At 43.7% G+C, this 67,021-nt stretch overlaps 1 protein-coding gene across 1 annotated transcript; it reads left to right on the top strand.

The window, feature by feature from the left end:
• Positions 1-6,360: 6,360 nt before the first annotated feature.
• LOC118966705 (E3 ubiquitin-protein ligase PDZRN3-B-like) lies at positions 6,361-10,944 on the top strand. The gene is made up of 3 exons (XM_036989650.1): positions 6,361-7,050; positions 7,259-7,366; positions 10,822-10,944. The coding sequence occupies exons 1-3, from the start codon at positions 6,697-6,699 to the stop codon at positions 10,942-10,944; spliced, it is 585 nt and encodes a 194-aa protein (XP_036845545.1). The 5' UTR covers positions 6,361-6,696.
• Positions 10,945-67,021: the final 56,077 nt, after the last annotated feature.

The following is a 67,021-nucleotide window of genomic DNA, read 5'->3' as shown; positions in this document are numbered from 1 at the left end:
CTGCATACATTGTGACTATGTCAACAAGACACCTACCAAAGTGCTTTCCCTGGTTTCCCCTCATGCGACAAGTCATTGAAAGAGTTGCCAAATGCATGAATGCCTTGAACTTTGATATTTGGAAGGAAAGTTGCTATTACTACATCCTAACATGCATGACATTGGAAAGTGATTATAGGCCTATATGGTAAAGAAGCTCCATCCATACATTGCAATGAGTCAACGCATCATACATACAGGCAACTTCCTATCAGCTTCATATGAACTCAACATGCCTTTGTGGCAAATAATAATAAACATTAATTCCATTATGAGTGACATCCCTTTATGTCAGAGACTGTGTGTTATGTGTGCATACAGCACAGTCTATAGATAAGCCTAACATGTGCATTAGCAAGCCAGTCATCTCAAGGGGAAGTCTATGGAGGACAGGGTTGCAAATGTTTCTAAACTTTCCCAAAATTCCCAGCGTTTCCAGAAATCCCAAATGGAGGATTCCCAATATTCCCAAATTTTCCAAGAAATCCAGTTGGAGGATTCACCTGAGAATTTGGGAAAAATGTCTGGATTTTTTTTTCATCCTAATGGGGGTTAAGGTCTTACAGAAAAAAACCTAAACTGACTAAAGGAATCTCACTCATTCAAGTTCAGTAGGCCCTACTGGTCAGTCCTGTGCTCGGTCTCATGCATTACTGTAAGATGGGTTGGGCTTTGATGACATCACCGTTGTTGACACAGCAGCATTGTTTGGCTGTATGTTCAGTGCTGTATTCATACTGTACTGAGTCTGAATCGCACATGTTGAGAGGGCTGAAACTGGACTCTCCAATTGGCTGGACATAAAAGGAACAATAAAAGTTTAGTTAACTATCCATTTAAGGAGACTTGTCTCTTTTTATATATTGTCTTGAATGTCCATAGGCCGACTGAAGTACAGAATGTACAGTGAATAAATGAAGGAAAGACTAAACTCTATGTGCACAAAACCAAAGTCTCAGCTGAATAAACATAAGATCATTGAAGAGCTAAATGAAATTCCAGAAAGCGGTGTTGTGCATTAAGGTCTAAAGTAGCTGTTCCACAGCCTAAAACCACCTATACTCTGGGGTAGTAATTAGTTGGAAAGTTGCTAATTCGCTAAAGTTGCCCGTGATCAGATTTGAACACGCAACCTTTGGGTTGCTAGATGTTCACGTTATACACCCATCCATACACCCTGAACAAACACCCTCCTTTCGTTTTTGACTTAAGTAATCTTCTGTCTTGTGTAACCATATCAAACGTAACATATTATACTAACTTGATTGTCCCGGATTTACATGTATTATGTTATGTCTAGTCTATGAGACCAGGCTGCTAAAACAGACTCCATTAGATTGAACTTGCCTATTTTTTCTCTGGACAATATTATTTGGTCCAATAACAGGGGTAAATTATACTCAAACCTCGCAACAGTGAAGTATCTCAAATATAAACATTGCATTGTGAACAGTAATAATTTGTATGTACTTCCAGTAAATATGTAGGCCATGAGTATTAATATTTACCAATACAAAGACAATAATAAACATAATTGAATATTAGGCAAAGTGGACTTTCCCAATGGTGTCACAACAGTCAATAACAGTGTGCACCTCTGGACGAGGATGCCCTTTGGCAGGGTGCAGGAAAACAGGTGATCAGAACCTAAGATATGTTTCCTAATTCCTACTGAATTGTAGAATGTGTTAGAAAAAAAAGCTTTTTTGAAAAACTATTTAATTCCTACATCTCCTAGTGGGGACTTTACCACTGAGGGCTAGAGGTGGTTGACTCGAGAACTGCTGGTGTACAGACTTTGCACCGGAAGTCGGAATGCATTTGATTTTTCTCATTCATAAAGCGCTCCCTGCTCAATGCAGTACTTCCTCAGTAACATAGCTGTGGTAGACCTTTTTTTACCGGGCTTTCAGGTTTCTAAGATTTGTATTTAGGATATTGTCATGGAAAAGTAGGCCTATACGGTCTAACTGTGAAAACATGTAATTCCCGTGTTTCCCCTACATCAGTGGTCACCAACCTTTTCTGAGTCAAGATCACTTTCTGAGTCTAAAAGCAAGCAGAGATTTACCGCTCAGGTTTGTTTTAAACGTGACATACCGTAAGCCTATGCAACATTAACTAATTAAAAACAGTACTGTAGCAATGAGGTGTGTGCAGTAGGCTATAGGCCCAATACCTTATCACTATGCTTGAATTGCCCTGCCAATGTTGTTCTTCTCAGACCATTTAGAAATGATATTTACAACATTTTGGTATATGATTACCACAGTTAATATGTCATGCGTTGTATTACTTTTGAGGCACAGCTGACTGAGCGTAATATACAGCGCTGGAAGAAAATTAAGAGACCACTGCAAAATGATCCGTTTCTCTGATTTTATTTGCAGAAAATGACTGGTCAAACTGGTCAAAATATCAAAAAAAGATGCAGTGTTTTCAGACCTCGAATAATGCAAAGAAAATAAGTTCATAAACAACACAATACTAATGTTTTAACTTAGGAAGAGTTCAGAAATCAATATTGGGTGGAATAACCCTGATTTTCAATCACAGCTTTCATACGTCTTGGCATGCTCTCCACCAGTCTTTCACATTGATGTCGGGTGATTTTATGACACTCCTGGCGCAAAAATTCAAGCAGCTCAGCTTTGTTTGATGGCTTGTGACCATCCATCTTCCTCTTGATCACATTCCAGAGGTTTTCAATGGGGTTCAGGTCTGGAGATTTGACTGGCCTTGACAGAGTCTTGATCTGGTGGTCCTCCATCCACACCTTGATTGAACTGGCTGTGTGGTATGGAACATTGTCCTGCTGTAAAAAAACAATCCTCAGAGTTGGGGAACATTGTCAGAGCAGAAGGAAGCAAGTTTTATTCCAGGACAACCTTGTACGTGGCTTGATTCATGCGTCCTTCACAAAAACAGATCTGCCCAATTCCAACCTTGCTGAAGCGCCTGCAGATCATCACCGATCCTCTACCAAATTTCACAGTGGGTGCGAGACACTGTGGCTTGTATGCCTCTCCTTTAAGTTCTTTAGTGTCCATATCACCAACAAACTATCATGGTCCAAACACACCAAGACAGTTGTGAAGAGGGCACGATAACGCCTATTCCCCCTCAGGAGACTGGAAAGATTTGGCATGGGCCCTAAGATCCTTAAAATGTTATACAGCTGCACCATCGAGATCATCCTGACTGGTTGCATCACTGCCTGGTACGGCAACTGCTCCAAGCCATAAGACTCCTGAACAGCTAATGAAATGGCTACCCAGACTATTTGCATTGTCCCCACCCCATCCACCATGTTTACTCTGCTGCTACTCTCTGTTTATGAATCAAATGTATTTATAAAACCCTTCTTACATCACCCAGCCCAGGATACCATACCTTTGTCCTCTTCTGGCTGTGCCGGGAGGAGATTATAACAGAACATGGCCGAGATGTTCAAATGTTCATAGATGACCAGCAGGGTCAAATAATAATAATCACAGTAGTTGTCGAGGGTGCAACAAGTCAGCACCTCAGGAGTAAATGTCAGTTGGCTTTTCATAGCCGATCATTGAGAGTATCTCTACCGCTCCTGCTGTCTCTAGAGAGTTGGAAACAGCAGGTTTTAGAGAGTTGAAAACAGCAGGTTTTAGAGAGTTGAAAACAGCAGGTAGCACGTCCGTGCATAGTCACTTTACCTCTACCTACATAAATGAGTACCTCAATTACCTCGACTAACCGGTGCCCCCGCACATTGACTCTGTACCGGTACCTCCTGAATATCGCCTCGCTACTGTTATTTTATTGTTGCTCTTGAATTATTATTATTATTATTTTTTTTTTTAACTTCAGTTTATTTTAGTAAATACTTTCTGAATACTTTTTTTCTTAAAACGGCATTATTGGTTAAGGGCTTGTAAGTAAGCATTTCACTGTAAGGTCTGCACCTGTATTCGTCTCATGAGACAAATCTAATTTGATTTGTAGATGTATGCCACAGGAAGACCCCATCTGCCACCCCGCCCCCTATGTGAAAACATGAAATTCTAAAATGTTCATTTCAACTGCTTGAACTCACTGCTATCAAGTGAATGGTTTCAATGTAGATCACTTATAATTTAAAACGCCGGAAGTGTGAAAAAAAGGACTTTACATCAAAACCTCATCATAATGAGGATATTAACATTGATAATGAGATGTGTAATGCACTTTTGTTTCAATATTTGGTTTATTTAATTGAAATAAGATACCTAGACTTGAACTTTTAAGAGTCAATTATAAAAAAAAATGTCAAAATAAAACATATACAATTGATTTTAACACACTAATCTTCAGGCGGCATTTATTATATATTTTTTTACTAAATAACAAACAAAAAAGTGAGTTTGTTTGCCTACACATACGGTATGTCATTCTTACCTAACGTTGCTTTTGAGCCAACAATTAGACATTGTTCTTAAGGGGGGGGGTACCCCAAATTACCCCAAGTTACCTTATCATCTTCACTGTTAGGCATTCGTCCTCTCTAATGATTGACTATTTCTGTGATAACATCTCAGGTGAATAATATCCCTTTTCATTGGCAGAGAGTAGAGCTGATTAGAGATCAGAGATAGTGTTACAACTCTGTTCTCCATTATAGATAACACCAGCTCTCTCAGGATACTATTTATTTTATGCCAGAACCAGAAACAGTCTGAGTTTTCTTTTCCAGTTTGTATCCAACAATGATTTCAGATAAGTCAAAACTATCTATTTCCCCTTTGTTTGTGGGGATTAAGGTCACAGCCTATGTATCAGTTAGATTTAGATTAAAATTGAGATAAGGGAATCCATCCACACTTCCTGCTAATCAAAAGGGCTTCAATGGTTACTTCTACACACATGAACATACAGAGGAATATTCTGGGAAAAAGAGGGAGATAACTTTTCCCTGAATGTGTCTCACATCAATTGGCTTATCAGCCAGAACATATGGCTTCTCTGTGATAGGTGATAGGCCTCGTCCCAGGTGGTTTTGTTGTTTTGCTGTTCTTGTTGACATCATTTGTTGCTACATCTCCTAAGGTCCTAAGGGAAATCAGATTGTCAGATTTATAGATACCGCCTACTGAGTTTAATCTGTAAATTCCATCTGAAAGAACCAGAGTCCAAAAAGTGTACCCACTGGGCAGACACTAGTTGAACCAATGTGGGATAGACATTTAATTGACATCTGTGCCCAGTGGGTAGTTACTTCAACTGTGATGTAAAAACAAACCTTGATTGTCTCACTAGAAAATGTATCTGTCTTGGTTTAATTTATTGACAAGGAGGATTTGTTAATTACTTTTTAAAATTATTATTAATGAGGAGGACTATTCACTTTTCCCTTACAGAACAGCTTGGTCTGGAATCAACATACTGTTTATGAAGTGTGATGTGACACTAGACAGAGTACTACTGGAGGCTGTGTTTCACCAAGACTGTTGTCAGCAGTAAACACTATTAGTATGTCAGAGACATATGGCCTAGACTAGTATACTGTATGTGTTTCTTCCAGATAGGTGCAAACATCCTGGGGGTGAGAACTATTGGCTTTGTAAATCTACACCTGCCAGCCTCCCGCTCTCTCTCTGACATGTCATACAACACACAGCCTGAGTGATGTCACTTTGTTTTTGTGTACTCCATACCAGACACAGAGCCCTGAAACATGATGCTTTCTCTCTGAGAGGTGCCTGTACTCTGTCATGCTCGGTTAGACAGTTAGATGGTGGATGGACACTGGGCTGTAGGCACGGGATCAGGCTCACGTAGTGATCTCTACAAAGATATTATATTACAGAGTTTAGCTGTATAGAAGGAGTTCCCAAAAGACCACTTTTTGTGATGGTTAGCCATCATAGAGCCACATGCTACATTGCAGCCTATTTCGTGGAGCATGGAAAATGAATTAGAATACATAATTTATTCTTATTTTGAAGAAGAAAAAAAATTGTATGGTGTGAAAATGGAGGCAACGGGTTTTGATGAGTTGCGGAAATCCAATAGTCTGAAAATCAATGACGTCGTTGTATCGTGTTATCCGAAGGCTTGAGTGACCTCTGGTGGTTCTGTTGAAAACAATAGAAATGACTGTGATGTCCTCGGTTTAAAATGTATTCAGTACTATTAGCATACCACCAATGTTTTTGTTACTAATATGGTTAGGGAACTTACCCATGACGCATATTTTCTTTCTCTCTCATCATATTGGGAATAGACAAGGGTGAGTAGACTAGTTGGTCTACAACTCCAGCAACAAGTGGGGGGTAAAAAGTTATCCAGTTCTTTTATAGTTAGTAAGGGACGTCGACATCGATGGGACGTAGGCGCGGCAAACGTTGACATCGCATTTTCACCTGAAGCGCAACGTTCCTATTGCCTAGGCTGTTTTACATTGGGATTTTGAGTTTACGCACCGTCTGTATAGCAACCGTCTGCAAATCCATCAGTTCACTCTACACCTGGCCAAACGTCTACTAACTTTTTTATATTGCCACTGCAGAGAGGCTGTATATGAAACTGATCAACCGGACTCTGGACCAGCGAGGAAGATAAATCTTTCTCTGCCGCGCCAACTGACCAATTTTTTGCAAGGAGGACGGAGAAAGTAGCGGAGAGGTTTTGAAACCAAGCAAGATGGATAATGGTTTGTGTATGGTAAACGACGACTCGAACTTTGACCACAGAGATGTGGGTGTCTGTAAGAAAGGATGCAGACTTCTCTTGCAGACAGACATCGCCCAGGGAGACCATTGCTGTTTAGATGCGCTTCGCATGCTGAACGATGCGCTCCAGGAACGGAGCGTTACCTTGGAGCATGAAGCCCGGATGCAGCGGCTCAGGTGGGTCAGGAGAGAGCAGTCGCTACTGGCCCAGGTGTCATCCCTCCAAAGCGAGGCGCAGCTGACTGCTCTGAGGTACCAGCGAAAGTTGCACCAATACATGCTGAACATCAACAACATAGCCAAACAGGTTATTGGATATTACAAGGTGAGAACTTGTATCATATTAAACCCAACACCAAGTATTGCTTTTGATGTGATACAATTACATAATGTCAAGATAGGTAATGCCTACTGTGTTTGAGATGGACACATGAGATGGCATCAATAACACTATATCCCATTATCCAGCAACGTACACTATTAGGCTATTTCTCTTCACTGTTTTATTTGGTTTGTTATGATAATGTGTACAGAGTGACTCGGGAGCTTCTGGAGTCTGCCTGTCCCAGCTATCTGAACAAGGTCCAACTGATGCACTGGACGGACTACAGGACCAGGAGGAGCATGGCCTGGTACCAGAGGTAAGCCACTGCAACACTCTAACTCTACCGATGATTACATCTTTTACCTGAGTGGCATACTTGGGCTTTTCCAGAGCACATCATTTACTCCTTGTGACTGAAGGGATTCAGTAAGTATTGATCATCAGAACTATTATATTTAACACACTAACATTTCTTTGGCTTGCCCATGTCAGACAACCCTTTGTTCCAAAATGGACTTCAAAATGGACTTCCAGGCCCCCCCCCCACGTAAGTTGGAGAAGGCTTTTTCACTGCAATCTAGATCCATAATCATTATGCCTAATTCTATGTAAAAAATATATGTATATTTTACTGCATATCTAATATACGTTTTGAGCTGTCGGTATCCTCTTGACTAGTGGTGAAAGAAACAAAATATGGTTCTCTGCATCTCTGCTAAAATCTGGGTAAAATATTGAAAGGAACGTGAGTCTTATTCAGGGCATTTAGTTATTGCTTACTTTTCTAAAGACGACCAACCTTGCCAGCAGGCATGCCAGCTAAAGTATTTAGACAAGCTAGCTACTCTGACTTGACGCTTTTTTTGTGTGCATTTGTGCTGATGCCAGCAATGGTTTGGGTCTCACGGTGTGTCCCTCTCAGATGGTTAAGCATTGCACATGTCCTTCCATTACTGTACCTCACTTCCACCTTACAAAAGGTTTATTTCACCACCTTCTCATTTAACGTCTCAAAGTATTGCCATACAGGACTTTGCTGCTGTCGCTTGCCTTTCCCTGACATTTCTGCAACTGTTTAATGTCGATGATGTCGTGGTGGAGAGTCAACTTCAAAAGAATTGATTCCTCGATTCCTTGCATTCCTCGATTCCTCGACTCCCATTTTCTGAGCGTCAAGAGTCGATTCCTAAGATTCAAGAGGACGCTGGCTTCCGGGTTAAACAAGCAGTGTGTCAAGAAGCAGTGTGGCTCGGCAGGGTCGTGTTTCGGAGGACGCATGGCTCTCGACCTTCGCCTGTCCGGTGTCCGTACGGGAGTTGCAGCGATAGGACAAGACTGTAACTACCAATTAGTTATCTAGTTGTGAGCAGTGACACTGTGGGTTCTGCAGCGTGCTGTGAGTCAGCTGGTTGATTTCGATGGTGCAGCTGAAAGTCTTCACTCTGGCCTCACACAGAGGATGACGTCAGTTAGCAGGATGAATAATTGAAGAGGAATAATTTAAGAAAGATGAGCAGGCCGAGTCACTCCTTCCTTTGCAAAGAATCCTTCTCTGTGAGTAGATAAGGAGTTGAAAACTCGGTGAGATTTAACACATTTTGTGGGCCTATAGTGCGCCTCCGTCGATGTCCTAAGCCTAAGGGACCAAGGACAAACGGCTACCACCACTACTGCACAGTTTGAAATTGCTTCTGTGTATACTTGTAACATATTTTCATTGTAATTGTTATAACATGTGTAATAGCTAGAAGTGTAGCTCACTGTTTCAGTGTCGTTGTCAATGGGAAGAGATCGGTAGGTACTCCGTTAGACTTTTCAAGTGGAAGGGGCCTATAGTTTAGAGTGTTGCTGACACAGTAATGGTATTCTGGAGAGGTGCCATTCACTAAAACAAAGTGAAACCCAAGGCACAATCAGGCCTTTTCACCTGGCTGTGATTGATTCTACTGGAGATGTAGCTGGTCGCTCGTCTCATTGATACCTTAGCCTGGAGTGAGGGAGGGAGAGAGAGAGATAGGTTTGGAAGGAGGTAGAGAGTGGAGGGAGAGAGAAGAGGGAGGTATGGATCGAGGTAGGGTAGGAGGAAGAGAGTGTTAGAGACTAAAGGAAGAAGAGAGAGACTGAAGGAGGGAGAGAGGGAGAGAGAGAGAGAGAGAGGGAGAGAAAGAGAAAGAGAGGGAGAGGGAGTGAAGGCCATTCTGATTAGACCCAGAGCACAAAGATGACAGAAATAGATTGTGCTGTGACAAGAGGAAATATAGATTTATCACCTACACTTTCGTGTCAGCTGATTTGATTTTTGGGGGGAGGAAGCGAGACTTGAGTCCAAACAAAAGATGATTGCCGATAAGCAATAGGATTTTCAGTTGGATTTTCCCTCCCCAACAGCAAACTCAATGTCGCCCGCTATGTTTGAGGAGAAACAAAGGAGAAACAATCTCATTCAATTAGTTTGCCGAGAGACACAGATAGTCTTCACCTCTGTGTGTTGTAAGACACTGGGGTTTCATTGGTCACGCACTTTGCGGATGGACACTTGGATTGTCTTTCTGGTGTCTATTCAGCCCCTGGTTGCTTATCTAGACAGTGTAACTGTTGTCTGTCAGTCCCTTGCAGTCTGCTTCTACCAGACTAAAGTTTGCCATTTAGGGGGTGTTTTCTGTACCTGACATGCTCGGTTGCGGTGGTCAGTCGTGCAGAGTAAGCACGGTGTAACTGTTTACTCTAGCTCCTGGCCATATTTCCTACTTCCTGTATCCTTTGACTAATGCGCACAACTGACTTTTAGTGGAGCAGCTAGAACAAACTTCTTCGTGGCTTTATTTAGATTGTAGTACTGTAGGGAAGGCCAAGATAATGGTGTTTTTTATAGCTCTGTAGACCTGTATACATACCTATATGTGAGATGCGGTTGGTTCATAGAGTTTTTTTTGTTTAAGAGATATCAAAAAGTATGCCTCAAGTATGTCTCAGTAGATGATTATTCAGGTCTTTTAACGTGCTGCTTTTGTGGCTTAACTTTAAGTTTATTGTAGTAATGAAATTCTTAATATTTCTTTCCTTGTTACATTGGCTAATTATAAAGCTTCGACGCTTGTGGCCTTCTCATTAAAATAAGTAGAGATTGAGATGATTTCTGGACCACGGAGGGTATGGCTAGGGAGCTGGACCTCACCACTGAGGTCCTGAGAGGGCACTTGCAGCACACACACACACACACACACACACACACACACACAGAGAGAGAGAGAGAGACACACAGAGACACACACACAGAGACACACACAGACACACACACACTGCCAGAAACACGGAAACACGCACTGTTGTGTTTGGCGATGTGTGTGTTGACTCTGTATCCAGTCTCCCTCCGCCGCGGTGCATAGTGTGTGTATGTGTGTGCGTGCGTGCGTGTGTTGACTCTCCTCGGTGGTGCAGTAGATTTAGAGGTGTGTTGTTTTAGGCAGAGGATGTGAACCAGGAAGCTGTTCCCCTAAAGGCCACCGGGGTCGTGAAGAGAGTTATGCTGGGTAAAACTGTGGCTTTTTTGAAAGGCTCTTTCAAGCAGTTGAAGAGTTGTTAGTTAGTTAGTTTGAGCTGTGGATGGTTGGAGTATAGCTTATGTCCCGATCCCTAAGAACTACACTTTAAATCCACTTTGATGTACAATAAACTTCGCTGGTTCATCAACATGTGAGCCTGTGTGTGTGCACATCTGTGTTTATTCTGTCTGTGATAGTGAACCTCAAAGCACAACATATTTGCTCTCAGACGAGTGACCCTGATGTCAGGTACTCTGAGGCCGAGCGCCCTCCGCCCAATGACTGGAGCAACCACACCATTATACCACTCGCTCGAACAGCAAGGGAGACCTGTGCGCTCTTCACACCGTAATGAGTGCAGCCTGGAGCCTGCCTCTCCACTGAACCCGGGTGGCGTAGAACAGATCAGAGCTCAACACTCATGGCTGCAGAATCTGGTGAAGAAGTCTAATACCATCGCACAGTTCAAAGCCATAACATGCTGTGAGCAATGAGTCAAAAGAAGCCAAGCAGTTGGTGAGATGAACAGGTTGAGAAAATGCATTTCGAGGGACTTCTTTATAGGGCCAGGAACACACACACACCGCTGTGTCCAATAATTTTACCCTTCTGTCACAAAAGACTCTTACCGCATAGAAGGGCTCTCGTGAGACTGAGTGCTCTCTGTATCTTTATGATGAGTAGATCGCTTTGTAAGTGACTTGATTCACCCACAAAATGACTGCTGTGGTTGACTGTTTAAAAGCCCCAGACCCCCTGTTAGTCATTGACCTGGTGAGTCTCTTACCGTCACAGAAACCTACACACTCTTACGTTATCCTGTGGCCTAATGTCCAGCTGTTACAGGACGATTAGGAAAGTCCTGATTCAGGACACATGCACGCACACAGCTGGCTGCTTATCATCAAGGAGTATATAATCAGGGGCCCGTATCCACAAAAGGGTCTCAGAGTAGAAAATTGGTCATAAGTGATAGGAATAGAGACATTTTACTCTTACTCTTATGGGTAAAAAATAAATGCAATGCATGAAGCCTCTTTAGTCATATGAGACCAACCTAGTAGACAGATATTTAGGAGACCTCCTGAGCTGTCCTAACCAGTTAAAAGTTACCAGCAGGTGTGTTGATTATAGAAAAAGGCAGCAAGTCAGTGGTATGCTTTGGAATTGACAGAATATTATAATATTTCTATATAATGGAGACCTACAGTACATGCGCCACTATATCTAGAGCTTTTGACAATGATTTCACATGAGGCATCTTTTTCTTTCAATTATTTCATTAACTTACATCATGTCATTTCAAACTACCCCTAAATTGGGCATGTCTATAAGTTGGGCAATTGACAGCATCTAGGGCCTATGTGTTTGATGATTAATGATAGACCGTTCAAACTTTTTATGCAACAATAATTGCAAGCAACTTGATGCCGGCTGTGCCAAAAGCGAGTTATTGAATGGGAATGACAGGTTTGTTGATATAACAGTAATATAGTCCAAATGAGGATTTATACTGTAAAAGCCTATGCATAGTACATTATTCAAAATATCAGAATTTGTTTTTTAAAAAAGGCCAACATATTAGGCAAGAAGTAAGAGGAGGCAAAGTGATTGTGTCATGCTAAAATTCGATCACAATTTGACCATTGCAACATTTGATGTACAGTCACATTCTCTGTGGTTTTCTGAAGCTCTATAAATTTCACAGCTGGCGAAGCCTCATCACGATTGCTTATATCCCCCATCATTTGCAACAATGCCAATGAGCGTCATCCCTATCTATACTTTGCGGTACCTCAAACTGTCTTTAAGACAGGTTTTAACAGGATTCCTAGGACCTTTTCTGAGATGCTTTGTGGATATGAGCATTAGGGCTAGACGTGGCCCGGTCCGCCTGCTGAGGAGTTTTGTCTGTGGGACAATTCTCTCCCGCAAACTAAGCCCTCATGACCAGCGTCAGCACTGTTGAATGACATGAAATGAGGTGAAATACCATCCAAAGAAATGTCTCCTCTGTACTGTATCATCTTTTTTGTTCAGCTACAATCAGCGGCACCCAGTCTCAGACAGCCTCTCTGTTCAGAAGGAGGATTATGTCCTAATAAGTGAGGGAAAGGGAAGCCGTTAGATGCAGAGAGACAGGTGTACAGTTAAGACAGCCTGTACAGACAGCCTGTACAGTATAGTAAAGTACAGTACATTATGGATGTGTTGAAGGGAGAGATAAGCTAAGGTAATGTGCCAGGTGCACTGGGTATTAGTTGATGAAGCTTGGCGTTGGGCACTGCACTGTACTCTTGCCAAGGGGAAAGCCAGAGGGACAAAAACAATTCCTGCTTTCTACTTCATGCTGAATGAGTAGATAATCCTCCTTTAAACCCCTTCAACACATCGCTGAATTAAAAGACATGAAAACAACATCACACTTTGTTTTCATAGGCTTTCAGTTACCCTGGCACAGTATCAGAGGGGAAACTTAGGAAAAAAAAGCTACCTGACTTCATCCAAGTCTGAGCAAGAGGGTTTTGAAGATGTCAGAACCTCTTGTGAGGCACACAGGTTAGGTTAGTCTGTGTTTACTTTGAAGTGAAAGAGACTCCTCCTTAACTGTCTTGACAAAGTGTTTCCTCATCAGCTGCTTCAGTCCTCTCTCTTCAGGAAGTTCCATGCGACCCCCGTAGAGAAAGACATGCCGTTTCAAACACACTCATCCCACTCAAACAGACAGCTTCACAGACGTCTGCCTTGCCTTGTCTGCCTTCCATAAATCCCTCCTAATGAATATGCATAGCCCTGTTATTTGTCCTTTGGAACAATCCTTCTAGTCTTCTAGTCAAATCCCATTGTGAAGAGGAGAAAGACGCGAGTATGAACAATAACAGTGGGGAATCTTATAGGGGAGGTTTGACAGATCTTCATCAATGGTAAAAATGTGTGCGAGTGCCAGTGCGTGTGTGTGGGGGCGATTCCTCAATCACAATTCACTACTGACAGCTCTGTATTGTCTGGCCTTGTAGGAGGAAGCGAATAGTGACAAGCTTTGTGTGTGTTCTTAATTGGAATTTTATTAAACAGAAAAGAGCTGCTTAATTTAACCCCCCACTCTCTTTAGTTTGACTGCAATAGAGATGGAACCGGAGCTGTGATGGGTTTGATTTTGAAACCAGGTACATTTGGTAGAGTCTGAGGGGATGGTTGAGGTTATGAATATTCACTCTGAGGAAGCACACGGTCATGTCGTCTCATAGATAGGGCGGCAGGGTAGCCTAGTAGTTAGAGTGTTGGACTAGTAACCGAAAGGTTGCAAGTTCGAATCCCCGAGCTGACAAGGTACAAATCTGTCGTTCTGCCCCTGAACAGGCAGTTAACCCACTGTTTCTAGGCCGTCATTGAAAATAAGAATTTGTTCTTAACTGACTTGCCTAGTAAAAAATAGATAAATGTCAGTGTCTTTTTTGACCATGGTTGTTGTAACACTCCTGTAAAGACAGGAGGAAGGAGGAAAGACTACCTTTCACCGGTTATCAGCCAGCTCCAAGTAGCTGATGAGTTGTCCGGGATTGGAAGAGACATTCAGCAAGAAAATGCAATTGTCATTTTCAAATGGAACCTCTGATGTCTCTTCTGGTAAAGTGTGTCCATCCGAGGAATTATTATGTTTGGTCCGTCAAGTGTGCATTTGTGTGTGCGCTAACATGCACAGTCAGCGTAGGCTATCCCACCGAGGACACAGATGTCAATTCAACGTCTGTTCCACGTCGGGTTCAAAGTCACAACGTTGATTCAACCAGTGTGCGCCCAGTCGGATGTGTTTTGTCTGTGTTTATTTTGTTATTCTGCATGTGCGGGCCTGAGTGTGTTTTCTCTCTGGACGGTCAGTGTTTTCTCTACTCCATTTCTCCCTAATTGACCTCCGCCGTGTCTGAGTGCGTGTGTTTGTGTGTGTGTGTGTGTGTGTGTATGTGTGCTGAGTCATCATAGTGAGGTCAAAGCCTCTCTATTGGTACCAGCCCTCTGCCCGACGGACAAATCGGCCAAACTCTGATTGGATCAGAAAGGATAATAGCCAATCAGATCCAATCTATTTTATTGCGCCAACGCTGCCTCCAACATTGAGATCATGTTGTTCATTTAAGTGTGTGTAAGTGGGGTGGTAGGGTGACTACCGTCCTTCTCCAGAAGATGGCAGAATGCACATTCTGTGTAGGGGGGAAAAAAACAGTCAATGGAAGGTACGGGTGTTGGCAAATTTGGTATTGTGAGGCTGACGATTGTAGAGAGGGAGCCAGATAGCATTCTAGGATTTGAGTTTATATTGTGGATTGAATTGTTCTGGGACTGCCTACACATTTTACAGCTGGTACATATTTTCCATTTATATGTTTATTACTGGTTCAGCTCAAATATAAACTGATTGCATTCTGTATGGCAGCATATGGAATGGTCTCTACTCTTTGCCAAACAGCTTAGGGTCTAGATATTGTGTTTTACGGTGTATGTGCTTTTTTCCTGTGTACGTCAATCGAATATATACACAGGACTATTTCAAAATAAAGTATCTCCCAAAGGCTTCAAGGCCCATGTGAAGTGTACTGCTCAGCTTCCCTTCCCCTCTCATCTCCCGTCTTGAGTCATCTCAGCTGTGCTCTCGGTTCTATGTACTTCCAAGAGAGCCTCCGACTTACATATAACTCTCTCAATGATCACAGAACCATGCTTACAAGCCTGTCATGTTATAGTCTACACAGAAAGTGGCCAGTGATGTTCCCTAGCCGGGATGGGCTCAGTTCCCCCCCAAAAAATAACTGTTGCACAATGTTTGTTTTAAACAACATTAATTTTTCATGAAAAACTGTATTGAACCAGTTGATTCCTAGTGGTGTAACTGCAACACAAGCTACCCCCTAAAACTTTGAGCAATTGGGAAAACGTCAAGACCCATTCCAGCCACTTATTTGTTAGGCAGCAGTTGATTGAAGTTCCAATTGACTAGCACATTCCTTGTCATTTCAGCAAGCCTTGACACCCGCCATCTCAGATTGTTCTGAAACTGCTTCCGTAGTTAGAAACATACAGGATTGGCATTCCTGAAACATTATTTTGTTGAAATTTAAGTTGAAGTTTTAAGCTAATTGATTGCAACCAAATTGGCCATTTTAATTCATAGGATTCAGATAATATTCAGTAAATATAGTACCCAGCACCCTATTTGGACCACATTTCTTCCTACTAATGAGAAAGACATGAGGAATCCCAACGGACACCCACGGATCCTCCACACCCCGTACCAATCCCACCCCAACAACGAGTATACAGTATCAGTTCTCTATGTTTGACAAGTAGTGGGAAGCTGCGGCTTGGAATATTGCTTCTCGATACTATGTAATGTATTCCCTGTGAATCTGGATAGGTTTTTGTTCCCCTGTTCAGGGAAATAAGTAACTTTCATTATTTATCATAAAGTAGTTTTGCTGGTCTCTTGTGTTTATTAAATAGATCACAACATTTCCTTTGCAACTTTGGGTAGAAAACCAATAAATTTGTCTCATAATGAAAATAAATTGCGTGGTCATCCTCACAATTCAAGCCAGTCTTCCATTAAATTAAATCAGTTAGTTCTTCTTTCATGCTTAATCAGTGTCCAGGAAAAAGCTCCTTTGTGTGTGGCTTATTCCCTTATGAAAAGTTCTGGATTAGTTACCATTAGACCATTCCTGGTGAACAAGCAAACTACTAGGCTACAGCACATCACAGCACATCAATGTTATGGTCTCTAATGGTCTTTGATGGTAAAAGTCCCAAACTCACACTGTATACATTTCGCAATTTTATTGGAATGTGTTGGGTTTAATGATAATGTCACTAATCACAATACATATAAAGCTGTTTCCTGATAACATAAGACTGACAAGCTAATTCATTATTTTATTAGGGTTGTCACAACATTTTAGTCGCTAGCCCATTTATCTATCAACGTTTTGGGCATGTTGTGTAGGAAAGGTCTTCATATGAGAATTGCATAGAAATAGCCCTTTCAGAGAGTGGCCACCTGATGTAATATTTAAGAGAGTTGGGTTGAAGCATTAGGTTGCTAAGAGAATGATAAATGGAATTGCTTTTATGGAGGACTGGATTGAACTGAGGATGACCACACAATTTAATTTCATAATGAGCCAAATCTATTGGTTTAGAACACAAAATTGCCAAGGAAATGTTGTGTTCCGTTTAATAAACACAAGACACCAGTAAAATGAATACAAATGTAGCAGTATAGCAAGAACAGCGCCATTTAGTGGTCAAATAATGCAAGTGACTTCAATTTCAAATGTCTCTGAACAGGGGGAAAAAATATCACCAGATTCACAGAGAATACATTATATAGTATGGAGAAGCAGTACTCCAAGCCACACCTTCATCCTACTTGTCAAACATAGAGAACTGATACTGTGTACACTCACAGTTTATTAGGTACACCCATTTAGTACTGGGTCAGACACCCCTTTGCCTCCAGAACAGCCAGACTTCTTCGGGGCATTCTACAATGTGTCAGAAACATTCCACAGGGATGTTGGTCCATGCTGACGAGATGGCATCCCGCAGCTGCTGCAGATTGGACAGTGGTACATTCATGCTGTGAACAGCCCGTTCCATCTCATCCCAAAGATGCTCTATTAGGTTGAGGTCTGGGGACTGCGCAGGCCCTCAAGTAAACTGAACTTGCTGTCATGTTCCAGTTCCAGTTTTTACACTCCTTATTTGTCCAGTGTTGGTGATCGCATGCCCACTGGAGCCACTTCTTGTTTTTAGCTGATAAAAGTGGAACCTGGTGTGGTTGTCTGCTGCAATGGACCATCATTGATCAACAAGTTGTGCGTTCCGTCCTGCACGCTGCTGTTGACCTGTGCCGTTATTTGTCTGTTTGTGGCCCTGCCTCTTTGCTTGCACGATTCTTGCCATTCTCCTACGACCTCTCTCATCAATGTTAGTTAGCGGTGTGGGCCAGTAGCGTTTCAAGCGGTGACGTCCTTCGCTCCGAGACCTTGAAGTCGTTGTTTCCCTTGCTCTGCAAGGGTCACAGCTTTTGCGGAGCGCTAGGTAACGAAGCTTCATGTGTGACTGTTATTGATGTGTACAGAGGGTCCCTGGTTGGAGCCCAGGTTAGTGCAAGGAGAGGGAAGGATGAAACACTGTCACCATGACCAAGTTTACATGTGCACAGTATTCCGAATAGTAGCTTAAATTCCCCTTAAGGTATTATTCAGGGTAAGCTGTTTACATGGACGTTTGATATTCTGCTCACGAGTGTCCATGAATAAACAGAATAGTAACTGAAATATGGACAGTGACTGTAGGCCTATAACCTCTCACACGTAGAGTCATATAATATTAACTCCTGCAGAATTATGCATTTCTTGCAGCAAAATTATACAACAAATTTAAATGTTGTCTCGGGAACAGAAGTGGACAAATGTGATTCACTTCTTTCAGCCTCTTATCTTTGACACTGTTATGCAAGCAGACAGTATTTCAACCACATAGAATATGCACCCAAGATGAACAGAAGTCTTATCAGAAACGTGTTTCATCCTTTTCAGCGCTTTTCATTTCCTTAAAACCGGTCAAACTGACGACATTCAGACATTTTTCACAGTAATAATCTCTCCGCTGTTTTGGAGTTATTGCGTTTTCTCCCTGGTCCCTAAACCAAAAAAAAAACAGACAACGTTACCGGTGTTAACTAGATCACTAATGCATTCATAAAATATCGATGTAATACACTATTCTGGTGAGCACTACTTTATTTAGTCTTCTAGGCCACGGCAACAAGTTACTACTGTATGAGAGAAGAGAAGCTGCATGTATCTAACTATAGTTGACATACAAATTGGCTTACCAAATGATGGAAATGATAAGCAAAGATGTATCTAAATTAGGGGTTAAAGTAACCTAAGCCAGTAGAGCTAGGCTATACGGTCCAGTACGGTGTATCAGCAAAATAAACTATTATGGAATTATTATGGTGGATGGAACTGCGCAGGTATAGCCTACTTTTTTTAAGTGGTTTGTTTGACAATCAGATGAAAACATGAACACACAACACCCATGAAAGGCGAAACTGAGCCTGCACAGATGGTTAAAAACACAACAGTGAACGGGGTAAGGTGTTGACATGCCACAGTATCTCATCTAAGATCAGCATATCCCACGCATTTTTATCCATGTTTCTCATAAATAGGATACAAACTCTTTCGGTTTATTTTAAACAGGATATGATGTTTATATGTGTCAAACTCAAAAACAGAATACTTGAGTATCACGAAAAATAACGGGATATTGGTGTGGATGTAAATGTGGTCATTGATGCTGTTGACCCGGATAACTCGGTTGGGCTCTGCCCAGCTGCTGGGTTGCTGTGGAGAAGGAGGAGGTCAAAGGTTAGGTGATTGTAACCAGTGTGAAATGGCTAGCTAGTTAGTGGTGTACGTAAATAGCGTTTCAATCGCTGTCTTCACTTGTTCTGAGACCTTGAAGTAGTTGTTTCCCTTGTTCTGCAAGGACCATGGCATTTGTGGTGCGGTAGATAACGATGCTCCTTGGGAGGCAGTTGTTGATGTGTTCAGAGCCCAGGTTGTGGCTAGGAGAGAGACGGAAGCAAGACTGTTACATATACTGGTTGTTGGGGTGGGATTGGCATGGGGTGTGGGAGTACAGTGGGTGGCTTTAGATTTTTTTGGGGGGGGGTTCCTCATGTCTTACTCATTGGTAGGAAGTTTGGTCCAAATCGGATGTTGGGTACTATAGTTATTGAATATTATCTGAATCCTATTAATTAAAATGGCAAATGTGGGTGCAATCGATTAGCTGAGATCAAATTATATTTTCATAAAATAATGTTTCAGGAATGCTAATCGTATCTGTTGCTAACTACACAAAGCAATTTCAGAACAATCTGAGATGGTGATTGTCGAAATTCTCTTTATTATGATTTTTGAGGTGGAACGACCCACTAGTTAGTTTTTTTCCGGTTCAGGCCTAATGAATCCCAGGGATGATTTGTCCATGATTGTCTTCCCTCATCACTCAGTGGCCATTGAGTGCTGTTGTGCGGCTGAATCAATATCCCTGGACTATCAAGGGTTGATCACTCATATTACTGATGAGAGTGATTTGCCTGTGTGTGTGTGTGTGTGTGCGTGCGTGCGTGCGTGTAAGTGTGTGTTCCTATGCTCCAAAGTGTGAGGAATCAGTGGTTTTGTTCTGAGAATGTGTTGGCTTTCCCTCTAAAAGTTTTCCTCTTAAAAAGGACAGAAATGATCGCAGCCCGGAGGAGAAGGGCATAAAATCAATGTTTTATACCGATCTGCGGACGATCACGTTGAAGGAGTCTCCTGCTGCCGTGCGGAGCTTTAGCATTCATTGTTTGGCTCTCTGTAATTGGCGCCTCTTATAGATTAATACACTACAGATTGAAAAGAAAATAAGCATTTCTTTCTTTTTTTGCCCATTATACGGTATTTCTCTCCTTTGTTTCATCCATCTATAACAATGTTTTCTGCTGCACTAGTTGTTCAAATGGAGTCTAATAGACAAGTGGCGATGGGTGTCAGTTGGGAAAAGTGGTCCTTCTGTCTTGTTCACATTCAGCATAAATCAGAGGGAACCGATTAGTTGCTATTCCCTTTGTCTTGCTTCAGTTTATTCCTACAGTATGTTGAGGAGGGACTTGTAATTCATCTTATTTCCTAGACTGTTCTAGCATTTGATTTCTCTCTCACTGCTTTTTCTCTCTCTTTCTATCCCTCACTCTCTTGCATTTGAAAGCCCTGTAATGCCTGTCCTTCCTCCTGCTCTCCTTTTTAGTACCATGATCATCAACATCCTCATCAAATCAAATAACATTTTATTTGACACACGCTTTGTAGACAACAGGTGTAGACAGTGAAATGCTTCCTTTTGGGTACTTTTCCAGCAATTCAGAGTTAAAGATAATATATATATTTTTTTTAAAACATAGAAATAGTGACACGAGGAATAAATACACAGTGAATAACAAATACAAATAAAGAGTAAAAATAACATGGCTATATATAGGAAGTAGAAGATAACATGGCTATATACAGGGAGTACCAGTACCGAGTCGATGTGCAGGGATACAAGGTAATTGAGGTAGATATGTACTGTACATATACTGTAGGTGTGTGTGTGTGTGTGTGTGTGTGTGTGTGTGTGTGTGTGTGTGTGTGTGTGTGTGTGTGTGTGTGTGTGTGTGTGTGTTGGGGTGCCATTGTAAGTACGTGTGAGCGTGTGGGTAGAGTCCAGTATGTGTGTCAGTGCAAGAAAGGGTCAATGCAGGTAGTCCTGGTAGCCATTTGATTAGCTATTTAGCAGTCTTGTTTAGAGGTTTTATGGCTTGGGGGTAGAATCTGTTCAGTTGAAGTCCAGTAGTAGATAGAATAGTCTGTAACTTCGGTGGATGGAGTTGTATAGTTTTTTGGGGAGCTTCCTCAGACACCGCCTGGTATAGAGGTTCTGGATGGCATGGAGCTCGGCCCCAGTGATGTACTAGGCCCCGGATGCACTACCCTCTGTGGTACCTTGCGTTCAGATGACAAGCAGTTGCCATATCAAGCGGTGATGCAGCCAGTCAAGATGCTCTTGATGATGAAGCTATAGAACCTTTGAGGATTTTGAGGGACCATGCCAAATCTTTTCAGTCTCATGAGGAGGAAGAGGTGTTGTCATGCCCTCTTCACAACTATGTTGGTGTGTTTGGACCATGACAGATCCTTAGTGATGTGGACACCGAGGAACTTGAAGCTCTCGACCCGCTCCACTACAGCCTTGTTGATGTGAATAGGGACGTGCTCAGCCCTCTGTTTCCTGTAGTCCACGATCAGCTCCTTTATCTTACTGACATTGAGGGAGAGGTTGTTGTCCTGGCAGGTCTCTTCCCTGTGGGCTGTCTCATCGTTGTCGGTGATCAGGCCTACCAGCATTGTGTCATTGGCAAACTTAATGATGGTGTTGTAGTCGTGTGCGGCCATGCAGTCATGGGTGAACAGGAAGTACAGGAGGGGACTAAGCACGCAACCCTGAGGGGCTCCTGTGTTGAGGGTCAGCGTGGCAGATGTGTTGTTGCCTACCCTCACCAACTGGGGTGGCATATCAGGAATTCCAGGATCCACTTGCAGAGGGAGGTGATCAGTCCCAGGGACCTTAGCTTATTGATGAGCTTCGAGAGCACTATGGTTTTGAACACTGACTTGTAGTCAATGAACAGCATTCTCACGTAGGTGTTCCTTTTGTCGAGGTGTTAAAGGGCAGTGTGGAGTGCGATTGAGATTACATCATCTGTGGAAATGGAGTGGGTCCAGGGTGTCTGGGATGTTGGTGTTGATGTGAGCCATGACCAGCCTTTTAAAGAATTTCATAGGTTGAAAATGTCAGTGAAGACACTTGCCAGCTGGTCAGCGCATGCTCTGACTACGCGTCCCGGTAATTCGTATGGCCCTGCAGCCTTGTGAATGTTAACCTGTTTAAAGGTCTTACTCATGATCACACAGTCCCCATGGAACAGCTGGTACTCTCACGCGTGGTTCAGTGTTGCTTGCCTTGAGGTGAACATAGAAGGCTTGTCTGGTAGGCTCGTGTCACTGGGCAGCTCGTGGCTGGGTTTCCCTTTGTAATCTGTGATAGTTTGCAAGCCCTGCCGCATCCGACGAGCATTAGAGCTGGTGTAGTAGGATTTCAAGTTTAGTTCTGTATTTATGCCTTACCTGTTTGATGGTACATCAGAGGGCATAGCGGAATTTCACAGAAGTGTCCAGGTGAGTGTCCCACTCCTTGAAAGCGGCAGCTCTAAATCTAAACATATTTTATTTGTCACGTTCCCCGAATACAACTGGTGTAGACTTTACCATGAAATGTCTGCTCATGAGCCCTTTCCAACAATGCAGAGTTTAAAAATAAAATAGTAACACAAGAGGAATAAAATAAAATACACAAAAATTGAGCTATATACAGGGAGTACCAGTACCTAAGGCTGTTACGATGACCGTATTACCGCCGCACTGGCGGTCAAGAGTCATGACCACAGTCAAATTCCACATGACCGTTTAGTCACCGTAACTAGGCTTCTCCAAGCTCTGATCCTGGTGATGGTCATTAGTAGCCTACCAAACTTGCTAACTGCCTGGTACTCAGCTCTCTATTGTCCCTTTAATCACGATGACATCAATGCAAATATAATGGAAAATCAAATCAAACACTTCATGAGCTGATGTTGCGCAACATTTCTATAGGCTATGCAAATAGTTGAGAAAGGGGTTTTGATGGCCTCTATTAAAACATTTCTATAGGCTAGGCCTACTATATTTATTTCTCAACTTTCCTAATATTAAGCACTTTGCTTTGTTTTACAACAGGAGTATAGCCTACCTGTCTAGCATGAAAATGAACCATGGGAAAAGCGTCCTCCATACGCTATTTAAGTGCATAGACAGATGCATGATAATGGTCCTTTCTAAATCAAAACAAATTTGACACATATATTATTTAGATTAAATCAAGAATAGTCTGGCGGGTGACAATATTAGCGTATCACTTGTGAATGATATATTATCACTTGTGAATGATGCCCAGCGTGTGTGCAGTAAGGCAAGAAACAGCACATTCCTTTTTTGTGCGACTGTTTCAAATCATAGTTGCCCACCTCATGTAGCCGAGCCCATAGACCTATATGTTTTAATAAGGTTTGTATCACACCTCATGTAGCCGAGCCCATAGACCTATATGTTTTGATAAGGTTTGTATCACAACTAAAGTGGCCAAATAAAAGCACATGAATCCGCTTTACAACCGGTGTACAGTCGTGGCCAAAAGTTTTCAGAATGACACAAATATTAATATTCACAAAGTTTGCTGCTTCAGTGTCTTTAGATATTTTTGGCAGATGTTACTATGGAATGCTGAAGTATAATTACAAGCATTTGTAAGTGTCAAAGGCTTTTATTGACAATTACAGGAAGTTGATGCAAAGAGTTAATATTTGCAGTGTTGACCCCTCTTTTTTAAGACCTCTGCAATCAGCCCTGGCATCCTGTCAATTAACCTCTGGGCCACATCCTGACTGATGGCAGCCCATTCTTGCATAATCAATGCTTAGAGTTTGTCAGAATTTGTGGGTTTATGTTTGTCCACACGTTCTCAATGGGATTAAGGTCTGGGGATTTTCCTGGCCATGGACCCAAAATATCAATGTTTTGTTCCCCTAGCCACTTAGTTATCATGTTTGCCTTATGACAAGGTGCTCCATCATGCTGGAAAAGACATTGTTTGTCACCAAGCTGTTCCTGGATGGTTGGGAGAAGTTGCTCTTGGAGGATGTGTTGGTACCATTCTTTATTCATGGCTGTGTTCTGAGGCAAAATTGTGAGTGAGCCCACTCCCTTGGCTGAGAAGCAACCTCACACATGAATGGTCTCAGGATGCTTTGCTGTTGGCATGACACAGGACCGATGGAAGAGCTCACCTTGTCTTCTCCGGACAAGCTTTTTACCAGATGCCCCAAACCATCGGAAAGGGGATTCATCAGAGAAAATGACTTTACCTCAGTCCTCAGCAGTCCAATCCCTGTACCTTTTGCAGACTATCAGTCTGTCCCTGATGTTTTTCCTGGAGAGAAGTGGCTTCTTTGCTGCCCTTCTTGACACCAGGCCATCCTCCAAAAGTCTTCGCCTCACTGTGCGTGCAGATACACTCACACCTGCCTGCTGTCATTCCCGAGCAAGCTCTGTACTGGTGGTGCCCCGATCCCGCAGCTGAATCAACTTTAGAAGACGGTCCTGATGCTTGCTGGACTTTCTTGGGCGCCCTGAAGCCTTCTTCACAATAATTTAACCGCTCTCCTTGAAGTTCTTGATGATCCGATAAATGGTTGATTTAGCAGCAATATCCTTACCTGTGAAGCCCTTTTTGTGCAAAGCAATGATGACGGCACGTGTTTCCTTGCAGGTAACCATGATTGACAGAGGAAGAACAATGATTCCAAGCACCATCCTCCTTTTGAAGCTTCCAGTCTGTTATTCGAACTCAATCAGCATGACAGAGTGATCTCCAGCCTTGTCCTCGTCAACACTCACACCTGTGTTAACGAGAGAATCACTGACATGATGTGAGCTGGTCCTTTTGTGGCAGGGCTGAAATGCAGTGGAAATGTTTTTTGGGGGATTCAGTTCATTTGCATGGTGAAGAGGGACTTTTTTAATAATTGCAATTTATCTGATCACTCTTCATAACATTCTGGAGTATATGCAAATTGCCATTATGCCAACTGAGGCAGCAGAGTTTGTGAAAATTAATATTTGTGTCATTCTCAAAACTTTTGGCCACGACTGTAGAGCCTAACTGGCATACATAGGCGGTACGAGAGTTTAAAGCTTGGGGAAGATAATTTTCACCATAAAAATGCACCTTTCTAAGAAAGCATTACATGCATGAATGGTGTTTTCCCGCAAATTTTTTGCATTATGGAACATCCACACTCATAGCCTACTGCCGTGTGCACATTTCTGTGCTGATAATGTGAAGAAATAGCCTAATAGTCTATCAACATTTTGAGCTAAATGTTCTGATCCGTTGCATCAGCCTCATTGCTTTTAAAACGTTTTTATTTTATACGAGTGGGATCTATTGCATCCCACAATTGTCCCAGACTATTTTTTGAATATTTAAAATAGATCAACTTTTGTACTATGGGGGATAATAGATTGACATAGGCTGGGGATAATAGATTGACATAGGCTGTGGATAATAGATTGACATAGGCTGGGGATAATAGATTGACATAGGCTGGGGATAATAGATTGACATAGGCTAGTGATTCTGCCTACTCATCTTGTTGGCTGACGAAAGCAAATGTGGACAGTTCTTCTAACATCTTCAATATGCGCCTCAGAATTTGATAAGAAGGACCCGATCACGTGACGGGTATTGGCTAATCAGAATTAAGATATCTGAGAGAGCCATGTGAGTGTCTCACGCCCTGGTCTTAGTATTTTGTGTTTTCTTTATTATTTTGTTCAGGCCAGGGTGTGACATGGGTTATTTTATGTGGTGTGTTTTGTCTAGGGGTTTGTTGTAGGTAATGGGATTGTGGTTAGAAGGGTTGTCTAGAAAAGTCTATGGTTGCCTGGAGTGGTTCTCAATCAGAGGCAGGTGTTTATCGTTGTCTCTGATTGGGAACCATATTTAGGCAGCCATATTCTTGTTTTGTGTTTTGTGGGTGATTGTTCCTGTTTCTGTGTTTGTTTGCACCAGATAAGGCTGTTTAGGTTTTTCACGGTTATTGTTTTTGTATACTGTTCGTGTTTTCATCTTTATTAAAGATGTATACAAATAACCACGCTGCATTTTGGTCCGCCTCTCCTTCGACGGAAGAAAGCCGTAACGGAGTGAGAGGTGCCTCCCGGAGTATGCAGCTGGTAGAATTATAATTATTATATTCAGCTCAAGTGCACAACGGCCACTAGTCGCAAAAAGCATTGATTTCTTTTAGAGGGCATTACGGCCACACAAAGGGGACGCTGCCGGGAAATTCGAGGCATTATCAAGTGCTTGTCCAATTGTGCATGAGAGACTGATGAAGTGGGTGCAGGCTGCGCAAGGAACAAAGCAGAGCTCATGCCTTTCATGCAACTTTGGAGTCTCATCATGCATCCTTAGAATGTATTAAAAACCTAAACATATAGCCCAACGTTTGTGTCACACCTCAAGTTGAATAAATAACTCTAAATGAAGCATACAGGAGGACCAGTTTCTTTGTTCACCCCTCAACACAGAATAGCCGCGTGGGCGCACTCCTTCAGAAATCATTTGTAGAAAATATCCTCTCTATTTTATTCAACTATGTTCAGTTGTATTCTTCATACTATAAGATAATATAAAATAAAGCACATATTGTCTGCTAAATGAACTAGTGTAGCCCACAGACATATGGCATAGCCAGATCAGGGCATAACATGAGGACAACTCAGAGTATGCTTTTCTTGTCTTCTGAAATAGACAAAATGTTCTTCATATCATATCATCTCTTAAGACCTGTCTAAAGAAAATAATGGATTTATTGTGATGGTGTAGGCTATATTTTAATGGATTTATTAGACTTTTAAAAAATATTGGTGTTCCAAAGGTCTGCATCAGTGGATTGTAGGCTATGCATGGAGGCCAGGAGAGGCTAAATGTGTTTATGTTAATTAACGGTCAATTACCTTGAGACCCGCAGTTATTTTCTTGACAACCGCCGGCTGACACATTTGAATGACTGCCACAGTCCTAAGTACCAGATCAATGTGCAGAGGTACAAGGTATTAGAGGTTGATATGTACATGAAGGCAGGGTAAAGTGATTAGGCATCAGGATAAATAATAATAACAGTAAAATAAAGAACAGCCTTTATTAGTTCAGTGCGGATGTTGCCTGTAATCCATGGCTTCTGGTTGGGACGTGTACATAAGGTCACAGTGGGGACGACGTCGCCGATGCACTTATTAATCAAGCAGGTGTGTGATGTGGTAAACTCCTAAATGCCATCGGAACATATTCCAGTCGGTGCTAGCGAAATGGTCCTGTAGCTTAGCATCTGCTTCGTGGGACCACTGGGCATGTCACTGGTACTTTCTGTTGGAGTTTCTCCTTGTAAGCAGGAACCAGGAGGATAGAGTTATGGTTCGATTTGCGAATGGAGGGCGAGGGAGAGCTTTCTACGTGTCTCTGTGTGTGGAGTAAAGATCCTCTAGAGTTTATTTCCCTCTAGTTGAAAATGTGACATCCCGGTAGAAATGAGCTAAAACAGATTTCAGTTTTCCTGCATTAAAATCACCAGCCACTAGGAGCGCTGCCTCTGGATGAGCATTTTCATTTTGGTTTATTGCCCTATATAGCTCGGTTTGGGGTGGTAAATAGATGTATATGAAAAATAATTATGAAAACTATCTTGGTAAATAGTATGGTCTACAGCAGGGATGGGCAATTCCAGTCCTCAGGGGCCTGATTGGTGTCAAGTTTTGCCCCAGCCCCAGCTAACACACCTGACTCCAATAATCACCTAATCATGACCTTCAGTTTAGAATGAAATTTGATTAATCAGCTGTGTTTGCTAGGGATGGAGAAAAAGTGTGACACCAATCAGGCCCTTGAGGACAGAAAAAGTTCCCCCAAGTCCACCCATAACTAAGTGAGTTCAACTGTGAATGGTCCTGGCGCATCCAACAAAAGTGTCAAGGGAAGCCAGTTTCTATTTGGCTTCACACCAATCACATCACATCAAAAGCGAAATGTAATTTACAGATTTTTTTTAAAATTGTTGCATCTCGTTGTATCGTTGTCCTCCGGTGGCTAGCCAGCTAGATAGAAAGAAATGTGCCCTTTCCTAAATTAGTCATGGATGGAGATTGGTTTTACCTAATTCTCCGTATTGACCAATGATTATAACGGTGATTCAGATCGAACCATACACACACAGAGAGAGAGAAATCAGAATCATGGACAGCCACATCATATCATATCACATCATATCAACATAGCTTATGTTGGTTGGACTAAATTGTTTTTGGCATCTTTTAGTTGTCACTGTATTAAACTAAGCAGAGGTGATTTGATTATATTGAAATGTAAAATGAAACGGTGCTGAAATAGTGGAGGCTGTTTTCTTTTTTCTTTTTTTTGTGGTTCGAAATCAATAGTTCTTTAGTAGTCCAAAAATGTCAGAAACTTTGACTTGCTTGACCATGCTGTAGGTCATGTTACTGTTTGTTACATGCGATATGCTTTGTGGACTTCACCGGACAGAGGTTGTTTTTGGGATGGGAACGAAGGTGTGGTTGAATGTATTCTGCCACTCTCTTCTTATTGTCTTGGCCTTTGGCCTATATATCGCGGTCGCAGGTCATATGAACTAACAGGTTATAGAAATCACAACGCACAGTTTGTAATAGGTTTGTTTTTTCTGACTTGGCCGCTACTGACCTCGAGACTTCCATAGTATCAGAGAGCGCGCGACAGCTGCTGTCTTACGAGTTCACGAGACGCTGCCGTTCCGTCCTGCCGATGCATAGAAAACCATGATGGAAAAATCATCCTCTGTAGCATGTGTGTACACAGAGAAACACCATCAATTCAATCTATGTTTGCACTCTCCATAATGGAGCCGCATTAGAATGAGGGAATGAATAGTCAATCTAATGAATAATACAGGGCTCTCTCGCTCTCAGTTTGTGTATGGGTGTTTGTGTGCTATGTAGGCTACTGTATGTGGATGCCAACGTGGATAATAACGTCTCCTCTCTCAATCATTGGTTGAGCCCCACAAGGAGAACCGAAGAGCCCGGTGCATTAGCCGCAGCGGCCAGGTGATAAATCAGCTGTCTCCGTCAGGGGGGGCTTGGCGCTACAGCTCCCCCCGGAGGTCTACCAGCACTGTGCCATACGTCAGGGGGCCAGGGTGGCAGGGCACAGTGAGTGCAACCCCGAACACCGCCTGCTCTCCTGGGTTCCCTTTTAATTGCCACAAATGGGCACAGATAACAAGTGCCATTATTTCTCTCTCTGGTGTGTTGGCGATATGCAGCGGCCTCCTGTTGTTTTTTGCCATGCAGAGATGTCAGGGTTCCCAAACGTAATTGGAGGTTCTATCAGGATTTTATGACTGTTTACTCTAGTGACGAATAGTAAGGCTGGGAAATATTGTCCTCATATTGGTGTGTGTGTGTGTGTGTGTGTGTGTGTGTGTGTATATCAAAGTGTATACAGGGCTCATCTGTAATAAAAAGACCTTGGTCTCAGCGTGACTCCCTGTCAAAGTAAAGGTCATAAATAAATACAAGTTTGCGTGTGTGTGCATCCGTGCTTGTGTTCATGCGTGTGTGTGTGATGTGTATGAGTGTGATATTCTCATATGGAGCTTGCCATTGCCATACAGACAGGTGGGGGGCTCAGGGCTCAGACACAACAAGTACTTAGCACCACTGAACAGAGTGCCAGCCTTAATTTGCACAACGAGTGCGCACCGATTGCTCCAGCGGCAGGGCCCTAAAACAGCGCGCTGAACGATAAATCGTCAGACAGACATTCTGTGGGATGTGTGCGAGCCTTAATGCTGTTTACACTTGATTTGTGCAGGAGGGCCGAAGCCTGGGGCTAAGGTGTTATCTGTTTGCTGGCCTAGGGCTCTATTCAATCCGCATCGCGGAAAATTCCCCTTTACAGCGTGATTAAAGTTTAAAGGCAATGTCCCCACTTTAGCGGAGACTGCATTCACAGTAAACACTATCCTATGTTGCCTCAATCGGAAATTACCTTCACATTTCTATTGCCTAATCTGTAACGCTTCAGCGTTACATATTGAATAGAGTCCCTAGGGTACTTAGCACCTCTGAACAGAGTGCCGTAATCTGCGCGCTGAGTACGCACCGGCTTTACATGTAGAATCAAGTGAAAATGTTGGCAGTCAGATATCTACAGCCTGCTGAACGATCGGCAGAACGATTTGTGCAAACCTTAACTATCAGATGCTGTACCACCAGCCATGCTGTTTACACTTGATTTATGCGCCGAGGGCCGTAGCCTGGGGCTAAGGTGTTATCTGATCCCCATCTTCACACGCTCAGATAGAAGACTAAAGACTGGAGACTCACCCCTGCCGCTGATGTGATGGATTGACACTGTCTTGGACAATTGCAGTCAATTGCATTATTTCTGAAATGCATGTCCATACGTTGACACCAGAGCCTGATGGGTAGAGGGCTTGTTTGGCCCTGAGGAGTGGAGGATGAGAGGAGGAGTCTGTGAGAGGTGGAGGAGGGGGGTTGTTTGGAAGAGGAGGGAAGGAATGAACACCTCTCTCAACTTGTACCTCCATCTTATCTTCAAACATTGCCGCCTTGTCATCTGATTCTCTCCTGGGCACTGTGCGGTTCTTTCTTCTCATCTCATAGAAGATCCAACTATCGATAAGATCCAATGGAGCACTTAGGCCTTTCCATCAATGATTCAGTGTCTATCTTTGTTTACCTGAAGTATATCTAGATGTTTTTCCCAGCGTTTCTGTTGACCATGTCTGCCGTTTATGTAGCTAAACTACATCCGCTTAATTGGGTTTTGTTCACCCTATGAGAAGCTGTGTTATAAATGGGGGATATCCTTTCCATAATGGGGTGCAGTTTAATAACTTGCCTATAGCTTTCTATCCATTATCTGTAATAAGTGTAGAGTTCTCATTGTAATTGCAAGTCCAAGAGCCTGCTGGGTAGAACTGCTCCACATGGAGGGAAATGTGCCCCTCTCACTGAGCATTACAGACACCACAAACACACACACATACAGTGGGGCAAAAAAAGTATTTAGTCAGCAACCAATTGTGCAAGTTCTCCCACTTAAAAAGATGAGAGAGGCCTGTCATTTTCATCATAGGTACACTTCAACTATGACAGACAAAATGAAAAAAAAAAATCCAGAAAATCACATTGTAGTATTTTTTATGAATTTATTTGCAAATTATGGTGGAAAATAAGTATTTGGTCACCTACAAACAAGCAAGATTTCTGGCTCTCACAGACCTGTAACTTCTTCTTTAAGAGGCTCCTCTGTCCTCCACTCGTTACCTGTATTAATGGCACCTGTTTGAACTTGTTATCAGTATAAAAGACACCTGTCCACAACCTCAAACAGTCACACTCCAATGTCTGCTATGGCCAAGATCAAAGAGCTGTCAAAGGACACCAGAAACAAAATTGTAGACCTGCACCAGGCTGGGAAGACTGAATCTGCAATAGGTAAGCAGCTTGGTTTGAAGAAATCAACTGTGGGAGCAATTTTTAGGAAATGGAAGACATACAAGACCACTGATAATCTCCCTCGATCTGGGGCTCCACGCAAGATCTTACCCCGTGGGGTCAAAATGATCACAAGAATGGTGAGCAAAAATCCCAAAACCACACGGGGGGACCTAGTGAATGACCTGCAGAGAGCTGGGACCAAAGTAACAAAGCCGACCATCAGTAACAAACTACGCCGCCAGGGACTCAAATCCTGCAGTGCCAGACGTGTCCCCCTGCTTAAGCCAGTACATGTCCAGACCCATCTGAAGTTTGCTAGAGAGCATTTGGATGATCCAGAAGATGATTGGGAGAATGTCATATGGTCAGATGAAACCAAAATATAACTTTTTGGTATAAACTCAACTCGTCGTGTTTGGAGGACAAAGAATGCTGAGCTGCATCCAAAGAACACCATACCTACTGTGAAGCATGGGGGTGGAAACATCATGCTTTGGGGCTGTTTTTCTGCAAAGGGACCAGGACGACTGATCCGTGTAAAGGAAAGAATTAATGGGGCCATGTATCGTGAGATTTTGAGTGAAAACCTCCTTCCACCAGCAAGGGCATTGAAGATGAAACGTGGCTGGGTCTTTCAGCATGACAATGATCCCAAACACACCGCCCATGCAAAGAAGGAGTGGTTTGGTAAGAAGTATTTCAAGGTCCTGGAGTGGCCTAGCCAGTCTCCAGATCTCAACCCCATAGAAAATCTTTGGAGGGAGTTGAAAGTCCGTGTTGCCCAGCAACAGCCCCAAAACATCACTGCTCTAGAGGAAATCTGCATGGAGGAATAGGCCAAAATACCAAAAACAGTGTGTGAAAACCTTGTGAAGACTTACAGAAAACGTTTGACCTCTGTCATTGCCAACAAAGGGTATATAACAAAGTATTGAGATAAAATTTTGTTATTGACCAAATACTTATTTTCCACCATAATTTGCAAATAAATTCATTAAAAACCCCAATTTTTTTTCTCATTTTGTCTGTCATAGTTGAAGTGTACCTATGATGAAAATTGCAGGCATCTCTCATCTTTTTAAGTGGGAGAACTTGCACAATTGGTGGCTGACTAAATACTTTTTTGCCCCACTGATACACACACACACACACACACACAGACACGCAGACACGCATGCACGCACGCACACACACACATCCATAAAGTGGGGAGAATACAGACTGTTTGTGTGCCGCGCCATAACGTCAAGCAAATCCTTTTTTTCCATTCACGCTCTGAATGTTCCTCATCCACTGTGGAAGGAGACAATGAACGGTGAACAGGGAGGCTCTGATCTCTTCGTCCTCTCATCCTCATCCTCTGACTGTGTAGGAGGAGAGGCGTTCTATCGCTTCTCGCAGCTACCTTCACTTTTGTCTCCTGTTTCCCCCCCCCCCCCCTCTCTTTTGTGATGTTTCTCTCTCTTTTCTTTCTGTCATCTCCTCAGTGGTGAGCACTCACCAAAACATTCCCACCGACCGCCCACTCTCCTCGGCTTCCACTCTCCTCGGCTCCCATCCTCCTCTTCAGCAGCAGGGTACTGTTTGGGCTTCATGTTGTCACAGTGTAAATCATTCATTATTCATAACAATGCATACGCATGAGGCCTGAGATACACGCACGCACACACACGCACGCACACACACACACACACAGACACGCACGCACATGGCAGGTAGGTGACAGTCATGGACGTCCAAGGCTTGCCTGGATGTGTTGTCACAGGAGGCCCTCTGGTGTCATCAGGGAAACAACCGAGTGACAACCCAGGGCTCTACTGGTACACGTCTGGCAGTGGAGGGCGAGGGGGACGGAGAGGGTGTGTGTGTGAGACTGTATGCCACAGTCTGCCTGTCTGTGGTCACACACTGTGCTGAGGCCTCACTGCACCTGTTTCATATGTCTACTGCACTCATCATGTCACACAGAGGTCCCTTGTTGCCCCACACAGTCACCACTCCTGATTAATAAGTAAAGATAAGCATGTGGATAAGAGACCCATGTACAATTCAACGTAACAGTGTTACGCAACACAATACCCGAAGGGGAAGCTCATTTCAACCTGACCTTCCTCGTCGGTCTGCCACGTGCGGCTTAAACAGCCATTGTGTTTCGCCATTGATACCTTTGTCTCTGTGTTCTCTGCCAGACAAATAACCGCATAGTAAGTGTGACAGTGGCATATATTCCCTGGCATGTTTCATATGCACTGTAGACGGACTGCTGTTATTCCTTGTGTGTTGCTGACTGTCAGTCCTAGAGTGGATCTCTGCTTGAGACTCTGGGGCTATGGATGTAAAGTATGTGTTGTTTCCGAAACTGCAGAAAGCAGATCATACTGTGCAGCATACCGGAACATTCTCTTTGGGATTAATTGGTATGGTGTTCGTCTAACTAACTTTATTTTTTTCTTTTAATTTCTCCAAGAACAATAAAAAATAAAAAAATTCTAACCTGAAGTCTTGCAATGGATTGTTTCTGTAGAAATACATTGGCAATCTGACACACATTTTGATTTGAAACATATTGCTTTTAGCTCTTAGTGGAGCAAAGGGTCTCAGTGCTGGATTGTTAATACACTGTAGTGTTTTGCATTATCCAGTTGTAGCATGCCGTTATCATGGCGGTAATTGTAGGAGCGTTATCGTCAATGCAGTCAATGTGTTGAGGACCATTAGCAGGTCACCTGCTATGACATCATACCGCGTTGTAAATGTCTTGTGCAGTTCCATCATGAGGCCATAAACATGCTGGCCCCAGTCAGCAAAACGTCCGCCATTAAGATACGCTTAAATGTAATTATTTATTGATAGCTGTTTATGATTGATGTGCATGGTTGCACTCATGAGGATTTTATTTCACAGGCCTAGGTCTGGTGTGTGAGATTGGAGGTCCATGCAGGTCAACAGTCATCCAAAGAGTACTGTTGAAGAGACTGTAGGAAATGAGCAACTGGCTGTGGTGGAGTGGGGGTGGGGGGGTGAAGTTCGTTCAGAGGATGGAATATAGAGATGAGAGGTGGAGGGTGTGGGAGAGAGACCAGTCTTACCGGCCTTCTAGGTCAACATAGAGCTGATCACCAACTCATTAATACTGCTGTAATGGATATGAAGTCAATACCAGGTAAACCACATCAATTCTCCAATCCACATCTTGTAGTTCAAATGCTATTCAGCTTATTTTATCTTATCTTTATCTTTCGAATCATTTCGTGAAATATTTGCTTGTAGAACTCGATTTGGATTTGAGGATAACGCACATCTGGTCAGAATAGCTGCTCTCACCATTAAGGGATGATTTCATTGGCAGAGTAGAATTATATGGACCATTTTACATGATGGAGATTTGATGGAGCGCCCGTGAAATTCTCCTGCTTGACATTTGCAACGGACCCAGGATGATAAAGCCGTTGAACCGTCAACATTTTATGAAATGCATTTTTTTGCTCACTTAACATTTTATTAGACTACACAAAGTAAAGCCACTGAGTGGTTCGCATGGCACGCCCAGTGACCAACCGCATCCCATATGGCACCTTCCCAGCTTCCCAGCTAACAATTTTGTGTTGTTACCCGTAATGTTTCCCTATTGTTTGAGGGTCCCGTTTTCCATGAGCTAGGGGAACATTCTATCTATATAAGCAAAAACCTTCTGAGAACCTTTTTTTCAGCATGTTCTGGCATTAGAGTTAGAAGAACATGCACTTTGAAGTCAATTTCAGTTCTGTTAAAAGCACATTCAAGACAGTATCATTAAAATAACATGCCACACCTACTATACTGAATGAACTTAAATTGCTGAAATAAGTAAATCAAAACAGTAATGATTAACTGATAAATGACACAGACTTGGTGCCAAGAAGAATGGTGAACCGAGAGGATGTGAGTTCAAATCCCAGGTGAGGACTGTTGAATAATAGGTACTGTAATCATCTACATCAAAGTGTGTCAAATATGTAAGTTGAAAACACTGTATGTTAAAAGCATTGTGTGTGAGTATTCCAAACCTTGCCAACAGACAAAGAATAGATCAGTGGTTCACTAATCAGGGCCTTGATTGGCTCGGCAACAGTAACAAGGCGTGATGTTTAATGTAAAATTACATTTTTTGGGGGGGGAAAACATTCCTTTGGGACCATCAGGCGACATCATGACAACTGATGCACAGAAATGTTCTCGTAACGTTCCCATGAAAGTTGTCTAGAACATTGATATCTTATATTCAGAGAACATGGCAACCATGTTCTATGTTTGGTGCGACGTTGATGGAATATTCTCCTAAAAGAATGGTCTCTTGTAAACATTGCTTGCACATCACAGGAACATTCCTATGACAAATGTAGTTAATGACCGAACAAGATTATTAAGGGAACGTTCTCTAAAATTGTGTGATATTGCACTACTTCTTACTTTTAGTCCTATGTTTTTTAAGTGTTTTATTAATTTTTTATTTTCACCTTTATTTAACCAGGTAGGCTAGTTGAGAACAAGTTCTCATTTACAACTGCGACCTGGCCAAGATAAAGCAAAGCAGTGCAACACAAACAACAACGCATAGTTACACATGGAATAAACAAACATACAGTCAATAATACAGTACAAAAAGTCTATATACAGCATGTGCAAATGAGGTACGATAAGGGAGGTAAAGGCAATAAATACGCCATGGTGCCGAAGTAATTACAATATAGCAATTAAACACTGGAATGGTAGATGTGCAGAGGATGGATGTGCAAGTAGGGATACTGGGGTGCAAAGGAGCAAGATAAATAAATAAATACAGTATGGGGATGAGGTAGTTGGATGGGCAATTTACAGATTACCTGGCTATGTACAGGTGCAGTGATCTGTGAGCTGTTCTGACAGCTGGTGGTTAAAGCTAGTGAGGGAGATATGAGTTTCCAGCTTTAGTGATTTTTGCAGTTCGTTCCAGTCATTGGCAGCAGAGAACTGGAAGGAAAGGCGGCCAAAGAGGAATTGGCTTCAGGGGTGAACAGTGAGATATACCTGCTGGAGCGCGTGCTACGGGTGGGTGCTGCTATGGTGACCAGTGTGCTGAGATAAGGCGGGGCTTTACCTAGCAAAGATGACCTGGAGCCAGTGGGTTTGGCGATGAGTATGAAGCGAGGGCCAGCCAACGAAAGCGTACAGGTCACAGTGGTGGGTAGTATATGGAGCTTTGGTGACAAAACGGATGGCACTGTTATAGACTGCATCCAATTTGTTGAGTAGAGTGTTGGAGGCTATTTTGTAAATGACATCGCCGAAGTCGAGGATCGGTAGGATGGTCAGTTTTACGAGGGTATGTTTGGCAGCATGAGTGAAGGATGCTTTGTTGCGAAATAGGAAGCCGATTGTAGATTTAATTAGAATTCTAAGAAATAATTGTTCCAAAGGGGTTCTGTGGCTGTCCCCATTGGAGAACCCTTTTTGGTTCCAGGTAGACTCCTTTTTGGTTCCATGTGGAACTCTTTTGGGTTCCATGTAGAACCCTGTGTGAAAGGGAACCCAAAAGGGAACCTGGAACCAAAAGGTTTTACCTGGAATCAAAAGAGTTTCTTCAAAGGGTTCTCCTACTCTATGGGGACAGCCGAAGAACCATTTTTGGTTATTTTTTTCTTAGACTTTGTTACTTTTGACCATACCGTATGCACTATAAGATATTGCTTGTGTATGTGTGTGTGTGACTAACAGGATTTGATCCTGGGTCTCCTGTGTGCCAGAAGTGTGTGTTACTTAGCCCAGGAAACCAAAGCCTATGCCAATGCAAGTCTTCAATCGCTAAACTGCCAGATTATTCTTAACGAAACAGTTACCAACGATTTCACCTGACAATGAATCAATGCTCAGTGTTGCGGTAGAGAGCTTTGAGAATTCTATATCGACTAATTTACACAAAATACACTTGTCTTTACGCATAGCCAGGCAACGGACTTAGAAAAGAAAGTAGACAAGAGAAAGTGCTTCAAACTTTGGATGAAAGGCTTTTCACACCGTGTCAGATTTTCATGTCAACATCAATTGTGAAACTGTTGTTTTGCAATGCTACGAAACTGGTACAATTTTTTGCGAACTGAAAGAAATCTAACCTGGTGTGCAAGGGACTTTAAGAGGGACCATTTAGTATGAAGAGAAATTCATCAGACAGGCTGGATTTTTTTTCACTTCCCGGGTGGCATCTCAAGCTCAGCTCCAGCAGTAGACATACCCTCCTGGGAAAGGGAGGAGGTTGTCTGGCTTTGGAAGCTTCTTACCTGAACATGGAGGTGGGTAGATGAGACCGGAGCCTGGTGGAGGACTAGAGGTGTGGAGAGCTGCTGGATCTTGGGTGAGTTTGGGGAGGGATATCGACTCGGCCTGATTTGGCCTGAAGCAAATGGAGAAGATGGAATAGCAAATACACAACCGGGAAGTTGTCTATCTCTTCGGGGAGATATGAATATTCTTATTATACTTCATATTTAAGGCAAAAGGCAGACAGCCTTGCGTATTGTTACTGTAATTCCAGCAAGGAGCAAATGTGTTTACTACTTACTAAAAAAGCCCATATAGGTCTCAAAATAACAAATGAGAAATGAGACACACACACATTGGCACTGACACTATACATGGTACTCCTCCTCCTCCCCCTAACACAGTGAGTCATTGCAGTCGTCAATAGTAGCAAGGAGACGAACTCTATCTTTTGTCACTTTTGGCCTGCTGTCGACAGCTTGCTGCTATTACCAAGGTTAAATAAGCAATCGAATCAATCAAAACCCCATTTATCAGCAAGCGAAAGGGAGAAAAAAAAACAATCTGCTCCTATTTGCAGACCTGTCATTTTTCACACGCTCCCCCCAACATACAGTAGCTATCATATCTTAACACAAACAATTTCTTATCTGACATTAAGAATAAATATATCTAGCAGAGGCCTGGGGGGTGGGGGGGGGAGGGAGGGGGGGGTGAGATAATTATAGGGGGATAGAGGGAAACAGAGGTTTGGTCTGCCTAGTCCTAGGCAGATAAAGGAAGAGAGGTGGTGGTTAGACACAAGGCATCCATCAGACACAGAGGTGGCAGAGAGTGAGGAAGACACGCGCACACGCATACACACGTCAGACCCTTTCACTCGGCCCTTCAGGGTGACGGATGGCTCTGCCATTGACATGAAGATGTGAGGTGCTGTCATCACCAGCGGCCCCCGGATATCTCTGAGGGGACAGGAACTGATCAAAATCAATGGTTTTCGGTTGGGTTGAAAGGATAGGAAGTGGCACATGGGCAGGCGTTCCACCTTGATAGGTCAAGTATTCAGTCATAAGTGTGAGTCGAAGTTTGGTTCTTTTATCGTCCCAATCATGGAATTGCTTTGCGGCATACAAAGAGCCTATAAGGGCACAGGGCGAGATCCAGATGCAGACATGGGAGGCAGATGGTTCGAGTCTCTGATATTTATTAGTATCCAAGGGACAGGCAAGAGAATGGTCGTGGACAGGCAAAAAGATCATAACAAAGACAGAGTCCAGGAGGTACAGAGTGGCAAGCAGGCCCGAGGTCAGGGCTGGAAGTATGGTCAGGCAGGCGGGTTCAGAGTCAGGGCAGGCAAGGGCCAAAACCGGGAGGACTAGCAAAAGAGAGATAAAAAAAAGTAGGAGCACGGGAAAAACATGCTGGTTGACTTGACAAGGGAAGACAAACTGGCACAGAGAGACAGGAAACACAGGGATAAATACACCAGGGAAAATAAGCGACACCTGGAGGGGGTGGAGACAATCACAAGGACAGGTGAAACAGAACAGGACGTGACAGAGCCAAGTATTCAGTCATAAGTGTGAGTCGAAGTTTGTTTCTTTTATCGTCCAAAACGTCAAAACGTGGTTTGCGGCATACCAAGAGTACAGGTGAAAGCTAGCTACATTCCAGAGTAGCTCCCCGGCACATACAGTTGGAAGTTTTCATAAAGTTGACATAAGTCGGAAGTTTACATACACTTAGGTTGGAGTCACTTCACACTTCACAAATTTCTTGTTAACAAACTATAGTTTTGCCAAGTCGGTTAGGACAACTACTTTGTGCATGGCACAAGTAATTTTACAGACAGATTATTTCACTTATAAATCACTGTATCACAATTCCAGTGGGTCAGAAGTTTACATACACTAAGTTGACTGTGCCTCTAAACATGCCTCTAAACATAAATGATGTCATGGCTTTAGAAGCTTCTGATATGCTAATTGACATCGTTTGAGTCAATTGTAGGTGTACCTGTGGATGTATTTCAAGGCCTACCTTCAAACTCAGAGCCTCTTTGATTGACATCATGGGAAAATCTAAAGAAATCAGCCAAGACCTCAGAAAAAATATGTAGACCTTCACAAGTTTGGTTCATCCTTGGGAGCAATTTTCCAATGCCTGAAGGTACCACGTTCATTTGTACAAACAATAGTACACAAGTATAAACACCATGGGACCACGCAGCCGTTATACCACTCAGGAAGTGACGAATGTACTTTGATGTTAAAGTGCAAATCAATCCCAGAACAACAGCAAAGTACCTTGTGAAGATGATGGAGGAAACAGGTACAAAAGTATCTATATCCACAGTAAAACGAGTCCTATATTGACAGAACCTGAAAGGCCGCTCAGCAAGGAAGAAGCCACTGCTCCAAAACCACCATTAAAAGGCCAGACTACGGTTTGCAACTCCACATGGGGACAAATAGGAGTGGCCATCACAAAGCCCTGACCTCAAGTTTTGTAGGAGGAATGGGCCAAAATTCACCCAACTTATTGTGGGAAGCTTGTGGAAGGCTACGCAAAACATTTCACCCAAGTTAAAGAATTTAAAGGCAATGCTACCAAATACTAATTGAGTGTATGTAAACGTCTAACCCACTGGGAATGTGATGAAATAAATAATTCGCTCCTCTATTATTCTGACATTTCTCATTCTTAAAATAAAGTGGTGATCCTAACTGACCTAAAACAGGGAATTTTTACGAGGATTAAATGTCAGGAATTGTTAAACTTAGTTTAAATGTAATTGGCTAAGGTGTATGTAAACTTCAACTGTATCTAACTATCCTACTGTATGTGTTGGAGTGCCTTGCTTGAATATATATATTTTTGCTAAATTTACTCTATTTTTATTCATCTTAACTTACACCTGTTCTTATCATGCCATTTCACATTGTTGAGAGGTGATCCTGCCAGTAAGCATTTCACTGTGTACGATGCTGTACATATAAACTTGACTTGACTAGACTTTACGTCGTCAGACCAGCATACTGTTACCCAATCAGGAGGTCTCATTTGCAAAACCCCTATAAGCACTAGACTCCATCCACTCCACCCTCCACTCATGAATTCAATGGTTCGTACATTAGCGGTTCAGCGCAAGGTTATTCATCATTGTGCAGTTTTTTTTTACGACCTCCTCTGTCTTCACTCATTTGTCTGGGAAATGAAAGAATGGAAAAATAACGCAGTCGTGTGTTATTATTCTTTTTAATTACGCTATAGGGCGTCAGCGCCTGCCCATTTTCCATCTGTAACATGGAGGGGTCTCAAATGGCACCCTTTTCCCTATAAAGTATATATATATAGTACCCTATTCTCTGTGTTCCTTGGTCAAAAGTAGTGCACTTTATAGGGACCATTTGAGACACACTCAATGTGTGTCTCATTAGGTTACTGTGCCAGGTTCCTTGTGCTGTAAGTCTCGATAGAGAGAGCTGCAGTAGGAACGCCTCACATGGCATAGTCTTAATGCACTGCCTAATTTAGATGGATGTGCTTTAATGACTTGCTTGCGTCGGATAGCTCTGAAACTTGGGGCACAGGGCAGTAATGATATGCAGAATTAGAAAGAGAGAGGAGACCGCGCACCGCACTAATAAGGGTGCTATGTCCAAAGGTTACATTTCAAGCCCATATTTGTATTTCATGTGATTTCTGTAGCTGAGTCACTGACTATTCTCCTCTCTCTGTTAATGGGGGAATGGAGGTAATTGTGAGCGCTAATGGAGGTTCACTCTCCTGCTAGCTAGTTAGTGGTCCAGCGCACTTAATGGGCCAACAGGAAAGGAAATGAGGGTGTACTTAGCTGAAAAGGTGTAGAGGCTCAGTAGAGAGACACTGTTACTAGAAATCATTGGTTTTAAAGCCACAATCTGTATTTTCTTTCACACTTTTTTGCAATAAAGTTGAGGAAAGGGGCTGTAATTATTGCAGATTGTACCTAAGAGTTGCGTTTACACCCCCCTCCCCAGCCCAATAAATGTTATATATGACGAAATCCATACTGCTGTTTGGAATTCTGATCACGCCTATGTTTTTCCTGTCATGCAGCCTATGCAGTCCTTGCACTCTGAATATTTTGAGCACATCATGGGCTTTACGGATTAATTGAATTCATCCCCTCTGGTTGGATTGGCCTATTCTTGTTGATGCTATCTCCCCAATTCCCCGCTAGTTAACGATGCACTAACATTAGGCACATGCTGCAGACTTGCTCCATCTTCCTATTTGCTCTCTCCATCTCTCCCACTCTGTCTATCACTTTCACTCTCTCGCTCGCTCTTTCTCTCTTTCTTTCTTTCTCTCTCTCTCTCTCTCTCTCTCTCTCTCTCTCTCTCTCTTTCTCTCTCTCTCTCTCTCTCTCTCTCTCTCTCTCTCATTCTCTCTCTCTCGTTCTCTCTCTCGATCCGGCTATGTTTCTCTCTCTCTCGCTCTCTCTTGTTCTGTTTCTCTCTCTCTCTCTCCCTCACTCTCTCTCTGTCTCTCTCTCTCGCTCTTCCTCTCTCTCCATCTCCCTCGCAATATCTATCTATCTATCTATCTATCTATCTATCTATCTATCTATCTATCTATCTATCTATCTTTCTAACTTTCTTCCCTCCCTCTGCAATTCCCGATGGACAATATCTCTACAGCAGGCTCTCCTACAAGACATCTACTATAAAATAGGATTAATTTAAATAGACAACCTTACAGCCACCTGCAGAAAAATGGCGTCCCCCAAAACATACTCACTACCTCAATACCTGCCTGTACAGTATGTGCTCTGACAGATTGGCCAGAAGAGCATGTATGTCATTGGGCCTCAAGTACCACAAGAGATATGTGTGTCACATTTGCCGATCGTTAAGATCCCCGGGACCAGGAAATAGCCCTCAGTCAGGCATTTATCTCAGGCTGTAGACCCACTGTACACCCTTCGCCATGGAAAGTCTTTGTTCGCCTCTCGGTGCTGCTGATGGAATCCATCCATTCCCTTTCCTTCCATGTCGTCTGGAATCAATGGAGAGATAAGAAAGAATGGTTCTGCCATCCCTCTCCGTTCTCCAACCTCATCGTCCTCCATCTTGGAATAATCATCAAGAGAAAGTCTGGGTCAAAAATAGCACCCTATTCCCTTTGTAGAAGTGACTATATAATAATGAATAAGGTGTCATTTGGGACATCGACAGAGAGAAGAAAGAGAGATCACCAAGCGTCACCTTGCCATGTTAGTGGACACATTATCTTGACAAAAAAAAAAAAAAGTTCCCCTACTCTGTCTACTCATTAAAGGACCACTTGTCAAACTCGTACCACTTCATTTCCGGACCCATCAAATCGTCTCCTCCCTCTACCACTCTTCTAAACCTGTCTCCAATTAACTCTGATATCAGCACTCAGGGTCTGCTACCTGACTGAGGTGAGCATGATTATGCCATTATACTGCATTCCGCCATACATCCGCTGCCTGAAAAGGACAACAGGGTCTTATATATTCATTTACCCAGCACCTAACTGTTATTAGATGTGCGCGTGACAACTGCAATTCATTAACATACAGTAACTGACATGAGACTTGTGGCATTTTGAGATGTGACGCTATTAGGTCTGTGTCCTCTGGGAAATAACACTTCTGCTCTGCGATGGAAGTGTCGTTGCCTTATTTATATGGATGCAGAGAAGGTTTGACACAAATTCCCTGGGAATAATTCCGGTTGTTTTGAAGGGCAAAGGCAAATGGAAGTCTCGTCATCTTATAGAATATCTGCTATTGACCCGACATGACCTCCCTAGGGTTGTGACCTGCACAGCAAGCCTTCTGGGTCACAACGCTTTGTTCACCTCGGGGTTCAGAGTTGAGAGGAGTTCTTTATCTCGTTAGCTTATTACTAAGGAGAACGCATCATGCAGGTAACGTGGCAACGTGATGTGATACTAAAGGCCAGCACAAGTGGGAGAATCACATCAAATCAAATCAAGTGGGAGTGGGAGAATCGATGTATCCAGATATGCAATGTATTCATGGCCCTGCACCAACATGAGATGTAACCCAGACGCGCGTGTGTTGTCGACGCGTACGCACACACACACACGCGTGCACACAGTAATGTGGCCTAAATGATATATTTTCTCTATGCAGATAGATTGCATTGCACCATATCCACTGTCCACCTATTACAGTCCCCTATCTCCTCTGAGTGGGTGGGTTGGATCAGAGGCTGTGTTATCATTAGATGGGGTTGCGGTGGGTTGTTTGATTGCGGTGGGTTGTCATAGAGGAGACCTATCCGGGAGATAACAGGAGCGCGTGCGTGTGTGTGTGTGCGTGCGTGTGATGTCGGTCTGTGGGTGGTGTGGGTGGATGGGATGTCGGTCTGTGGGTGGTGTGGGTGGATGGGTTGGGAAGGTCAGGAGATATGGAGTTGATTGCTTTGGATTGGTTGCCATGGTATGGTGGAAAGGACACTGCGTGGAGACAGCATGTGGTAAGATGCAGTTTGTTTCCCTTGTGTTATGGTACTGTGTATGGCTGTATGAATGGATGGTTGGTAGGTTTGGAGCTCAAGGTGTGAGTTAGTTCGGGATACACTGGGTTGCCATGATGGAAACCCATATGCTACAGTATGTATGGTACTCCAGTCCTGATGTGATGGCACTGGTAACACTGCTATGTTTTCATATTTTGAATTGGTCATTTCGCTTTGCCAATATTGGATGTTGGAGTAGTACTATAGAGTTAAATTCACATATTTCCCTGATGATCAGGCTCTCTTTCTCTTTGCCTATGCCTTCCTCCGTCTCTAAAATTCTTCCCATATTGCTTCTCTCTTTCTCTCCCCACTCTCTCTCACCCCCTATCTATCTCTCTCTCACCTACACATCTATCTCTCGCCTATATCTATCTATCTATCTATCTATCTATCTATCCATCTATCCATCTATCTCACCTATATATCTATCTCTCTCCCTATATCAATTCAATTTCAGGGTCTTTATTGGCATAGGAAACATATGTTTACATTGCCATAGCAAGTGAAATGGATGATAAAACATTTTACAGTGAACATTACACTCACAAAAGTTCCAAAATAATATTATGTCTATATACAGTATTGTAATGACGTGCAAATAGTTAAATCTCTCTCTCTCTCCCCTATATATCTCTCCCCTCCCCCCTCTGTGTTAACCTGTGAAGTACTTTCCCTCTGATTGTATCCCCTCCTGTTGGATGAGTGGGTTGATTACCCTGCCGTATCCCCTGCCACTCACTGTCTCCTGGGAAGAGGGTCAGAGGGGTTGGCAGAAAGAGAGAAAGAGAGAGAGGGTGAGAGATGGAGAAACAGTGAGAGATAGAGAGAGAGAGGATCAGAAGGGTTGGCACTGAGACATCCCCTCTCTCCGTGTCGCTGTGGCCCTTAATCAGACAGGAGCAGGGTCACACTGTGGCTGGGTCTCCCCCCTCCTTTTCCAGGATAGCTAACCGCACAGACCCCACTCTCACTCATTACTGCAGAACCACCCAGGAGAGGAATCAAATGGGTTAGTGCAGGGAGGATGGAGAGTGAGAGGAGGAGAGAGAGGGAGACAGACAAACACAGAGGGAAAGAGAAAAACAAGAAGAGACATCAAGACCAAGGATGCACGACAGAGAAAGACCATGAGAGACTGAGGGGAAACTGCGAGAATTGGAGAAAAATAGAAAGGCAGACGGTAGAATGAAAATGTGAGAGTAAGGCTAGGAAAAATCTGAATATTTCATACATCTCTTGAATAGTGTCACATTGTATTGATGTCCGCTACGATAGTACGGACAGGCAACACACAATCTAAATTCAGCTGATTGCACTTCCCATCTCCACCAACATCCCTGCCCCCGCTGGCACATGATAATTAAGTGATATCCCAGACAGATATATTACCGATGACATCAAACGCTGGGGCTTCATTTCCCCCATGTACAGTATGCATGAGCGGTGTCTGTTTGATTTCTTCTCTCTCTCCCGCTCTCTCTCTCTTGCTTTCATTCTCTCTCTCTCTCTCTCTCCCTCTGATCTCCTTCCTCCTTTCCTCTGACTGACTGACTGACAAATAATCCTATCACAGTGGTTAGCGATAAAGCCCTTTATTAGCCAGCGGTGGGAGTAGCAGATAGCATTAGCATCAAAACAGGGCATCTTCATATCTCTCCTTGCAGTTAATTGATGTTAATCAGAGGTGATGTTGCTCCTAGACAGGGGCCCACAGAATTAAATAGATTAATTAATTAATCAATATATATATATATATATATATATATATATATATATATATATATATATATATATGTATCTCTAAAGACAGGGGGCTGGGCTGGGCTGTTGAGAGGGTGGAGGAGGTCTTTGTTAATCTAGATTCTAGAACACCTTCAAGCTTCGTAGCCTTTCCTGCAGCCAAAGGACAAATCGCCCTCTAGCGGCTCCATGGGTGGAATGTTATTTTTCATCATTCAACATTATTTCAAGAAACTGGCTGAAGATCCGATGTCTCTATGTCAAACGGTTTTGTTATATTTCAGTCTTCTGCGATGTATATGAAGTGTCCTATTGGGATGCAATCAAAACATGTAATACATTTCAACTCTATATCTGACATGGTACAGGTCTATTCTTTTTTTAAGCCCATAAGCATGTGTGTGATGTGTATACTTTTGTTTCAAAGTAGATTTGTTTACGACTACAGACAGAGATGGTCTGCGTGGTAGGGCTACTAACACAGTGCCATGATTCTGAGCATACAGTACAACCCACCCATGGAAATAGTGTAGGCTACTGTATACACTCTCTGCTTGGGAATAGGATACTTTCTACTCTGTCTGCTGTCGGGTGTATGTTCTGCAATGCGTCAGCTCTCTGTACTTTTACTCACATCTTAAAGACTCTTTCAATGTTTGTTCTATGGCTTCACCAACTGACTGGGGTCAAAGCCCACTTATTCAGGTAGGGCTTTCCTGGTTTACTGTATCCACACACACAGCTCATTCAGGGTTGTCGATGTGTGCTTAATGTACATTAATATGGTTGTTAAACTACAAGCGCATGTTTTATCACTGTGGAGGAGATCTGCAGGTCAGCAGGCTTATGTGTAAATAGACCTAATGGTGCACAGAATCAACATAAAGTGGGGACTATGCAGTATGCAGTATGCAGGGTTCATGCTATAGGTAGCTGTTCATTGATGTTTAAAGGGCTTTGTGAATGAGATACATGCACTGAATCAGGTGATATAATCAGGGACATTGCCATGGTCTGTTTTGAAATGATAAATATCCCTCATTTCACCCCAGCTGTCATTCACACACACACACACACACACACACACACACACACACACACACACACCACACCACACCACACCACACCACACCACACCACACCACACCACACCACACCACACCACACCACACCACACCACACCACACCACACCACACAAGTGTTTGTTTTACAATTCTTGTGTGGACCAAAACAAATGATTCCCATTCAAGATCCTATTTTCCCTAACATAAGCCTAAACCTAACCCCTAAGCCTAAAATAGCCTTTTTCCTTGTGGGGACCGACAATCCCCACAATTGTCCTTGTTTTACTATCCTTGTGAGGACTTCTGGTCCCCACAAGAGTAGTACACCCAAACACACTCACACACACAGCGAGCCAGGCTATCAGTGGTGACCTTCCCACAGTCCAGTAGCAGCTCCAGGAAGATGTGATAGATACTCACTCCTCTCCATGGACGAGAACGCTCTGTAAAAAGAAAAGCCATATTGATTCATGAACCAATAAATACAGACACAAGCGTTTTCTGCTCACCTCCGCCTTCCCCCCATCCTCTCCTCTCTCCTTCCTTCTCTATGGGGGTGTTCCTGTTCTGTATTTTTGTTCCTCCCCCCCTCCACTGTGTAAAATCTAGCAGCGCCAGCAAAGTCAATGTCCTTATCAGTGTACCGGGTCCCTGTGCCAAGTTTGATGGGAGAAACAAAGGGGGTGGGGTGGGGGAGGCAAGGAGAGAGGTAGGAAATAGGGAGGAAGTGAGGTAGCGTGAGTAGGAAGAGAGCAGAGAGAGAAAGAGAGAGAAAGAGGTAGCGGGGTAGCGAGAATAGAGAGAGAGAGCAGCTGTGAACAATCTGAGAGACAAGGCCGGAAGGACTTTCTATGCCATGAAAAGGAACATAAAATTCGACATACCAATTAGGATCTGGCAAAAAAGACTTGAATCAGTTATGGAACCCTTTATGGTTGTGAGGTCTGGGCTCCGCTCACCAACCAAGAATTCACAAAATGGCACAAACAGTAAATTAAGACTCTGCATACAGAATTCTGCAACAAAAAAAAATATTCTGTGTACAACGTAAAACTCCAAATAATGCATGCAGAGCAGAATTAGACCGATACTCCGTTAGTTATCAAAATTCAGAAAAGAGACGTTAAATTCTACAACCACCTAAAAGAAAACGATTCCCAAACCTTCCATAACAAAGCCATCACCTATAGAAAGATGAACCTGGAGAAGAGTCCCCTAAGCAAGCTGGTCCTGGGGCCCCACAGAGATCCCCAGGACAGAAAAACAATTAGATCAAACCATATCATGAGAAAACAAAAAGATAATTACTTGACACATTGGAAAGAATTAACAAATAAACAGAGCAAACTAGAATGCTATTTGTCCCTAAACAGAGAGTACACAGTGGCAGAATACCTGACCACTGTGACTGACCCAAACTTAAGGAAAAGCTTTGACTATGCACAGACTCAGTGAGCATAGCCTTGCTATTGAGAGAAGCCGCCGTAGACATTAAATCCGTGTCTCAAGAGAAGACAGGCTATCTGCACACTGCCCACAAAATGAGGTTGAAACTGAGTCGCTCTTCCGTGCCTCATGCCAAATGTATGACCATATCAGAGACACATATTTCCCTCAGATTACACAGACCCACAAAGAATTCGGAAAAACAAATCCAATTTTGATTTTTCCCATATCTACTGGGTGAAATACCCCAGTGTGCCATCACAGCAGCAAGATTTGTGACCTGTTGCCACAAGAAAAGGGCAACCAGTGAAGAACAAACATAATTGTAAATACAACCCATTTTTATGTTTATTTATTTTCTCTTTTGTACTTGAACTATTTGCACATCGTTACAACACTGCACATAGCCATGATATGACATTTGAAAAGTCTTTATTCTTTTGGAACCTGAGTGAGTATAATGTTTACTGTTCATTCTTTATTTTTTTATTCACTTTTGTTCTAATTCACTTGCTTTGGCAATGCAAGCATGTTTCCCATGCCAATAAAGCCGTTTGAATTGAATTGAATTGAATTGAAAGAGAGTAGAGAGGGAAAAGGAGAGACACAGAGAGGAGAGAGAGAGAGAGCGGGAGGCAGGGTAGGCAGGGGGTGAAAGCGCCCAACCCGGTTCCTTATCAGCACATTAAACCATCAGCCGCCCGCTGCCAATCAGGCACACGTAAAGTCAATGGCCCTAGCCTTGTGCTCTGGAGATAACCAGGGGACCTGCTAAAGGCCTCCTATCACACACACACACACACACACACACACAAGGTATGTAAGTATCAAATACAACCATCCTGGAAAGTAGTTATTTTCTCCTTGTGCTGTTTTTGAAGCTCCTCCTGCTTCCCCCGGTGTAAGAGATGGGAGAGAGGAGAACAAGAGGAGATATGGGTTGACAATAACCTTGACACTATGACTATAGTGCAGGCTGTAGTGCTTAATATTTGTTTTGCTTGGTTCCCTGTGCTGTGTTGCTTATCCTTACTGTGCGGCGATCCCTTGAGAGGGTCAGAGTCCTTTTCGAGATAGCAGCCAGCTAGCAGAAAAATAATGCCTCTTCAGTTCTGTATAATAGGCTCAAAATTCAACTCTTTGCTATGCATCTTCATGAGCAAGAACATCTTGTTCCCAAATGACCCAATACCCATACTTACTGTATAATACCTCCAGCTAGTGGAGCCTTCAGCAAAAAGCAGTGTGAGAGCACAAAAAAAAGTAACAACGCACAAATTGTTCATGTTTATTATGAGAACCCAGAATCTAAACCATCTCTGACTACTAGCATCCAGTCCTTCTCTAAATTGCCTGGCAGGCAGAGTAGCTGAGAGATTTAATAAAACTTTGGCCCCTGGATATAAGATATTCATTTCTAGCATTGCTATTTCCCATCGTAATGGAATAAGCCCTCCACGTGTCATTCATCAGAATTGACATGTCATGGTGGCCTTTGAACCTCCACTAACAGGCTAGGATATGTGGTATGTATAGTACCTGTCACGTTGATTATCAGAGGATATTAGAGTGTGTGTGCTTGTGTGTGTCTGTGCCTGTGCGTGTGTGCCTGTGCGTGTGTGCCTGTGCGTGTGTGCCTGTGCCTGTGTGTGTGTGTGTGTGTGTGTGTGTGTGTGTGTGTGTGTGTGTGTGTGTGTGTGTGTGTGTGTGTGTGTGTGTGTGTGTGTCACCCAATGCTCACTGACAGTTGAAATAAGGGGCCTCCCTTCTGTCATGATCACAGTGCTGTAGTGTCCTTATGCTGCCTCCCCCCCGTTACATTGGCACCCCAACACACACACAAGCACACACACACATACACACACACATGGCCACAGCCTCAACACAGGTCTTCTTTTTTACACAAGGTGGATAGGATGAGATGAAACGTGTGTCTTAAGTGTGTTTCTCCACCAACCTTGATGTTTCCATGTGCTTCAGAACTCATTTTGGAACGTAAGTGTGATCTGACGTGTACTACAGTGTATTCTTCCTATTGATTTACCTGACGTTTATCTGGATGGGGACGGTTTAAGAAAAATGTGTGTTGTGTGTGTGTGTGTGTGTGTGTGTGTGTGTGTGTGTGTGTGTGTGTGTCTAAACCATTGATCTTTTTGTCGTAATAAGAGGAGAAAGAACATTGTTGTTGTTGATCACCTGTTTAGCTCTCACTAACTGCAGCTAATGTGATGAATTGTACAACAGGTGGGTCTAATCCTGAATGCGGATTGGTTAAAACCGCATTCCAGCCGGTGTCAATTCCACAAGTTACCTCCGGCTAAATCTATGACATTAAAATGCCTATTTACTCTGTTCCATCTCTCTGCGCAATCCACTGTCTCATCAGCCCAGCCAGGCAATTTATAAACTTGATCTTCACTATAAAAATCATCTAGACGTCATCTGACATTTCTTTTACACTAACATTTGGTTTTCAACAGTGGAGATTTGTATAAACCTTGGTGTCTCCGACACAACATTAAAATTCAATCTCCAGCTGTCCCTGTTACGGTGCGTGAATGAGGACCCAAAAGCAAATTAACGTAAACAGAACTTCTTTAATAACAAAACATAGGTAGGCTCAGATGGACCGGCAGATTCCGACAGGACAGGACAAGGTTGCAGCAAACATGACGATAGTCTGGTTCAGGCATGAAAAACACAAACAAGAATCCGACAAAGACAGGAACAAAAACAGAGAGAGATATAGAGGACTAATCAGAGGGAAAAAGGGAACAGGTGGGAAAAGGGGTGACGAGGTAGTTAGGAGGAGACAAGGAACAGCTGGGGGAAAGAGGGGGAGAAAAGGTAACCTAATACGACCAGCAGAGGGAGACAGGGTGAAGAGAAAGAACAGGAACAAGACACAACATGACAATACATGACAGTACCCCCCCACTCACCGAGCGCCTCCTGGCGCACTCGAGGAGGAAACCTGGCGGCAACGGAGGAAATCATCGATCAACGCACGGTCCAGCACGTCCCGAGAGGGAACCCAACTCCTCTCCTCAGGACCGTACCCCTCCCAATCTACTAGGTACTGATGACCACGGCCCCGAGGACGCATGTCCAAAATCCTACGGACCCTGTAGATGGGTGCGCCCTCGACAAGGATGGGGGGGGGGGGGGAAGACGAGCGGGGGCGCGAAGAACGGGCTTGACACAGGAGACATGGAAGACCGGGTGGACGCGACGAAGATATCGCGGAAGAAGAAGTCGCACTGCGACAGGATTAATGATCCGAGAAATACGGAACGGACCAATGAACCGCGGGGTCAACTTGCGAGAAGCGGTCTTAAGGGGAAGGTTCTGAGTGGAGAGCCAAACTCTCTGACCGCGACAATATCTAGGACTCTTAGTTCTACGCTTATTAGCAGCTCTCACAGTCTGCGCCCTATAACGGCAAAGTGCAGACCTGACCCTCTTCCAGGTGCGCTCGCAACGTTGGACAAAAGCCTGAGCGGAGGGGACGCTGGACTCGGCGAACTGAGATGAGAACAGCGGAGGCTGGTACCCGAGGCTACTCTGAAAAGGAGATAGCCCGGTCGCAGACGAAGGAAGCGAGTTGTGGGCGTATTCTGCCCAGGGGAGCTGTTCTGACCAAGACGCAGGGTTGCGAAAAGAAAGACTGCGTAAGATGCGACCAATAGTCTGATTGGCCCGTTCTGCTTGACCGTTAGACTGGGGGTGAAAGCCGGAAGAGAGACTGACGGAAGCCCCAATCAAACGGCAAAACTCCCTCCAAAATTGAGACGTGAATTGCGGACCTCTGTCCGAAACGACGTCTGACGGAAGGCCATGAATTCTGAAAACATTCTCGATGATGATTTGTGCCGTCTCTTTAGCAGAAGGAAGCTTAGCAAGGGGAATAAAATGAGCCGCCTTAGAGAACCTGTCGACAACCGTAAGAATAACAGTCTTCCCCGCTGACGAAGGCAGTCCGGTGACAAAATCTAAGGCGATGTGAGACCACGGTCGAGAGGGAATGGGAAGCGGCCTGAGACGGCCGGCAGGAGGGGAGTTACCGGACTTAGTCTGCGCGCAGACCGAACAAGCAGCCACGAAGCGACGGGTGTCATGCTCCCGGGTGGGCCACCAAAAACGCTGGCGAATGGAAGCAAGCGTACCCCGAACGCCAGGATGGCCGGCTAACTTGGCAGAGTGAGCCCACTGAAGAACGGCCAGACGAGTAGGAACGGGAACGAAAAGAAGGTTCCTAGGACAAGCGCGCGGCGACGGAGTTTGAGTGAGTGCTTGCTTTACCTGCCTCTCAATTCCCCAGACAGTCAACCCGACAACACGCCCCTCAGGGAGAATCCCCTCGGGGTCAGTGGAGGCTACTGAAGAACTGAAGAGACGAGATAAAGCATCAGGCTTGGTGTTCTTAGAGCCCGGACGATAAGAAATCACGAACTCGAAACGAGCGAAAAACAGCGCCCAGCGCGCCTGACGCGCATTAAGTCGTTTGGCAGAACGGATGTACTCAAGGTTCCTATGGTCAGTCCAAACGACAAAAGGAACGGTCGCCCCCTCCAACCACTGTCGCCATTCGCCTAGGGCTAAGCGGATGGCGAGCAGTTCGCGGTTTCCCACATCATAGTTACGTTCCGACGGCGACAGGCGATGAGAAAAATACGCGCAAGGGTGGACCTTGTCGTCAGAGAGGGAGCGCTGAGAAAGAATGGCTCCCACGCCCACCTCTGACGCGTCAACCTCGACAACGAACTGTCTAGTGACGTCAGGTGTAACAAGGATAGGTGCGGATGTAAAACGATTCTTGAGGAGATCAAAAGCTCCCTGGGCGGAAACGGACCACTTAAAGCACGTCTTGACAGAAGTAAGGGCTGTGAGAGGAGCTGCCACCTGACCGAAATTACGGATGAAACGACGATAGAAGTTCGCGAAGCCGAGAAAGCGCTGCAGCTCGACGCGTGACTTAGGGACGGGCCAATCAATGACAGCTTGGACCTTAGCGGGATCCATCTTAATGCCTTCAGCGGAAATAACAGAACCGAGAAATGTGACGGAGGAGGCATGAAAAGAGCACTTCTCAGCCTTCACAAAAAGACAATTCTCTAAAAGGCGCTGGAGGACACGTCGAACGTGCTGAACATGAATCTGGAGTGACGGTGAAAAAATCAGGATATCGTCAAGGTAAATGAAAACAAAGATGTTCAGCATGTCTCTCAGGACATCATTGACTAATGCCTGAAAGACAGCTGGAGCGTTAGCGAGGCCGAAAGGAAGAACCCGGTATTCAAAGTGCCCTAACGGAGTGTTAAACGCCGTCTTCCACTCGTCCCCCTCCTTGATGCGCACGAGATGGTAAGCGTTACGAAGGTCCAACTTAGTGAAAAACCTGGCTCCCTGCAGGATCTCGAAGGCTGAAGACATAAGAGGAAGCGGATAACGATTCTTCACTGTTATGTCATTCAGCCCTCGATAATCTATGCAGGGGCGCAGGGACCCGTCCTTCTTCTTAACAAAAAAAAACCCCGCTCCGGCGGGAGAGGAGGAGGGGACTATGGTACCGGCGGCAAGAGCTACAGACAAATAATCTTCGAGAGCCTTACGTTCGGGAGCCGACAGAGAGTATAGTCTACCCCGGGGGGGAGTGGTTCCCGGAAGGAGATCAATACTACAATCATACGACCGGTGTGGGGGAAGAGAGGTGGCCCTGGACCGACTGAACACCGTGCGCAGATCGTGATATTCCTCCGGCACCCCTGTCAAATCACCAGGCTCCTCCTGTGAAGAAGAGACAGAGGAAACAGGAGGGATAGCAGACATTAAACATTTCACATGACAAGAGACGTTCCAGGAGAGGATAGAATTACTAGACCAATTAATGGAAGGATTATGACAAACTAGCCAGGGATGGCCCAAAACAACAGGTGTAAAAGGTGAACGAAAAATTAAAAAAGAAATGGTTTCGCTATGATTACCAGAAACAGTGAGGGTTAAAGGTAGCGTCTCACGCTGAATCCTGGGGAGAGGACTACCATCCAGGGCGAACAAGGCCGTGGACTCCCTTAACTGTCTGAGAGGAATGTCATGTTCCCGAGCCCAGGTCTCGTCCATAAAACAGCCCTCCGCCCCAGAGTCTATTAAGGCACTGCAGGAAGCTGACGAACCGGTCCAGCGTAGATGGACCGACAAGGTAGTGCAGGATCTTGAAGGAGAGACAGGAGTAGTAGCGCTCACCAGTAGCCCTCCGCTTACTGATGAGCTCTGGCTTTTACTGGACATGAAGTGACAAAATGACCAGCAGAACCGCAATAGAGACAGAGGCGGTTGGTGATTCTCCGTTCCCTCTCCTTAGTCGAGATGCGGATACCTCCCAGCTGCATAGGCTCAGCACCCGAGCCGGCAGAGGAAGATGGTAGTGATGCGGAGAGGGGGGCAACGGAGAACGCGAGCTCCTTTCCACGAGCTCGGTGACGAAGATCAACCCGTCGCTCAATGCGAATAGCGAGTTCAATCAAGGAATCCACGCTGGAAGGAACCTCCCGGGAGAGAATCTCATCCTTTACCTCTGCGCGGAGACCCTCCAGAAAACGAGCGAGCAAAGCCGGCTCGTTCCAGCCACTGGAGGCAGCAAGAGTGCGAAACTCAATAGAGTAGTCTGTTATGGATCGATTACCTTGACATAGGGAAGACAGGGCCCTGGAAGCCTCCTCCCCAAAAACAGATCGATCAAAAACCCGTATCATCTCCTCCTTAAAGTCCTGATACTGGTTAGTACACTCAGCCCTTGCCTCCCAGATTGCCGTGCCCCACTCACGAGCCCGTCCAGTAAGGAGAGATATGACGTAGGCGACACGAGCAGTGCTCCTGGAGTAAGTGTTGGGCTGGAGAGAAAACACAATATCACACTGGGTGAGGAACGAGCGGCATTCAGTGGGCTCCCCAGAGTAACACGGCGGGTTATTGATTCTGGGCTCCGGAGATTCGAAAGCCCTGGAAGTGGCCGGTGGATCGAGGCGGAGATGGTGAACCTGTTCTGTGAGGTTGGAGACTTGGGTGGCCAGGGTCTCAACGGCATGTCGAGCAGCAGACAATTCCTGCTCGTGTCTGCCTAGCATCGCTCCCTGGATCTCGACGGCTGAGTGGAGAGGATCCGAAGTCGCTGGGTCCATTCTTGGTCGGATTCTTCTGTTACGGTGCGTGAATGAGGACCCAAAAGCGAATTAACGTAAACAGAACTTCTTTAATAACAAAACATAGGTAGGCTCAGATGGACCGGCAGATTCCGACAGGACAGGACAAGGTTGCAGCAAACATGACGATAGTCTGGTTCAGGCATGAAAAACACAAACAAGAATCCGACAAAGACAGGAACAAAAACAGAGAGAGATATAGAGGACTAATCAGAGGGAAAAAGGGAACAGGTGGGAAAAGGGGTGACGAGGTAGTTAGGAGGAGACAAGGAACAGCTGGGGGAAAGAGGGGGAGAAAAGGTAACCTAATACGACCAGCAGAGGGAGACAGGGTGAAGAGAAAGAACAGGAACAAGACACAACATGACAATACATGACAGTCCCATAGCAATGAACGTGTCGGGAGTCTGGACGAGACAGACAGGCATGCAGCGATTCTCCACCACCTGAAATCATGAATCAGCTGGCATCATTTTTATGGATATGTACTGTACAAATAATGTCAATTGAAAAAAGGTTAAACTAAACAAAGTGCAGCTACTTTGCAATCTTTCCAGCTTCAGTTTTAAGTATTGTGTCAGGTGTGTTGTTGGCTAGCTCCTCTGAACAACAGTGTCCTGACGAGTGAGCACATTTTCGATGCCAGGCAAAATTGCGTATCATTAGCTCATTGTTACGAATGTATCCAATTAAATGTCACTAGAAAACAGCTTAAACAAATGCATATGCAGCTGCTGTTATTCTGGCTGCACTGTTTGACATGACTGTAAGTTAGCCGCAGTTGGTTAACTAGCAAGCCAGGGATAAGAACGTTGCCAGCCAGTATGACAATAGAACATTTAGAACAAACGACTGGGTCGCGTCCATAGATGCAGAACAAAAAGACTAAACAACTGGGTCGAGTCTCTGGCAACCGAACCAATAGAACAAATGACCAGCCGGCTTGGGTAGCAATCCTAGATTTGTGTTGGGACTATATCTTGTGGAAGGATGAAAATAATATTTTTAATGAAAATATGTCAATCATTATTTGAATATGTTGGCAACCCATTGTATAAAAGTGATAATTCCCTTGAAGCTGGTGTTTGGAGGATATATTGTCAAGGTGTTCCAGCCCTCGACTTAATCTCAGGCCTAACAACATCAGTGCCAATATATCCTCCAAGCATCGTCTTCGAGGGGCATTATCACTTACATTTTAGATTTTTTTATTGAACCTTTATTTACAGTGCCTTGCGAAAGTATTCGGCCCCCTTGAACTTTGCGACCTTTTGCCACATTTCAGGCTTCAAACATAAAGATATAAAACTGTATTTTTTTGTGAAGAATCAACAACAAGTGGGACACAATCATGAAGTGGAACGACATTTATTGGATATTTCAAACTTTTTTAACAAATCAAAAATGGAAAAATTGGGCGTGCAAAATTATAAAGCCCCCTTAAGTTAATACTTTCTAGCGCCACCTTTTGCTGCAATTACAGCTGTAAGTCGCTTGGGGTATGTCTCTATCAGTTTTGCACATCGAGAGACTGACATTTTTTCCCATTCCTCCTTGCAAAACAGCTCGAGCTCAGTGAGGTTGGATGGAGAGCATTTGTGAACAGCAGTTTTCAGTTCTTTCCACAGATTCTCGATTGGATTCAGGTCTGGACTTTGACTTGGCCATTCTAACACCTGGATATGTTTATTTTTGAACCATTCCATTGTAGATTTTGCTTTATGTTTTGGATCATTGTCTTGTTGGAAGACAAATCTCCGTCCCAGTCTCAGGTCTTTTGCAGACTCCATCAGGTTATCTTCCAGAATGGTCCTGTATTTGGCTCCATCCATCTTCCCATCAATTTTAACCATCTTCCCTGTCCCTGCTGAAGAAAAGCAGGCCCAAACCATGATGCTGCCACCACCATGTTTGACAGTGGGGATGGTGTGTTCAGCTGTGTTGCTTTTACGCCAAACATAACGTTTTGCATTGATGCCAAAAAGTTCAATTTTGGTTTCATCTGACCAGAGCACCTTCTTCCACATGTTTGGTGTGTCTCCCAGGTGGCTTGTGGCAAACTTTAAACAACACTTTTTATGGATATCTTTAAGAAATGGCTTTCTTCTTGCCACTCTTCCATAAAGGCCAGATTTGTGCAATATACGACTGATTGTTGTCCTATGGACAGAGTCTCCCACCTCAGCTGTAGATCTCTGCAGTTCATCCAGAGTGATAATGGGCCTCTTGGCTGCATCTCTGATCAGTCTTCTCCTTGTATGAGCTGAAAGTTTAGAGGGACGGCCAGGTCTTGGTAGATTTGCAGTGGTCTGATACTCCTTCCATTTCAATATTATCGCTTGCACAGTGCTCCTTGGGATGTTTAAAGCTTGGGAAATCTTTTTGTATCCAAATCCGGCTTTAAACTTCTTCACAACAGTATCTTGGACCTGCCTGGTGTGTTCCTTGTTCTTCATGATGCTCTCTGCGCTTTTAACGGACCTCTGAGACTATCACAGTGCAGGTGCATTTATACGGAGACTTGATTACACACAGGTGGATTGTATTTATCATCATTAGTCATTTAGGTCAACATTGGATCATTCAGAGATCCTCACTGAACTTCTGGAGAGAGTTTGCTGCACTGAAAGTAAAGGGGCTGAATAATTTTGCACGCCCAATTTTTCAGTTTTTGATTTGTTAAAAAAGTTTGAAATATCCAATAAATGTCGTTCCACTTCATGATTGTGTCCCACTTGTTGTTGATTCTTTACAAAAAAATACAGTTTTATATCTTTATGTTTGAAGCCTGAAATGTGGCAAAAGGTCGCAAAGTTCAAGGGGGCCAAATACTTTTGCAAGGCACTGTAACTAGGCAAGTCAGTTAAGAACAAATTCTTATTTACAATGACGGCCTACCGGAGGAACAGTGGGTTAACTGCCTTGTTCAGGGGCAGAACGACAGATGTTTACCTTGCCAGCTCGGGGATTCGATCCAGCAACTTGTTGGTTACTGGCCCAACAGACTAACCACTAGGCTACCTGCCGCCCCGAATGTACGCTGTGTTGAAAATGTTTGCTGAAATGGTCTTCTCTTTACACTGATGTCGTTTTAGTCTGGTGATACTTTCTATAACGAATCATTACACTTTAAAGCAATGGTCACCAACCGGCATTCCTAGTAGAGAGCCAAACATTTCTATAAAAAGACAACGATAAAGCCTTGCGTTCCTCATTTTTGTATTCGTTTCAGGCTGTTGGCGGTAGTTGCATCTGATTCAGCTTCCCTGCGCGCGGGGTAGGTGAAGTGCTCCCATTTCAAACCATTTCTCTGTGTCTGAAGACACAAACTCTGCCCTCCCGATGGGCCTGGAGAGCAAATCAGGTGCACTATAGGCTTACCGCTGGCCAATCGGATGGTTCCGATGACCGTGTCTGCAGTAACATAGCAGGCGTAAAAGAAAGCTACAGCAACGTTGATACCGTGAAAAACCATGACTAGATAGAGACTGTCAACGAATACGGCAAAGAGCTGCTGTTTTAATGAGTGAGTTCAGGTTTAAGTTCTTACTCAGCACAGTCAACACTTTGTATTCAACACTTTTATAATCCATAAAATGCACATTCTTCCTATTTCCACTCAGCGCTGCAACAAGCACTGCAGCAGTAATGAATGAGGAGGAAAATGTATCTATAGGCTTGTGTTGTTATTATTAGCAGCTCGGGTCTTTTTTAATATCAAGGAATATTTCACTTTCTCTGTTCAAAGGAGTAACAACATGAATTTGTGAATGAGAAGAAATAATGAGGTGGAACTCGAGTTTCTCCATCATCTGGAAGACTGTGTCCCTTCCCTTTTTTTATTGAAATGTATGATCACCCAGCTAAGACAACAGCTGATCTATTACCGGTGTGATCATATAGGCTACCTCAAATGGTTCGAACAACAATACATTGGCAGGCAAATTCATGTAAAGACATTGATAAGGTATTGGGCCTATAGCCTACTGCACAAACCTCATTGCTACAGAACTGTTTTTAATAGGTTCATGTTGCAATAGCTTACACTTTTTTTTAAGTCTGAGCGGTAGATCTCGGTTTGCGTTTCGACTCAGAAAGTGGTCTTGACTCAGAAAAGGTTGGCGACCACTGCTTTAAGCATAGACCTAGAGCTGATCAAATTCAAGTCAAAATGTAAATCTTGTTCTTCTACGACATCACTTGACATTATCTCTAACTAGGTCCCTGTCACATTCCACGATTTTGGTTCTACTTTCAGCGCTTAAAGAGCTACTGCCCCTAAAAAAAACAACTTCTCATTTCGAAAACAGCCCATGGGGCATCGATATGAGTCAGAAAGACATTTATTCTGCTGTCAAATTTGACTACAAAGTATAAGTAGGATCATTTTATTCATGAAGTCAGTTTCATCCAAAACAGAGTTTTGTGAGACTTGTGGTCGTGACTGCATCACAACGTAAATTACGTTTGAGTTTGTTTTAATCCTGCCCACATGCCCACAGCTGGCGGCACAAGTAACCATTAATTCGAAGTGCAGCTCCACGCGACCCGGTCATAATGCCCATAGTCAATTTTGACTTTGGATATCCCTATGGGGATGGTTTAGGACCGTCTGTAAATTACACAAAGTACATGGGACAATATGTTAAAATTCCAATAGCTCAAAATGTCAATGATTTAGAAACCTCAAACCAACTATAAATTGTAGAAATGAATGTACAAATATTAAAAGCATTTAATGAGAAAACCAAAAGGTTTGCAAAATGAAAATATTGTATTGTGTAATAATTTATTGACGATGATAGGCTATCCAAAGTCAAACCAATTTGGCCACGGTCGCACACCAGCCAGCTGAAGCTAATTGGTGAAATAATTGGGCTAACTCTTCCCACCTGCGAACACAAACAAGAGACACCCACATCAAACCACACCGCAAAACCAACTCACGTTTGAATTCAGTAATGGCTGCTAGCATTTCTTAACGAACCAAATCTAAAATGAGGACAAATCAGGAAGTTCAGCCAGCCTTTAACTGAGAAACAGCAACAGGAAGAGATGGGAAAGGAAGGCAGCACCAGTGTATCAAATCATATTTTGTCTGCGTGTGAGAAATGAGATGTGCTATCTTTTTCAATCACATTTCAGCATAAAGGGATCTCTAATCCGTCCTCCCTCACCACCCAAAAGCAGATAATGAATTTGCTTATCCTTTAAGATACTGATGTGACCTGTTTCCTTCCAATAGAAAAACATCCCATTTTTTTGCTTTGTGTCCTTCCCACACAATAATCTTGTCTGTATTTGATGCATTTAGACTGTTCTTGTTGAAACTCCCACTGTTTATGTTGGACGTTGAAGGTAGTGTTTGTGTACCAAATGGCACCCTTATTCCCTATGTAGTGCACTACTTTTGACTAGGGCTCACAGAGCACTATATAGGAAATAGGGTGCCATTTGGGATGCAATCTGTATTATCGGGAGATGACATGAGATGATGAAGGGCCCTGTTCAGATGAGTGAGTTCAGCTGTATTCACTGCCTGCCAGGGTGGGCCGAGTCCTGTGTAGGTGTGTTTGTGTGTGTGTGTGGATGGGTGGGTGGGTGTGGGTGTGGTGTGTGTGAGCTTGCATGCGTATGTGAGGCTGAACCCAGCCTTATTCCCATTAGGTCTCATTGAACAGTTAGCTCCATGATGGATGGTGTATTAATGCATTGTGTGAGCCCCTTTTCTTTTGTCACTTTGCATTACCCAAATTAGGCTTTACAAATATCCCCACCCATCCACCCACCCAACCGCTAGTCATATACCACTGGGCCAATAGGTGGTTAGGCAGATACGCCTGGCTAAAAGCATATAGCATTATTGAGGGTGTGTAGTCGTGTGTGTGTTTGTGTGTGTGTGTGTGTGTGTGTGTGTGTGTGTGTTGCTGGAGGTTAAAATAGTGGGTTTATTCACAGGAAGCTACGCGACACCACTGCTACTGGACTTTGTCATCAGCTTTCCTTAATGACAAATTGTCTCTCTCTCTCTCTCTCTCTCTCTCTCTCTCTCTCTCTCTCTCTCTCTCTCTCTCTCTCTCTCTCTCTCTCTCTCTCTCTCTCTCTCTCTCTCTCTCTCTCTCTCTCTCTCTCTCTCTCTCTCTCTCTCTCTCTCTCTCTCTCTCTCTCTCTCTCTCTCTCTCTCTCTCATTGTGCTTGTCTGATTTCCATAAGACCTATATTAATTTGAAGGTCTGTTGAACCAATGTATCTAATGATTCACATCTGGAGTGTGTGGGTGTGAGTCTGCCTAACCCTGGGTCTGGGTGTGTGGGCGTGTGTGTGTGGGATGTCTGTCTAGGTTAGGTGTCACACACACACACACACACACACACACACACACACACACACACACACACACACACACACACACACACACACACACACACACACACACACACACACTAGGTCACCGTCATTAGACCTTCACAGGCATCTGCTGCTGGCGGAGAAGTGATGTGATCCTTCACCTTCTACATGACAGGCGCCCATTTAGCAGTAAATTTATGCCACCCATGCCCTTTATCAGTGCATGCTGGGAATGGGAGGGAGATGGAGAGAGGGTGTCTCACGGCCTCCTTCCTTTGATTTGTGTCACTGCTTTTTACTCACCCAGACATGTTAATGACACGTTGTGCTTTTCAAATGACCTGATGGATGGCAGAATGATGCAGATCGTATGTGTACATTGCATTACATTAGAATACATTTGGCCAAGGTTCCCTGCTCTATCAACAACAAGCAACAATGAGCCATCTGAATATTCTAGATTAATCCAATACCCAGTTGATCCTGATATCTGACTGCGGTTAATCCTCTCAGATCATCCTTTTGGCTTATTGCATACGCTCCTGGGCCTCTCCTTCTAATGTAAGGTGTCCCATTGCTGGTAGTTGGTGGTTAGAGGTAAGAAGTGAGAGATCAGAGAGGCTGTGACCCCAGAAGTGTGGGGGAATGTCCTCTGAGAGGTTAGGGGTCAGGGGTCAGTCCAGTGCCTGGAGGGTCTCTGATCCATCATAAGACCGCTGGATTTGTCCCACCTGGGATATCCAGCCACTCAGCTAATGAAAGGGACTGATATAGGACTGATGACCAGGTGACATCCAGTTATCCATATAGAGAGAGACCGTTGTCCCCTGTTTCATTGTCTTTCTTTGGAAATGTCTGCGTTTCATCATAATTCTGGGATGGGCTGTAACGATGGGACAGAATTGCGGAGAAGATTGCATTATGTAAACAAAAACTATATATCATTGCAGCTGGGTGGTGAAAAGTGTCTTTGGATCCTTAGAGATGATACTAGCTGACCTCTAACCTCTCCAGATGACCCTTGGCACAGCAGTAGACCCTCTTCATCTTCTGGCAGGCTGCTACCATAATGATACACACCATTTACCTAAACATACAAAAACAAAAACATACAAAAAAAATAATGATTCAATGATTTGTAATGTCAACTGTCTCGCATCAGGATTTAAGTGTGAAATTCTTCACCAGACGAGGAGTGAAATGAGTTCAACACACACACACACACACGCACACACACACACACCTGCTGACGGGACATCTTTACCTGCTATCTGTGGGGCGTAAAGTGGGGATTCAGAACAGATAGAGGATGTGACCATCGCTGCAACCCAAAGCTGCCATTACCTGACACCCAGATAAATGAAGCTATCTGAGGGTATTATCAGAGCCAGCTGTGAGGGCTGGAGTACTGTATGCATTATACATGGGATGGGAAGTGACAGGGAGGTGAGGGGCAGCTCACGCTCACTACGCACTTGCACTCACTCATAGACACGCGTGCGCACGCACGCACACACACACGCACGCGCACGCACGCACGCACGCACACACACACACACATCTAAACACATTTATGAGTAAACAACAGTTAAGGTTTGTTTATAATCTGTTTGACAGCTGCTCATTTTCTTCTTCTATGTATTAAGCACAAATGATCCTTTGCATGTTAATGCATTATGCATTGTTCTTCATAGCTAACTGTAGTCTTTTGATATCATCATGGAAAAGAGTTGCTCATATGAAAGCCTTTACTATTGTAACATAGCATGTTTGTTTCACTATGAAGCAGAACAAATTTCAGCGGTGCTTCTGTTTTAGTCTGCCAGTTATGGTTCTAAGATAACAGCGTTTCTAGGACGTGTTAGAAATGGACACGTTCCCGCTCTGCAACTCCCCAGTCTGAGTGGCTCGCTCTGAGAGCTCTCAGCCTATAGTCCTGTTATAAACTATGGCGTGGAAACCTTGCGAGAGCGACATTCCAACCTCTCTGAATGTTATGTTTAGATTAGGACTAGAGTTATTGAGAGACAACTCTCTCTGAAGGTGCTAGCCGTTCAAATTCATGTAGATAGTGGCCAGGTTATCAGATAATGTATACGTTTATACATGATTATAAACAGTCACTCCTCACAGGTTTATTAGTATTAATTTGCAATATGGGTGCGCCATCCACTTTAGATGCTGTACTTCACAGGTATTGCCACGTCTACTCCTGCTCCCCCTCTCTGGCGTTCGTTGTCGGCAGTTTATTCATTATTACGCACACCTGCCACCGTCGTTACGCGCACCTGCGCTTCATGAGACTCACCTGGACTCCATCACCTTCCTGATTACCTCCCCTTTATCTGTCACTCCCTTTTGGTTCTTTCCCCAGGCGTTATTGTTTCTGTTTATACCTGTCATGTCTGTTACTCTACTCGTGTTTCTTGTTTTGTTCCATGTTCGTTTATTCATTCAATTCACTCCCTGTACTTGCTTCCCGATTATTAGCGTACACGTTATAGGTATGTACTATATGCACTGAGTGGTTGAAAGTGACAATACATACATTGATACCAGTAATCATGAATATCTTATCATTGATGTTTTGCATTAAAGGCGCTAGTAGTGTGCCTAATATAATTGTTCATTTCAGCAATATTTATCACACTTGCAGTACTCAAGCATGTTGGTAACTAATTACATTTTCGGTTTGAAGTATAGCCTGTTATATTTAATAGTTTTCCGTCAAATGTCTCTACCTCTATTTTAGCCTTTACATGGTCCTTTGTTCCTTGAAACATGTGGGTTAACAGGCTTTAAATAAGGCCATTGACCAGCAATAAAACCTTGAAATGCCTCAAAAAAACAAGATGGATAGCAATCCAATGGTAATGTATTTGTTTGAGACTTTTACATGCCTCAATGGGTGGAGTGGCTGGCAATTGATAGCCTGTTGTACGGATGAAGTCTCTCAGAATTGCCCCCCCCACCAAAATACATAGTTTCATTCAATAAATCCAATAAGTCCATTCAAGTTTTAAAGAAAGCAGTGCAGCAATCTGCAGAAAAAAAATCTCCTTTCAGAGTAAAATGTCTGCTGAAAGTTGGGAACGACAGGAGGAGAAAAGGACGTTTGTCTATGAGTACTGCATGTGCCATCCGAGTCGTTTACGTCTGTGTGTCTCTGGCCGCGGTTGTGTGACAGTTTAAGGTAGGGGTCATGTGTAGTTTAAGGTAACCCTGTGGAGAGTGTTCCCTATCGAATGCTCCGCCCCCTCCCTGTGTCAATTAGCTGTTATTAACAGTCCAACGACCTGACCAATCAGGATAAGGAACCAACGAGGGAGGCTTGGCGTTTATGTCCCTCATGGTTCCTCACGGCAAGACCTCCATCCTCTCTAGTCACATGCACAGAAATATAATTGCCCAACATGGAACATTGACTTGCGGATGTCCACTCTAGAAATTATGTCTCTATGGTCACACACACGAGGCAATCTGCTGCATGTTTCCTCTTCAACAAATACTTGGAGAGGATGTCTTTATGTGAAGATGCTGAAGATATTTTGATTCTTGAGAAGATAGTGTGGTTTATTCAAACCCCCATAGTGAAGATTGAACCACACAGCACATTTGGACCACGGGGCATATCCTTTGTTTCTGGAAATGTTCACTCACTCCCACCTCTTATGGCCAACCCAAAGAGACAGTAGTCATGCAATACATTTGCAGTTACTGCATGGTAAATGTATAATAAGAGCTATTGCTTTTCAGTGACGGGGGGGGGGGGGGGGAGATCACCAATATCAAGCCCACTTCGAGACGTCATCTATAGTAAAAGAAGGCCCTTCAAACCACCTACACATACCCACCTTATGACCCGGACATCTTTATTGAGTCTACAAATATTATTTACAGTGACAATACCCAGCTACACAGCGCTGGCTTTTAAACAATATCGATCGGGAGCGTGACACAAAGGGCCTAGAAAAGGACCGTCAAGAGAGGACCCAATCACTGGCAGAAGAAGGAAAATGGCTCTGGCTGGCGTCCCAAATGGCACCCTATTCCCTACACAGTGCACTACTTTCGACCAGGGCCCATACGAAGAAGGTGCCATTTGGGACACAGGCCTCAGAATGGGCAGACAACTGTAATCATCTATATTAATCCCTCATAGCTGTGGCTGTTCCCAGAGAAAAAACACAACTGTCCATGTTGAGTTATTGATCTCATAACACCAGCGCCAGTATAGCAGGAGCTAGTTGAAGCTAGGAGCATTGGGCATGGTTGTAAAATATCAACCAGGAGCAGCCAGTCTGGTAGGGTTGCACCTCAAATGGCACCCCACTCCCTATATAGTGCGCTACTCTTGACCAGGGCCCAAAGGTTAAAAGTAGTGCATTACACAGGGAATAGGGTGCCATTTGGGACTCAAGCTAGGTCTCTGTCTCGTGATCAAGGCAGTGCATCAAGAAGGATGGGACCTAGGGAGGGAGTGTGAAACCTCTCAACGATTCTCAATCCCCTAATGCGCCCGGGAAATCCAATTTCACATGGACGTAATTGAAATGTACTGTATTTTGGCACCACAATGACGAGTCGGCATAATTTATCGACCTCTCTGTCCCTCACACCTTTGTGGTGTCGGTCTTTACTTGTGTTAATAAATTCATATTTGGGAGAAAAAAAATATGCAGTCGAGCTATGGATATTTTAATCACTGTTACACGTGGAATGTCTAGTATTTTTCATGCAAAAAACTTTGAATATGATGCAAATGAGTTTCAATTTCAATGAAAGGAATGACTTTCTATTTTAAAGATGGACTCAGCATTGGGGGAAACAGCGCCACTGTCCGCCCCCGCACCTTTGTTCCTTGTTTTTGTTTTGTGGACGTAACTGAGGTGGGGGGGCATCGAGCAGTGTGTAAAAAATAAATTGCAGTACATATTCTGCTGTTCTATCGTGCGTGCAGTGAT

The sequence above is a fragment of the Oncorhynchus mykiss genome, chromosome 1 (genome assembly GCF_013265735.2).
Source record: "Oncorhynchus mykiss isolate Arlee chromosome 1, USDA_OmykA_1.1, whole genome shotgun sequence".
Lineage (NCBI taxonomy): Eukaryota > Metazoa > Chordata > Actinopteri > Salmoniformes > Salmonidae > Oncorhynchus > Oncorhynchus mykiss.
Note: the sequence above shows the minus strand (reverse complement) of the source record. Positions and strands in the feature narration are given on the sequence as shown.

What these genes read in the sequence shown, in the direction of transcription:
- LOC118966705 (XM_036989650.1), top strand. Translation starts at nt 6,697, where the DNA reads ATGGATAATGGTTTGTGTATGGTAAACGACGACTCGAACTTTGACCAC. An exon ending in AGGTTATTGGATATTACAAG is followed by an intron (nt 7,051 to 7,258) that starts GTGAGAACTTGT and finishes TAATGTGTACAG; the next exon opens with AGTGACTCGGGAGCTTCTGG. An exon ending in AGCATGGCCTGGTACCAGAG is followed by an intron (nt 7,367 to 10,821) that starts GTAAGCCACTGC and finishes ATTTGCTCTCAG; the next exon opens with ACGAGTGACCCTGATGTCAG.